We start from the raw sequence: 70468 nt of genomic DNA, 5'->3' as shown, positions 1-70468 counted from the left end.
GGAAAAGCATTAAGTAACTGGCAAAGCCTCCCCCAAGCTTGTGGGAGACTCTCTTCTTTAGTTCGCACGAAGTTAAGTATTTCCTGTAAGGCAGCTTGTTTCTTATTAGCAGGAAATATTTTTCAGAGAAGTAACAAATCATATCCTAGAGACTACGCACACAACCAGGAGTAAGAGTATTGTATAAAGCTTTAGCATCACCCTTTAATGAGAACGGAAATAATTTGAGAATATAGTAATAGCGAGTTTTCTCATCATGAGTAAAAAGGGTGGCTATGTCATTCAACTTAGTAAGATGTGCCACAACAGTTTCAGTTTCATAACCATGGAAAGGATCAGATTCAACCAAAGTAATTAACTCTGGGTTGACAGAGAATTCATAATCCTTATCATCAATAAAGATAGGTGAGGTAGAAAACTTAGGATCATATTGCACTCTAGCATTCAGAAATTTTTCCTTATACTTGCATAATAATTTCTCTAGATCATCTATATCCTTACAAGCAAGAATATCTCTAGTTGTCTCCTCATTCATAACATAACCTTCTGGTACATTAGGCAATTCATATCTAGGAAGGCTAGTTCTAGCAGGTGTTTCAAGATTTTCAGTTTCAGGCTCATCATCGGATTCAACAACATCATGTTGTATTAATCTAGCAATTTGTTCATCAAGAGATTCACCTAGTGGCACATCATCATCATGCAAGGTACTGGCATCATCATAAGCATCATTCATAGTAAAGTAGCATCATCAATAACTTGTGACATATTAGGATTAATAGCATGTGGTGGTGTTGCAAGTTTACTTATAACAGAAGGTGAATCTAAAGCTGGACTGGATGGCAGTTCCTTACCTCCCCTCGTCTTAGAGGGATAAATCTTAGTCTTAGCATCCTTCAGATTCTTCATAATGATAAATTGATAATAATCCCAAGTGAATCAACAAATATAGCTATGCTCCCCGGCAATGGCGCCAGAAAAAGGTCTTGATAACCCACAAGTGTAGGGGATCGCAACAGTTTTCGAGGGTATTCAACCCAAATTTATAGATTTGACACAAGGGGAGCCAAAGAATATTTGCAAGTATTAGCAGCTGAGTTGTCAATTCAACCACACCTGGAGATTAATTATCCGCAGCAACATGATCAGTAGCAAAGTAATATGATAGTTTTGATAATAGTGACAGCAGCAATGGTAACAGTAACAGTGATAGCAATAGTTTTGTAGCAAGTGCAACAGTAACGATAGTAGTAGTAACTTAGCAGAAACAATATAAGATAAATTCGTAGGCATTGGATCGGTAATTTGTTGGATGATATTCATCATGTGACAGTCATAACCTAGGGCGATACGGCACTAGCTCCAGTTTATAAATATAATGTAGGCATGTATTCCGTAAATAGTCATACGTGCTTATGGAAAGAACTTGCATGACATATTTTGTCCTACCCTCCCGTGGCAGCGGGGTCCATATTGGAAACTAAGGGATATTAAGGCCTCCTTTTAATAGAGAACCGAAACAAAGCATTAACACATGGTGAATACATGAACTCCTCAAACTACGGTCATCATCGAGAGTGGTCCCGGCTATTGTCACTGCGTTGTTGCCGGATCATAACACGTAGTAGGTGACTATAACTTGCAAGATCGGATCTAGAACATAGATATAATGATGATAACATAAACGGTTCAGATCTGAAATCATGGCACCCGGGCCAAAAGTGACAAGCATTAAGCACGGCAAAGTCATAGCAACATCAATCTCAGAACATAGTGGATACTAGGGATCAAGCCCTAACAAAACTAACTCGATTACATGATGAATCTCATCCAATCCTCACCGACCAGCGAGCCTACGAAGGAATTCCTCACTCTCGGTGGGGAGCATCATGGAATTGGCGATGGAGAAGAGTTGGTGATGATGAAGAACGAAGATTCCCCTCTTCGAAGTCCCAAGCAGACTCCAGATCTGGCCTCCCGATGAAGAACAGGAGGTGACGGCGGCTCCGTCTCGTGGATCGCAATAATTCTTTCTCTCTGATTTTTTCTGGAAAATAGGATTTTATAGCGTCGGTTTCAGGGTCTGTGGGGCCACCAGGTGGGGACAACCCACCTGGGCGCCTGGGAGGGCAGGCGCGCCCTGGTGGGTTGTGCCCACCAATGTGCCCCCCTCCGGTGGCTCTTGGCTCTAGAAATTCTCTTTTATTGTATAAAAAATCCTCGCAAAGTTTTGTTCCATTTCGAGGACTTTTATTTCTATACAAAAACAACACCATGGTAGTTCTGTTGAAAATAGCATCAGTCCGGGGTTAGTTTCATTCAAATCATGCAAATTAGAGTCCAAAACAAGAGGAAAAGCGTTAGGAAAAGTAGATACATTGGAGACGTATCACAGTCTCTCTTAAGACTAACTAGTTGGAGAAGATTAAGCAAATAGTTGGAGAAGATTAGGCTCGGAGTTGGTTGAGGAGGATAGAGCAAAACCAATCTCCCTTTGTGTAGTCGCACTGAAACCTAGAGACGTTGCCCGTGTGACATTTTAGTACAACTGCACAGGACACTCTTAAGAAAAAAGTGATTTGTGCAGTTCACCAAAAGGTCGCAATAGCAACGAGGTGAAATGGATAGCCCTGTTTGCAAAAAAGAGGTAGAAAGGAAACAATTACTGGACAATAACAGTTGATGACACATACGACAACAAAAAAGAAGCATATTCCTTGTCCTAAGGGAAGATAACAACACGGTTGTGTTTGTCTAACATGGTGTGAGGACGAGATTGCAATATGGAAAGTACGCCGGATGAGCTATGTTTTGGGCAAAGAACTATGGAAGATCGACATGCAAGACTTTCCACATGCAGTGACGTGGGAAGACGGGCAGTGGAGCAAGGCCAGAGGGGATACCTGGGGGTCGTCGAGATGTAACTAGGAGAGCGGCGGCGGGCGGGATCTGCCCATACTGTGGCAGCGAGCAAGTGGCGTAAGCCCTACCGCACCGAAGCTTGGTCAGAGAGAACAGCGGGTACCGCAGATCGGGATGTGCTGCCTCGGCACCGTCAAACAGAGAAACGATGCACATCCTCCCTTTCCGCCAGCGTACGGGATGCGGCCGGATCAGTGACCAACGGTGAGAGAGAAAGAGGCCACCGCCGCCTTGTGTGAGATACTCTGAAGAGAGAAAAACCCCGACAAGCAGGCTCCATTGTATATAGTGGAGCGGACTACCTTTGTCTCCATAAAAATCATTTTATATTCTGTGTACGTGCCATTGAGCGATATAACTTTATTTAAAAATAACGCGCCAACGCATCAAGTCGAACTCTGTTTCGTGCACGCGTGGTACACGACCTCCGTAGGTAAACAACCACTACATGCGCTCAAATTAGCACGTCGGCTGCCATTTCATACAGAAATGAGCTCCACCGTGTACCGCGCGGGTGTTGCTGGGCACGAAGCGTGAGTACGTGCACCTATTCTCTTCGTGTACGTACACCACCTACGTGGGGTTGTGTGAGAGAGATACAAACATAGAGAGATATAGTGTGTGGGTTCGTGAGTGTTTTTTTAGGGGGCGTGAGAGATAGACAGGGAATATGTGTCGATGATATTTCGATCAAAAAATGTAACATATGCAATGTGTGTGAAATAGAGGCCTGGATATATCATATATATATAGAGGGGGCGATCCACGAGAAGAGAGTGGAGGTATCATCGGTGTGAGGTATCCATAGAATCGAAGAGAGGGATGATGTGTGTGTGTGCGCGTGCGCGATCGATAAAGAGTGCCATCGAATTTGTGTGTGCCCACGTCAAAGATATAGGGTGGCCGGCCTACTGGAACGTGAGAGGGGACATGTGCAGTTTGTCTCTGTGGCATGGATACCTACCTACCTACAGCGCTCGACTATCGGTGTGGGGGTGGGGGAGAGACCTAACTATAGAGGTACAATGGCTGGTATATGTGTGGAGGAGGAGAGAGACCTACCTTATGTATTGAGGGAGATCGATCGGCATCCATGCATATGTGTAGGAGAGGAATAAGGTTGGGAGAGAGACAGAGCTAGAGTGTCGGAGGGGTTGGTAGTGGAGTTGCTTCTTACAAATGATGGGAGAGGCTTGCTAGACAAACGGAGGGCACGCCTGCAATATCAATAAGAGAGGGGATGCATGCCTGTCTGTGCACGTGCGTTAGAGAGACGGGTCAGGAGGCATGCACGAACAATGAGGGGGGACGATATGGCTGTGGTAAGCAGACGTAACTGCATAGGAAGATCAATCGTCCTTTGTCGGAGAAAGGAGAGACATAACTTGTGAGGTACGTCGATAGATGGGTGGGGGGAAATAGTTAAATTCGACCTAGGTATATGTAGGGAGATCGATCGGTATACATCCATGTATGTGTTAGAAGCAAATAAGGCCCGGAGAGAAGGATAGAGAGAGAGGGATGCAGCTAGGAGGTGGTGCGATAGGCATACTATATCGAGGGGGAAGGAGTGTGCGAGTATGAGATCCATGAAAAGAGGGGCGGGAGTGAGGCATGGACGGTGAGAAGAGAAGAGGGAAAGCTTGTGTTTGTGGTAGGCACACCTGGCTAGAGAGGCATATCGATCGATGTGTGCCGTAAAGAAGGAATTGGGGGGCCTACACATGTCGTGGGTGAATGACCTAAAGTGAAAAGACGAATTTGCGCGATGGAGCTAGAGAATGCTGAGGGAGGGTGAGAGGGATGCGGGCGTGTGCATGCACGAGAGAAAGTTAGCGCTAGCTACAAAGATAAGAGGATTGTGTGGGTGTAAAAGACGAACAGAGATCATAATTTCATTATAAAAAGTGAATTCAGATATTTGAAGAATTTATCATAGTGTTTTAAACCGACGCATGCGTGAATATATATAACGGTAATACACATGGTGTGGTTATGAACATGTTATACTACATATAATATATTTTATATATAAAAAACAGAGTTGGTGATGATGGTGTGCCTGCCATCCTGCAATATAGGTTGTCTGATTTATATCTGACGGATAGGAAGGAAACTATGGCAATTTGGAAAAAAGATACCCACACCCCTCTCCACATTTGCAAATAAGGCCTCCCCTCGATCATCTTGATGTTCCGTGCAACGCATGGGCATCTTCCTAGTACTACATATAATATATAGAACATTGATTATAATTTGGGATAATGTGTGGCTTTTGCAGCTCAGGGCTAAATACTTGTCACAATGTAGGGGGCGGGGCACTATACTTTGTGTGATAAACACGGTGTACGTATGGAACATGGTTTAGATTATGAATATCTAGTTAGTACGTCAAATGTACTATTATTTGGAATCAACATCAAGTGTATTCAAAAAATTGAATTCAAGTTCATATAGTACACATAGTTCATATCTATCTCTATTGTAATCATGTGGTGTGTTGTTAAGGTAATACGCGAATGATGGTTGAAGTTAGCAACAATCTTGATTGTAGATTCTTATTCAAATAGAGAAACAAATTCAAATTTAGTTCGAATTGCAGCCGTAGTATAGACATTTGGAATGCACTAAAATGTTGGTATGAGTAGGTTACATGCATTATACAGCCAGCGAAAAAATTTAATTGGACATAACATGGATTCATAGCTTTGAATAGCATTTGTATAGTAAAACGGGACAAGACTCTCTCTTTGTGTAGTGTGAATAGTTTTATTTTTTTCGTTTTTTTGTTGAGGGAAGTGCGAATTGATTTGGTACGTACAAGTACAATATTACATGTTAGGCTTGTCTCTAAAATTCAACCTGCACCTTGTTATATCCCGAAAATTCAGATATCGTGCTCCCAAAACTCGCGCATTCACAACCAGCGCCTTGCTATCCCGAAATTACAACGCGCGCAAAAACTCCCTCCAGCTGCCAAATCCCGACACGCGAAGTCCCCCTTCTAACCCTGAGCCAAAAGGGTCGCTAGTTCAAATCGGTGGGGATACTTTTGTAACACACCCTACATTTTGGACAAGCGCGTCCCTAAGTCATGGTTCCCCCTCCCATCACCTCCTTTTCGCCATTCGAAATCCCAGGCCACCATAACCTCTCTGCTCCAACCGCGAAACCCCACCCTCCTTCGTCTGCCACGTCATCGCTACCCAGCCAGAGCCTCTTCCCCGACGACATCGTCCACCGTGACGGCTCGGCGTCCCTCATCCACCTCCCCGGATGAGGATCCGTTGTCCATCTCGTTGTCCCGCCGGTTCGGCCGCCCCATCCTCCACCTCCAAGGAGCTGCTCCGACGATCGCCTCGTCTATCGCGGCTACTCCATCCCCACAGCACCGCCTTAACCTGCTCCACCGGAACCGCAGCATCCTCACCGACTCCTCGGACGAAGCCGAGTCCTACTCGGCGCCACCAAAGAGGTTGTACACTCATCGCATCGCACCTTCTCCTTAACTCGACCTCCCGGCACCGACGGTACTCCATCCCGCACCCCCATGGCGCGGCTACCTCGAAGCCGGCACCGCGGGCGACATCTCCACAGCAGCTCTCCCCTAGTGCGAGGCCCCTTCGGCCGCGGCGTCCATACCAGCCGAATCTGCTGCTGCTGCTACTCCGGCTCTCGCTCGCGCAGCTGCTGCTACTCTCCCCCTCGCTTGTGTTGTTGCTCTACTCCGATTTAGCTACACTTCAGTCGACTGAATCGACTTTTGGGTCAGTCGATTTTCAGGGGGTGGGGGGCTCGCCAGAGTTAAGGAAGAACCACCCACAGCAGGGAGGGGGGCTCGCCGGAGAGGTACCCCACTATCTATCTTAGGGTTCAAGGTGGGGCGGTGGTCGTCGACGATGGGGGCGTGGTGGTGGGGCGGTGGCGTGGAGATCACTGGAGAAAAATCTCGGTGCGGGGGGGCTAGAGGGCTGGCCGGGGCGGCGGCGGGCCGGCGGTGGGGAGTGGTTTAGGGGCGGCGAGGCGGCGCTGGAGCGCAGCCAGCCGCAGGCGGCCAGGGCCGACAGTTCGGCCGGTGGTGGCTGGCGGCTCAGGGGGTGCAGGTTGAAGATGAACTGCAGGCCCTCCCTAAACTACATGTGAAATGCCTCTCTGCTACCATTGCGTTCAGTTTCGACAGTAACATTCAGATTCCACAGTAAATATCAGTTTCGACAGTTAAGTTCAGAGTCAACAGTTTTTACCTCATCTGTTGTAGTCAGGTGGTTTTTGGTGATGTAAATTTTACATCTATCACTTTTTGGTAATGTATTTTACATCATCTATTGGAGATGCTATTAGAATCCCACTTGAGATTAACGATGTTTGTCTTGTACTGCTTCAGCCCCGACGTCTTACGGCTTGTCGGAGCTACTCCAATGACGGAACCATCCATCACAACAGAGCAGTGCCCTGGACGTCGTTGAAAGATTCCTCAGATCTTCCTCCACACCTCCGACAGCCACCTCTGCCTCAACTTCTTCAGCGACCAACCCAATGATGCTGAGGTCGACATGGCTACGGCAAAGAGGTTGTACACTTGTCGCATCACTTATTACTCTACACTCATGTCGATCCATTAGGGCTATTTTGGTTCAAAGGAAAACATAGCAATAGGAAATTTTCCTATGGCACTCTAATATTCAATTATTCATGCATTTTGTTGAAAGGAATGGAGCAAAACATCCAGCTGGACCTACTTTTCAAAATCCTATGCATGAGAACAAGAACAAGTGCATTAGTGGCAGAATAGCATTCTAACTGTACAAGCTTTCATATGGTTTCACTTTAATTTGGCCATGCTTCTTTGCATTCCTCTGCTCTTCCAGTTCCTGTGAACCAAACACCCAAGTTGACAGAAATCCTGTGTTTACAAATGCTCTGTTTCCCATGTGCATTCCTATCCTATTCCGGTGTTTTTCCTATCCCTGCGTTTTTAGAATCATGCAAGCCAAAGGAGCCCTTACAAAATTACTTCCGTTACAGGTAGGTGTCGAAGAAAACTTTGTGTGGTTTGTCCTGCTCCTGCCGCGATGTCGTCCACCGCACCTGAGCTGCTCCATTGACAGAAGCATCCACCAAACCAGACATCACGACTCCTGACCGTCTTTTGCCACCTCAGATCTCCTTCCCTGCCGCCGGCACCCACCGTGACGGCATCACCATCATCAACTCAGCAGATGAACCTGAGGAGTACACGGGTCCACAAGAGAGGTCGCACCCTTTTGTTTCTGATTATGTTATTTATTGCTTAATATTACCTGCTACTTTATCGTCCTGTCCACCTCTTAGACTCTAGATCAGGTCTAAATTAATGTTCAAACTTGAGTTCTAAATTAGTTGTGGGGCACATATCGAGGCAGGAATGAATAGTATCTATGTCTAATATCTGGTTCACCTAGGGTATGCCTATGTTGTTCATCTTGGGTGGGAAACAAATAGTAAATCAATCATCATCTATCTTTTTATTAAATTAAAGCAATCATCAGCCTGCTATCATTATTTTTGGATCCATCTACTGGTTGTTACCATCACTCTAGATTTCTGCATGCTCTCCTTACATAATCTCAATGTACTTTTTGTATGCATGTCAGATATTGTACACAGTCATGCTGAACATGTAGAGGAAAAGAGAAGAGTTTTGTACGGCAATACAATGTCATGCAGACATCGCTCCATGGTGGGTTCAATGGCAAACCCTCCCCCCTCCCCCCCCCTCTCTCTCCAGATTGTAATCCAGAGGAAGATATCTGTTATGAGGCGGATTCAGACGCAGCTGACCACTCCTATTTACCCACCAAGGTGTTTGCTCTAACTTGGCATGATGATGTTAGTCATATCATGCATATGTTGGCTTGCAGTGCCTACTTTCGATATCATATATGTCATCTGCTTAGTTTAGACATGTTCTGTAATGCCACATTTTTAGTTTCTATATCATATATGGAATTATGCAGTCTCATGTGTTTTAGCCAGCCATAATATATGTGAAATGTGCAATGCCATCCTGTTTAACTAGGCATCATATATTTGAATGATATCTTGCCCATCCTTTTCTTCATTACATTTCCATTTGTCGACAATGTTTGTACATTAAACTACTCTTCCTGTGAATCAACCATTTGAGTGGGTGATGGAAAATCTGGAGTGAAAACAAGGCCTTCAGAGCATACAGTGCTACCTGTCGAAGCAGATCTCTTGCTGGGTCCCGATAGCTCCTCAGAGATGGATTCAGAGACAGATGGCCAGTCCTATTCCCCCACTGAGGTGTATGCTCTAACTTGGCATGGTTATACTACTCATATCATGCATATGGTGTCTTTCATTGCATAGTTTAGACATCATATACACAATATTCAACACCATATTCTTAGTTCAGACATCATATATGCGAATGCCCTCTGCTTAGCATATAAATCACATATGTGAATTAAATCATGCGATCCTAATTACTTAGATAACATGTATGTGAATTATGTTATGCAATCATGTTTAGTTAGTCATCATATCTTTGAATTATGTTATGCTATGCTATCCAGTTTAGACAGACATCATATATGTGAACTTATGTCATGCTATCTGTTTTAGTTAAACAATATACATGTCAACTATTTCATGCCCTTTTTTTCCACACTATCTATTGCATCTGTCTCTCATACAATGTCTGTACATTCAACTATGTTTCCTGTTTATCAGCCATTTGAATTGGAGTGGGTGATGGCAGTATCTAGCGGAGTAAAAACACGGTCTTCAAATAAAACAGTGCTACCTCTTGATGGAGATAGCACCCCGGTTGTACATGCACGAGAACTAGCCCTACCACACATAACCCAGACTCCCGCAGATTGTACCCCTACTGCAGTGGACAGAGAACCAACTTCACCCAATCTAACCCCAACCCCAGCAGATAGTAACCCAGTTCCTATTGACACAGCACCATCTCCACCACAGAGCTCCCAAACAAGAGCAGTTAGTAAGGCAGCTCCAGTGCCCAAAGCGCCAGTACTACCATGGCGAACCCCAACTCCACTAGTTAGTACACCTATTCCTGTGGAGGAAGCACAACCACTCATTCGCAGTTTAGCATCTATCGCATTTGATGTTGTTAAATCCTATGTGTGTATCTTCCCATCATGGAAATATTATATTGAAGATGAAGTAAAATGCCAGTTGCAGGTGTTTGTCCAGGAGTTATGTGTAAGTAATGTTATTCATGGCAATTACTTTGCTTTGTCCCATACATTCTACCTCCGTGATGGTTATATACAGCAAATTTTCCCATTTTTCCCTATAGAGAAGGACCGATTTGGAAACTCGGGATGAGGTAACCTGTGCTAATACCTCCGCTATCTTCAAGAATGCTTGGTGGCAGTATCGGAATTACCTGGAGAAAACGTACTTCACTGGCAAAGAAACTCATCAAATTCCCTTATGTTCTCCTGAGACACATTTACTGGACGATGGCTGGGAACGCCTTGTTCTATACTGGTCTCGAACCAAGAATGTGGTAAGGTCTGTGAGCTCATTTTTTTAAGTACTATATGCTTGCGTCTTACTGTACTCTGTTCATGTAGAACAAGTGCTTAAACCTGAAGAGCACATGTTCTCATTTAAGATTCCATTGCTATCGTGCATACCACTTTGCTCTTGTATCACTGTATTTACTCATACAAACTTATTTTTAAATTGAAGGATCCAATCGAAACTCCAATGGCACAACAGGTATGTTTACGCATGTTTCTTTAATAGGTTTTCTCTTATAAATAGCTCCGTTGATTTCAATTTCAATTGTGTATACAGTTGACTTCTCATATCATGCACATTACTAGCGTCACAACAGAGCCAATAGTGTTGTTGTACATGTAGACCCGTGGTACCCATCTAAAATCTTGTTGTGCCATGTAGTTTCCCACGCTTTATATTCTTTCAGTGCTGCTTTCTCTTGAACTAATATGATTTGAACCGTGTCTCTATTTTGATTTGGCAAGACAATGCAGTGACCATAGGACATAGATATATGTTTGTTTGATGCTTTTATAATGTACTACTTGGCAATAGAAGACTTGGTAGTTTAATCTTGTCCACCTTACTAATGAACTGGTTCACCAAAATGAGTTTCATATACTAGTACATGTTAAACCTGTTATGAGTCTGCTTGTTTCTCCTTTTAGAATGCTGACAGAATATTGGGGAAGAGTGCCTTATTAAGCAATGATAAAGGAAGTAATGCGGATAAGGTTCAGGATAGTGAGACATCCTTGTTGGTCTCCAACAAAGCTGATAAAACATCTAAGGAAAACTATCTTGAAGATAGTGAGACAACCCCAAAGTCATGTCTTGGTTTAGTGTTCGAGTTACTGGCCACTACCGCTGGCACAAGCTATTCAAGCTCACTGTCTGAATTAGTTCGGTTTCTTGAGTCTCAACTTCAAGCTGAAAGACATCGATCAGTTGGGTTGCGACAATAAGCGGAAGGACTGCAGAAGTCCCTGGAGCATTCAGATGCATACTTTCTAGTGCAATAGCAAGCGTTGGAGGATTTTAGCGCCAGATAGGACAAAGCTAATAAGCTTTCTAAGCTTATTGCCAGCATGGTGGATACCCAGGATAACGTTTCTTGAGCTCTTCTGAAGTTGTTTTAGTTATGGAATTGTTTTGCAGCCGCGTTTATTTGCACTGGTGGCCAATTTAGACGGCCTGTGTATGTAATATGTTGCTTTGTTCCCTATATTTGCACTGGTGGCGAACTATGATGCCCAGTGGATGTAATATGTGTAATAGTCGTAATAGCCTAGCGTTAGTTGCTTGCTTATTTATTTCCTTATTGTCTTGTTTAGTTGTTTGCTTGTAGTCACTGCAGTTCTTTTTCCTTGTTTTTCTAGTGGCCACAATAACCTACTTTTGGTAACTAGGCCACAATAACCATGCCAACACACGGACTGTTGTAACCATGGGCCTCCTGCGGGCCGTAGGATCCATGGGCCTTCTACGGGCCGTAGGATCCATGGGCCTTCTTCGGGCTGTAGGATCCATGGGCCTTCTTACGGGCCGTAGGATCCATGGGCCTTCTACGGGCCGTATAATACATGGGCCTTCTACGGGCCGTAGTATCCATTGGCCTTCTACGGGCCGTACGATCCATGGGCCTTCTACGGGGCGTATAATCATTTCGCCAAACATGGGTCGTACTATTCGTGGACCATAATGGGTCATTAATAGGCCATATTTGATAACGCTATGAAAACAGCCCAACGGGTTAACGGGCCACAAACGGGCCGAATGTAACCACGGGCTGAATTTGGCCCACAAACGGAACAGGCCAGTAATGGACCATAACTAACCGAATTCTAGAAATGAGCCAAAGAATAAATGGGACCTTAGAAGGCCGAAAGTTAACACGGGCTGGAAACGGTCGACGGAATGATGGGTCGTTAATGGGTATAAAGCGATACACTGTTCATTATGGGCCAGTTTCATCTTGGGCCTTTAATGGGCCCAGAGTTACAAAGTGTTGGAAATATGCCCTAGAGGCAATGATAAATAGTTATTATTATATTTCCTTGTTCATAATAATCGTTTATTATCCATGCTATAATTGTATTAATAGGAAACTCAGATACATGTGTGGATACATAGACAACACCATGTCCCTAGTAAGCCTCTAGTTGACTAGCTCGTTGATCAATAGATGGTTACGGTTTCCTGACCATGGACATTGGATGTCGTTGATAATGGGATCACATCATTAGGAGAATGATGTGATGGACAAGACCCAATCCTAAGCCTAGCACAAGATCATGTAGTTCGTATGCTAAAGCTTTTCTAATGTCAAGTATCATTTCCTTAGACCATGAGATTGTGCAACTCCCGGATACCGTAGGAGTGCTTTGGGTGTGCCAAATGTCACAACGTAACTGGGTGGCTATAAAGGTACACTACGGGTATCTCCAAAAGTGTCTGTTGGGTTGGCACGAATCGAGACTGGGATTTGTCACTCCGTGTAAACGGAGAGGTATCTCTGGGCCCACTCGGTAGGACATCATCATAATGTGCACAATGTGATCAAGGAGTTGATCACGGGATGATGTGTTACGGAACGAGTAAAGAGACTTGCCGGTAACGAGATTGAACAAGGTATCGGGATACCGACAATCGAATCTCGGGCAAGTATCGTACCGATAGACAAAGGGAATTGTATACGGGATTGATTAAGTCCTTGACATCGTGGTTCATCTGATGAGATCATCGTGGAACATGTGGGAGCCAACATGGGTATCCAGATCCCGCTGTTGGTTATTGACCGGAGAGTCATCTCGGTCATGTCTGCATGTCTCCCGAACCCGTAGGGTCTACACACTTAAGGTTCGGTGACGCTAGGGTTATAGAGATATTAGTATGCGGTAACCCGAAAGTTGTTCGGAGTCCCGGATGAGATCCCGGACATCACGAGGAGTTCCGGAATGGTCCAGAGGTAAAGAATTATATATAGGAAGTGCTATTTCGGCCATCGGGACAAGTTTCGGGGTCACCGGTATTGTACCGGGACCACCGGAAGGGTCCCGGGGGTCCACCGGGTGGGGCCACCTGCCCCGGGGGGCCACATGGGCTGTAGGGGGTGCGCCTTGGCCTATATGGGCCAAGGGCACCAGCCCCAAGAGGCCCATGCGCCAAGAGAAGAGGAAAAGGAAGAGTCCTAAAGGGGGAAGGCACCTCCGAGGTGCCTTGGGGAGGAGGGACTCCTCCCTGGCCGCACCCTTCCTTGGAGGAAGGGCCAAGGCTGCGCCCCCCCCTCTCCCTTGGCCCTATATATAGTGGGGGGAAGGGAGGGCAGCACCAACCTGAGCCCTGGCGCCTCCCTCTCCCTCCCATGACACATCTCCCTCCTCCCGCAGCGCTTGGCGAAGCCCTGTTGGAATCCCGCTACTTCCACCACCACGCCGTCGTGCTGCTGGATCTCCATCAACCTCTCCTCCCCCCTTGCTGGATCAATAAGGAGGAGACGTCGCTGCTCCGTACGTGTGTTGAACGCGGAGGTGCCGTCCGTTCGGCGCTAGGATCATCGGTGATTTGGATCACGATGAGTACGACTCCATCAACCCCGTTCTCTTGAACGCTTCCGCGCGCGATCTACAAGGGTATGTAGATCCACTCCTCCCTCGTTGCTAGATGACTCCATAGATTGATCTTGGTGATGCGTAGAAAATTTTGAATTTCTGCTACGTTCCCCTACAGTGGCATCATGAGCTAGGTCTATGCGTAGTTTCTATGCACGAATAGAACACAAAGTAGTTGTGGGCGTTGATTTTGTTCAATATGCTTGCCGTTACTAGTCTTATCTTGATTCGGCGGCATCGTGGGATGAAGCGGCCCGGACCAACCTTACACGTACGCTTACGTGAGACCGGTTCCACCGACTGACATGCACTAGTTGCATTAGGTGGCTGGCGGGTGTCTGTCTCTCCCACTTTAGTCGGATCGGATTCGATGAAAAGGGTCCTTATGAAGGGTAAATAGCAATTGGCATATCACGTTGTGGTTTTTGCGTAGGTAAGAAACGTTCTTGCTAGAAACCCATAGCAGCCACGTAAAACATGCAAACAACAATTAGAGGACGTCTAACTTGTTTTTGCAGGGTATGCTATGTGATGTGATATGGCCAAAAGGATGTGATGAATGATATATGTGATGTATGAGATTGATCATGTTCTTGTAATAGGAATCACGACTTGCATGTCGATGAGTATGATAACCGGCAGGAGCCATAGGAGTTGTCTTAATTTATTTATGACCTGCGTGTCAACATAAACGTCATGTAATTACTTTACTTTATTGCTAACTGTTAGCTATAGTAGTAGAAGTAATAGTTGACGAGACAACTTCATGAAGACACGATGATGGAGATCATGGTGTCATGCCGGTGAGAAGATGATCATGGAGCCCCAAGATGGAGATCAAAGGAGCTATATGATATTGGCCATATCATGTCACTATTTGATTGCATGTGATGTTTATCATGTTTTTGCATCTTGTTTACTTAGAATGACGGTAGTAAATAAGATGATCCCTCATTAAAATTTCAAGAAAGTGTTCCCCCTAACTGTGCACCGTTGCGACAGTTCGTTGTTTCGAAGCACCACGTGATGATCGGGTGTGATAGATTCTAACGTTCACATACAACGGGTGTAAGACAGATTTACACACGCGAAACACTTAGGTTGACTTGACGAGCCTAGCATGTGTACAGACATGGCCTCGGAACACAGAAGACCGAAAGGTCGAGCATGAGTCGTATGGTAGATACGATCAGCATGAAGATGTTCACCGATGTTGACTAGTCCGTCTCACGTGATGATCGGACACGGCCTAGTTGACTCGGATCATGTAATCACTTAGATGACTAGAGGGATGTCTATCTGAGTGGGAGTTCATAAGATGAACTTAATTATCCTGAACATAGTCAAAAGGTCTTCGCAAATTATGTCGAAGCTCGCGCTTTAGTTCTACTGTTTAGATATGTTCCTAGAGAAAATTTAGTTGAAAGTTGATAGTAGCAATTATGCGGACTAGGTCCGTAAACTAAGGATTTTCCTCATTGCTTCATAGAAGGCTTATGTCCTTAATGCACCGCTCAGTGTGCTGAACCTCGAACGTCGTCTGTGGATGTTGCGAACATCTGACATACACATTTTGATAACTACGTGATAGTTCAGTTAAACGGTTTAGAATTGAGGCACCGAAGACGGTTTTGAAACGTCACGAAACATATGAGATGTTTCGAGGGCTGAAATTGGGATTTCAGGCTCGTGCCCGCGTCAAGAGGTATAAGACCTCCGACGATTTTCTTAGCCTGCAAACTAAGGGAGAAAAGCTCAATTGTTGAACTTGTGCTCAGATTGTCTGAGTACAACAATCGCTTGAATCGAGTGGGAGTTGATCTTCCAGATGAGAAAGTGATGTTTCTCCGAAGTCATTACCACCAAGCTGCTTGAGCTTCGTGATGAACTATAATATATCAGGGACATATATGATGATCCTTGAGATATTCGCGATGTTTGACACCACAAAAGTAGAGATCAAGAAGGAGCATCAGTTGTTGATGGTTGGTGAAACCACTAGTTTCAAGAAGGGCAAGGGCAAAAAGGGATGCTTCATGAAACGAACCCAAGGTTGAACCCAAACCCAAGACTAAGTGCTTCTGTAATAAGGGGAACAGCCACTGGAGCAGAATTACCCTAGATACTTGGTAGATGAGAAGGCTGGCAAGGTCGATAGAAGTATATTGGATATACATTGTGTTAATGTGTACTTTACTAGTACTCCTAGTAGCACCAGGGTATTAGATACCGGTTTGGTTGCTAAGTGTTAGTAACTCGAAATAAAAGCTACGGAATAAACGGAGACTAGCTAAAAGGTGAGATGACGATATGTGTTGGAAGTATTTCCAAGGTTGATCAAATATCGTACGCTCCCTCTACCATCGAGATTGGTGTTTGCGTTGAGCATAGACATGATTGGATTATGTCTATCGCAATACGGTTATTCATTTAAGGAGAATAACGGTTACTCTGTTTTTTTAATAATACCTTCAATGGTCTTGCACCTAAAATGAATGGTTCATTGAATCTCGATCGTAGTGCATGTTCATGCCAAAAGATAGTAATGATAGTACCACCTACTTGTGGCACTGCCACGTAAGTCATATCGGTATAAAACGCATGAAGAAGCTCCATGTTGATGGATCTTTGGGCTCACTCATTTTTGAAAAGTTTGAGACATGCGAACCATGTCTATTGGTGTATATGCATGAAGAAACTCCATGCAAATGGACCGTTTGGACTCACTTGATTTTGAATCACTTGAGACATGCAAATCATACCACGTGGGCAAGATGACTGAAAGCCTCGTTTTCAGTAAAATGGAACTAGAAAGCAACTTGTTGGAAGTAATACATTTTGATGTGTGCAATCCAATGAGTGCTGAGGCATGTAGTGGATATCGTTATGTTCTTACTTTACAGATGATTTGAGTAGATGTTGAGTATATTTACTTGATGAATCACAAGTCTGAATTATTGAAAGGTTCAAGTAATTTCAGGGTGAAGTTGAAAGATCGTCGTGACAAGAGGATAAAAGATCTATGATATGATCATAGAGATGAATATCTGAATTACGAGTTTGGCACAGAATTAAGACATTGTGGAAATTGTTTCACAACTAATACAGCCTGGAACACCATAGTATGATGGTGTGTCCGAACATCATAACTGCACCCTATTGGATATGATGCATACCATGATGTCTCTTATCGAATTACCACGATAGTTTATGGGTTAGGTATTAAAGACAACCGCATTCACTTTAAATAGGGCACCACGTAATTCCGATGAGATGACACCGTATGAACTATGGTTTAGGGAAACCTAAGCTGTCATTTCTTAAAAGTTTGGGGCTGCGACGCTTATGTGAAAAGGTTTCAGGATGATAAGCTCGAACCCAAAGCGGATAAATGCATCTTCATAGGACACCCAAAACAGTTGGGTATACCTCCTGTCTCAGATCCGAAAGCACTAAGGGATTGTTTCTAGAATCGGGTCCTTTCTCGAGGAAAAGTTTCTCTCGAAAGAATTGAGTGGGAGGATGGTGGAGACTTGATGAGGTTATTGAACCGTCTCTTCAACTAGTGTGTGGCAGGGCACAGGAAGTTGTTCCTGTGGCACCTACACCAATTGAAGTGGAAGCTTATGATAGTGATCATGAAACTTCAGATCAAGTCACTACCAAACCTCGTAGGATGACAAGGATGCGTACTACTTCAGAGTGGTACGTAATCCTGTCTTGGAAGTCATGTTGCTAGACAACAATGAACCTACGAGCTATGGAGAAGCGATGGTGGGCCCGGATTCCGATAAATGGCTCGAGGCCATAAAATCCGAGAGAGGATCCATGTATGGAAACAAAGTGTAGACTTTGACAGAACAGCTCGATGGTCATGAGGCTGTTGAGTGCAGATGGATTTTAAAAGGAAGACGGACAATGATGGTAAATGTCACCATTAAGAAAGCTCGACTTGTCGTTAAGATGTTTTCCGACAAGTTCAAGGAGTTGACTACGATGAGACTTTCTCACTCGTAGCGATGCTAAGAGTCTGTTGGAATTATATTAGCGACTACTGCATTATTTATGAAATCTTGCAGATAGGATGTCAAAACATTGTTTCCTCGATGTTTTTTGAGGAAAGGTTGTGTGTGATACAAACCGGAAGGTTTTGTCAATCCTGAAAGATGCTAATAAGTATGCAAAGCTCCAGCAATCCTTCTAGGGACTGGAGTAAGCATCTCGGAGTTGGAATGTATGCTTTGATGATGATCAAAGATTTTGGGTTTATACAAAGTTTATGAGAAACTTGTATTTCCAAAGAAGTGAGTGGGAGCACTCTAGAATTTCTGATGAATATATGTTGTTGACATATTGTTGATCGGAAATGACGTAGAATTTCTGGAAAGCATATAGGGTTATTTGGAAAGTGTTTTTCAATGGAAAGCCTGGATTAAGCTACTTGAACATTGAGCATCAAGATCTATAAGGATAGATCAAAACGCTTAATGGTACTTTCAAATGAGCACATACCTTGACATGATCTTGAAGGTGTTCAAGATGGATCAGTCAAAGAAGGAGTTCTTGCCTGAGTTGTAAGGTATGAAGTTAAGACTTAAAGCTTGACCACGGCAGAAGAAAGAGGAAGGACGAAGGTCGTCCCCTATGCTTTTATCATAGGCTCTCTACAGTGTGCTATGCTGTGTACCGCACCTGAAATGTGCCTTGCCATGAGTCAGTCAAGGGGTACAAGAGTGATCTAAGAATGGATCACAGGACAGCGGTCAAAGTTATCCTTAGTAACTAGTGGACTAAGGAATTTTCTCAATTATGGAGGTGGTAAAAGAGTTCGTCGCAAAGGGTTACGCTGATGCAAACTTTGACACTAATCCAGATTATTCTGAGTAGTAAACTGGATTCGTATAGTAGAACAGTTATTTGGAATAGCTCCAAATGTAGTGTAGCAGTTGCATCTACAAGATGACATAAGAAATTTGCAAAGTACATACGGATCTGAATGTTGCAGACCCGTTGACTAAAACCTCTCTCACAAGCAAAACATGATCAAACCCAGAACTCATTGAGTCTTAATCACATGATGATGTGAACTAGTTTAGTGACACTAGTAAACTCTTTGGATGTTGGTCACATGGCGATGTGACCTGTGAGTGTTAATCACATGGCGATGTGAACTAGATTATTGAATCTAGTGCAAGTGGGAGACTGTTGGAAATATGCCCTAGAGGCAATAATAAATAGTTATTATTATATTTCCTTGTTCATAATAATCGTTTATTATCCATGCTATAATTGTATTAATAGGAAACTCAGATACATGTGTGGATACATAGACAACACCATGTCCCTAGTAAGCCTCTAGTTGACTAGCTCGTTGATCAATAGATGGTTACGGTTTCCTGACCATGGACATTGGATGTCGTTGATAACGGGATCACATCATTAGGAGAATGATGTGATGGACAAGACCCAATCCTAAGCCTAGCACAAGATCATGTAGTTCGTATGCTAAAGCTTTTCTAATGTCAAGTATCATTTCCTTAGACCATGAGATTGTGCAACTCCCGGATACCGTAGGAGTGCTTTGGGTGTGCCAAACATCACAACGTAACTGGGTGGCTATAAAGGTACACTACGGGTATCTCCGAAAGTGTCTGTTGGGTTGGCACGAATCGAGACTGGGATTTGTCACTCCGTGTAAACGGAGAGGTATCTCTGGGCCCACTCGGTAGGACATCATCATAATGTGCACAATGTGATCAAGGAGTTGATCACGGGATGATGTGTTACGGAACGAGTAAAGAGACTTGCCGGTAACGAGATTGAACAAGGTATCGGGATACCGACGATCGAATCTCGGGCAAGTATTGTACCGATAGACAAAGGGAATTGTATACGGGATTGATTAAGTCCTTGACATCGTGGTTCATCCGATGAGATCATCGTGGAACATGTGGGAGCCAACATGGGTATCCAGATCCCGCTGTTGGTTATTTACCGGAGAGTCATCTCGGTCATGTCTGCATGTCTCCCGAACCCGTAGGGTCTACACACTTAAGGTTCGGTGACGCTAGGGTTATAGAGATATTAGTATGCGGTAACCCGAAAGTTGTTCGGAGTCCCGGATGAGATCCCGGACGTCACGAGGAGTTCCGGAATGGTCCGGAGGTAAAGAATTATATATAGGAAGTGCTATTTCGGCCATCGGGACAAGTTTCGGGGTCACCGGTATTGTACCGGGACCACCGGAAGGGTCCCGGGGGTCCACCGGGTGGGGCCACCTGCCCCGGGGGGGCACATGGGCTGTAGGGGGTGCGCCTTGGCCTATATGGGCCAAGGGCACCAGCCCCAAGAGGCCCATGCGCCAAGAGAAGAGGAAAAGGAAGAGTCCTAAAGGGGGAAGGCACCTCCGAGGTGCCTTGGGGAGGAGGGACTCCTCCTTGGCCGCACCCTTCCTTGGAGGAAGGGCCAAGGCTGCGCCCCCCCCCCTCTCCCTTGGCCCTATATATAGTGGGGGGAAGGGAGGGCAGCACCAACCTGAGCCCTGGCGCCTCCCTCTCCCTCCCATGACACATCTCCCTCCTCCCGCAGCGCTTGGCGAAGCCCTGTTGGAATCCCGCTACTTCCACCACCACGCCGTCGTGCTGCTGGATCTCCATCAACCTCTCCTCCCCCCTTGCTGGATCAAGAAGGAGGAGACATCGCTGCTCCGTACGTGTGTTGAACGCGGAGGTGCCGTCCGTTCGGCGCTAGGATCATCGGTGATTTGGATCACGACGAGTACGACTCCATCAACCCCGTTCTCTTGAACGCTTCCGCGCGCGATCTACAAGGGTATGTAGATCCACTCCTCCCTCGTTGCTAGATGACTCCATAGATTGATCTTGGTGATGCATAGAAAATTTTGAATTTCTGCTACGTTCCCCTACACAAAGGGCCTCCTATGGGCCGAAAGACGTCATGGGCCATACATGGGCCGGAAGTTACAATGGGCTGGTATCATATTGGACGGCCCAGATGACGCTACTGGGCCAAATTCCGCTACGCCGTGAGTTAGCAGGCTGTAAATGGGCTATATGCGAACAGGCCGTTAACAGGCTTTCCGTGGGCTGGCCCGCTACCTTTTGACCAAGTTAAACGGGCCGGCCTTTTCACTGGAATGGGCCTCTGTTGGGCCATGCCATGTGTCGATGAATCATAGGTGCCTTCGGTCCAATGAGTGGATGACATCTGTCCCAACGACGAGCCGACACATGGTTACTCTGGCCATTGAGAATTTTACACGTGGAAAATCCCCATTGGTCCGGGTTGTTAACGGGTTATCGGATCCAAATCGGAACCCGATAGCTTAACGGCGACCCGTTACGGTGGATGCCACATGTCGGTAACCCTTGACTAAAGCAATTCTGTGACGCGCGATTTATCGTCATGGAAGTGGACACTTTCGTGATGATAATCTTGGTAGTGTCATGGAACACTTCTACGACAGCACAGGTATGACTATCTTGATTCTGTCATAAAATCGTCATGGATGTACATGCATGACAAAAAACGTGACCTACTAGGACAAACACATATCATCACGGAAGTATATTTTTTTGTAGTGTCATGAGCCTGCAGCGTTGGAAGGAAAACCAGATTCTCCCTCCACTGTTTGGCTATGGCAGCGTTCCTCGCTTCCGCGTCTAGATTGACCTTCTTCGGAGCCATGGTGACCGAAGGGGTGGAAGGTTGGCGAAGAGCATGGGCAGAGCGGTGCGATGGCGTGGTGTTCTGTTCTTGCGCGAGGAGGAAGAAGGATGCAGATGGCTAGTGTGGGATCTTGAGAAGATGTGTCTAGAGGGGGGTGATTAGACACTTAGTACTAAAGTTGCAGTTTTTAAATTTTTTTGGTTTAAGTGGAGTTTGGGCACAATTTCAACATACACAATACATATCAAGCAAGCATGCAAAGAGTATATGGGCAGCGGAAAGTAAAGCATGCAACTTGCAAGAATGTAAAGGGAAGGGTTTGGAGAATTCAAACGCAATTGGAGACAAGAATGTTTTTGGCGTGGTTCGGATAGGTGGTGCTATCCTACATCCACGTTGATGGAGACTTCAACCCACGAAGGGTAACAGTTGCGCGAGTCCACGGAGGGCTCCACCCACGAAGGGTCCACGAAGAAGCAACCTTGTCTATCCCACCATGGCCATCGCCCACGAAGGACTTGCCTCACTAGCGGTAGATCTTCACGAAGTAGGCGATCTCCTTGCCCTTACAAACTCCTTGGTTCAACTCCACAATCTTGTCGGAGGCTCCCAAGTGACGCCTAGCCAATCTAGGAGACACCACTCTCCAAGAAGTAACAAATGGTGTGTTGATGATGAACTCCTTGCTCTTGTGCTTCAAATGATAGTCTCCCCAACACTCAACTCTCTCTCACAGGATTTGGATTTGGTGGAAAGAAGATTTGAGTGGAAAGCAACTTGGGGAAGGCTAGAGATCAAGATTCATATGGTAGGAATGGAATATCTTGGCCTCAACACAAGGGTAGGTAGTTCTCTCTCAGAACATATTGAGTTGGAAGTGTAGATATGTTCTGATGGCTCTCTCCACGAATGAAGAGGAGGTGGAGGGGTATATATAGCCTCCACACAAAATCCAACCGTTACACACAATTTACCAATCTCGGTGGGACCGAATCAACAAACTCGGTCGGACCGATTTAGTAAATCTAGTGACCATTAGAGATTTCGGTGGGACCAACATGCAACTCGGTAGGACCGATATGGTTAGGGTTAGGGCATAACGTAATCTCGGTGAGACCGATTACACAAACTCGGTGAGACCGATTTTGGTAATTAGCTAACCAGAGAGTTGGTCAGGCAAACTCGGTGGGACCGATTACTAATCTCGGTTGGACCGATCTTGGTAATAAGTTAACCAGAGAGTTTGCATTGTAATCTCGGTAGTACCGATTTCCTAAACTCGGTGAGACCGATTTTGGTAATGGACATACACAGAGAGATTACAATCACATCTCGGTGAGACCGAGATCCCTATCGGTGAAACCGATTTGCCAGGGTTTGGCAGTGGCTATGACAAATGAAACTCGGTGGCGCCGGATAGAAAGAATCGGTAGGGCCGAGTTTGACTTTAGGTTTAGGTCAAAAGTGGAAGTGGGAAAGTAGCTGAGGGTTTTGGAGCATATCACAAAGCACATGAAGCAAGAGGCTCATTAAGCAACACCTCATCCCTTCTTAATAGTATTGGCTTTTCCTATAGACTCAATGTGATCTTGGATCACTAAAATGTAAAATGAAGAGTCTTGAGCTTGAAGCTTTAGCCAATCCTTTGTCCTTAGCATCTTGAAGGAGTTCCCACAACCTTTAGTCCATGCCACTCCATTGTTGAACTTATCTGAAACATACTAGATAAAAGTGTTAGTCCAACAAGAGATATGTTGACATTAATTACCAAAACCACCTAGGGAGCACTTGTGCTTTCAATCTCCCCCTTTTTGGTAATTGATGGCAACATACATCAAAGCTTTAGATTAAGATATAAAGAATAGCAAGTAAAGCTTTGGAAGGACATGTAACAAACATAGGATCCCCCTACATGTATGCAATCATGTGAATATGAAACATAGAAGCATTGTGAGAGCATAACCATGACAGAGTAGGCAATGTGTTACATGTATCTTGGCCATATGCATCAGAGCAAAAGATTATTAAGAAAAATACCTTCATGCTCATGAGTCCTTCTTGCAAACAGTATGTACATAAGCAAGAATTCCTCATTCTCATGATTTTGATGCATATACTTACCTTGTAGTCTTGAGTTTGCTTAGGATGGAATGAACCTGCACAAACAAGGTTAGATAACACAGGTACATCCACTAGCCAGAGCAAACCAAAGAAAACCACAAGAATACCAAGACTGGGATGACATGTAGAGAGTGAGTACAAGGTACCACATTGGTTTAGACATGTCCCCAAGAGTAAAGATATGCAATGAATTTGAATGATTTCTTTCCCTTAGATGTCTTGCTCCCCCTGAATCTGACATGGGATATTGGGAGAAGATAGGGAACAGAAAAATAGAGCTGAAAGATATGAATGAATAGATCTTAATGCAAATAAGCACATATGAGCATGTCTTTCCCCCAAAAAGACATGTGGCATCTCTCCTCTTGAACATCAAGCATCTGGGATCCTTGAGTATTCTCTCCCCCTGGAGATCTCTTTCTCCCCTTTAATATTCTCTCTTGTAGGTGATAAGCTTTGATGTGATCTCTCTCTCCCCCTTTGACATCAATTTCCAAGAAGGGCTTTCTGGAATCTGTCGAATGGGTTTGGTCCTTGAGACTCAGCACAAAGTAATGGATAAAACTGTGATGCTTGTAGAGGACAAGATTCATTGAGTGGAGCTGGATCAGAAGAAATATAGAACAAGTGGCAAACTGTTTTTCCTGTTGTGAATTCGGTGGCACCGAGTGGCATGTTTCGGTGGTACCGAAAGGATTCGGTTGGACCGAAAACTACAAGTCGGTGAAACCGAGTTCATCACAGAGAAAAACACTTGTCACCTCAGCTCACTAGACAAGTAAGATTTCACAAAGATTTGCAATGAATTATCTGAAAGATTTGCAATGAATTTGACGCAGAAAATGCAGAACAAAAACAAAAAGAAAAGAATGAAATTTCTAGATGAAGTTTTTTTTTGAAAAAGGAAAACAAATATGCAAGGGACAAATGCAATAACACAGAAAAGAACACAAGAGAACTTCATCTAGAGTTGGGCGGTGACATAGTCACCTATGTTAGAGTATATTGACTTAGGAGTCAAGTGAGATCACTTGATCATAGGTCATACTCATCGTTTAAGCTCAAAATGGGGTTACCATTTTTCGTTTAAGCATCTTGATGTATTCACATCTTGTTAAGTTGCTTTGACTCATGACTTGGAGTAAAGCTTCTCTAAGATGGAATAACATACCTTGGGTGGTGGTGTGGATCTTGCTCATGTAGTTGAACTTGTGTGGGTGCTCAAGGTTGATGTAGTTCATCAAGAGTTGGGAGCAGCACTTGGAGTTCGAGTTCATCTACCTACATGGGTTAGTTCTTGCAAGGAAGAGCACTTATGTATCCAAAAATGATAATCATGAAGCTCAACATAGAATTTGTCAAAGGATATGTTTGAATGGTTTTGTGCTTCCTTGTCTTCAACCACCATTGTGTAGAGACTTGGTGATGTAGAGATTGCTTAAGATGTGAGTGAGTTGCAATCTCATAGAATTTGATTCAACCAAGTACCTACATGGGTTAGATAACATGCAAGATGCAAATTTGTCCAAGACATAAGATAATCATCATAAGAGATATATCATGGATTAGTCATAAGCTCATGTCTTGCATGTCTCCAATGGAGTTCCTACTCCAAGTTCGAAGCATCAATAACGTTCAATTCACCTCTCAACCTGCAAAACACTTTCTCATCAAGTGGTTTAGTGAATATATCTGCTAATTGCTTATCGTGCGAACATGCTTAAGATCAATGTCACCCTTAGCAACATGATCTCGAATGAAATGATGATGAACTTCAATATGCTTAGTTCGAGAATGTTGTACAGGATTATGACCAATTTTGATAGCACTTTCATTGTCACAAAGCAATGGAACATGTTTCACATAGATCCCATAATCTTTAAGAGTTTGGGTCATCCAAAGTAATTGAGCACAACATGAACCAGCGGCAATATATTCCGCTTCGGCGGTGGATAAGGATACTGAGTTTTGTTTCTTGGAGGACCAAGACACAAGGGATCTACCAAGAAATTGACAAGTACCCGAAGTGGACTTTCTATCAACCTTGTCTCCGGCATAATCCGAGTCGGAATAACCAACAAGATCAAAAGAAGACCTCTTAGGATACCAAATGCCAAAATTTGGTGTATGAATTAAGTATCTCACTATCCTTTTCACGGCCTTAAGATGACATTCTTTAGGAGTAGCTTGATATCGTGCACACATGCACACACTTAGCATAATATCGGGACGTGAAGCACATAGGTATAACAATGAACCAATCATAGAGCGATAAACCTTTTGATCAACCGGTTCACCATCTTTGGTCAAATCATTATGTCCACTAGTAGGCATGGGTGTAGGCATACCTTTGCATTCTTGCATATTGAACTTCTTGAATAAGTCTTTGGTGTACTTCGTTTGAGAGACAAATGTACCTTCCTTAGTTTGCTTGATTTGCAAACCGAGAAAGAATTTGAGTTCACTCATCATAGACATCTCAAACTTCTTCGACATTAGCTTTCCAAACTTTTCACTAAAAAGAGGGTTAGTTGAACCAAATATGATATCATCAACATAAATTTGGCATAGAAATAGTTCTCCATTAACTCTTTTAGTAAAAAGTGTGGAATCAATTTTTCCAATTTCAAAACCACTTGCAATAAGGAACTTGGTCAAGCATTTATACCATGCTCTAGGAGCTTGTTTAAGACCATAAAGGGCTTTATGAAGTTTGTAAACATGATTTGGTTTCTTAGGATGGACAAAGCCGGGAGGTTGTTTGACATAAACTTCCTCCTCTATTTCACCATTTAGAAAAGCACTTTTAATGTCCATTTGGTACAAGGTGATATTATGGTGATTAGCATAGGCAAGTAAGATGCGAATGGACTCAAGTCTAGCAACGGGAGCATATGTCTCACCATAGTCCATACCTTCGATTTGTGTGTACCCTTGGGCGACGAGACGTGCTTTGTTGCGAACCACTTGTCCATCTTCATATTGCTTGTTGCGAAACACCCATTTGGTACCAATGATGTTGTGGTTGTTGTCGGGCTTCTCAACCAATGTCCAAACTTGGTTTCTCTCAAAGTTGTGTAGCTCTTCATGCATAGCGTTTATCCAGTTCGGATCTTCCAATGCTTCTTCAACCTTCATCGGTTCAATGCTAGAGATGAATGAATAGTTTTCACAAAAGTTAGCTAAACGAGTTTTTGAGCGAGTGATTCTCCCGGTTTGAATATCATTGTAGATTTGCTCGACGGGATGGTCCTTAGCAATTCTTGCTCGAACTCGTGAAAGCTTTTGCTTGGGTCTTCGTTGAACATCTTCTTCATCTTGTTCTTCTTCTTGGCCTTCTTCATCGTTGTCGTTCTCTTGTCGTGGTGGAGAAGGAGGTTGTTGGCGTTCGTCTTGATGCATTTCCTCGTCTTCTTCATCTGGGTGTGTCCCACTTGTGGATGCTTCCGTGTCAATTCTTGGTTCACCTTGACGTGATGTAGAAGCTTCCACTTGGACGAACGAGGTACTCTCCTTTATTTCCGTTGGACGAATTTTGCCAATAGACAAGTCTTGGATTGCTTCTGAAGGGGCTTTGTCTCCTACATAAATTGGCAATTGCTCTACTTGCGAGCCATTAGATTCATCAAACTTCACATCTACCGTCTCTTCAACCTTTTGGGTGAAATTGTTGTAGACACGGTAAGTGTGAGAGTTTGAGCCATAACCAAGTAGGAAACCTTCATGAGATTTAGGAGCAAACTTTGAACGACGATGCTTATCAAGAATGTAGCATTTTGAGCCGAATACTCGAAAGTATCCAACTTGGGGTTTGTTACCGGTGAGAAGCTCGTATGCCGTCTTGCCGAGTAGCTTGTGAAGATACAAGCGATTTGTTGCATGACAAGCTGTCTCAACCGCTTCTGCCCAAAAGTGCTTCGGCGTCTTGTACTCATCAAGCATCGTTCTTGCCATTTCGATGAGCGTCCGGTTCTTCCTCTCAACAACTCCATTTTGTTGAGGTGTGTACGTAGCCGAGAACTCGTGTGAAATCCCTTCTTCGTCAAGAAAGGTGTCCACATTTGCGTTCTTGAACTCCGTTCCGTTGTCACTCCGAACCTTCTTGATCTTCACTTCAACATGATTTTGGGCCTTCCTAGCAAAGTTTTTGAAGATCTTTTGGACCTGCAATTTGTCATCAAGAAAGAACACCCATGTAAATCTTGAAAAATCATCAACTATAACTAGACCAAAAGAATTTCCACCGAGACTCTTGTAAGCGTTGGGACCAAAAAGATCCATATGAAGTAGCTCGAGTGGCCTCCTTGTGGTCATGATGTTCTTCACGGGATGCCTTCCTCCAACCTGTTTACCTGCTTGACAAGCACTGCAAAGTCTATCCTTATCAAATATAACATCGTTAACTCCAAGGATATGATTTCCTTTAATAAGCTTGTCAAGGTTTCTCATGCCAACGTGACCTAGTCGTCTATGCCACAACCAACCTTTTGAGGATTTAGCGATAAAGCAAGTTTTAGGTTGTGCCTTTTTAGAGAAATCGACAATGTAAAGATCACCTCTACGTATACCGGTAAAGACCATTTTATGATTGTCTCGACGAAACACTTGGCAATCTACCTTAGTAAATAGGACATTCAAACCGAAATCAGCAAGTCTAGATACTGAAAGTAAGTTGTATCCAAGAGATTCAATGAGCATGACATTTTGTATGGAGCTATCGTGTGAGATGGCCACCTTACCAAGGCCAACCACCTTACCCTTTAAATTATCACCGAAGGTGACATATTTTCGAGGGCCGTCATTTTCAGCAAGCTCACGGAACATCTCTTCATCTCCGGTCATATGATCAGTACATCCATTGTCAAGAAGCCATTCCTTTCCTCCTGACACATATCCTCGAAGATTTGCCATAAGACCAAAATGTCTCATTTCATCATCAAGATCGAAGTCACTATCATCATCTTCATCATAGTATCCATGTTCAACATCATCTTGTGATTGATCATATCCTAGAGAGGGTAATTCATTAGTTACATGATCATCAAAGTGGTTACCTTTATGAATTCTAATAGCTTCGGATATGATATCACTAATGATTCCAACATTTCCTTTAGCACGCATGAGATTGGTAAGCTCAAATAGACAATTACCAAAACTAGGATCACTAGAGTTCATCTTACTCAAGGCAATAGATTTATGGAGAATTTCATCTAAATTTTTCAAGGAATAATCAGGAAATCGTTCCTTAAGAAATTTCCATATAGTATAAGCACACTCAAGAGTAGGCAAACATCTAATCAAGTTTCTAGGCAATCCTCTAATGATGAGCTCAACAGTTCTAAGATTGCGAATCATGTCAATATCTTCATCTAGGGTGGGATGCATAGGATCAACATGAGGCGCACAAGGACTAGCAATGTACTTGTTCAAATGATATTGATTGAAAATTACAAGCATCTCATTTTTCCACTCATGAAAATACTCTCCATCAAGAATAGGCACTCTATGTCTAAGACTCCCCAAAGTAGACTCATCCATCTTCCTCCAATGGTGATTAAACCAAGGCAATGGAGACCAAAGCTCTGATACCACTTGTGGGATCCTGAGAAGATGTGTCTAGAGGGGGGTGATTAGACATTTAGTACTAAAGTTGCAGCTTTTAAATTTTTTCGGTTTAAGTGGAGTTTGGGCACAATTTCAACATACACAATACATATCAAGCAAGCATGCAAAGAGTATATGGGCAGCGGAAAGTAAAGCATGCAACTTGCAAGAATGTAAAGGGAAGGGTTTGGAGAATTCAAACGCAATTGGAGACAAGAATGTTTTTGGCGTGGTTCGGATAGGTGGTGCTATCCTACATCCACGTTGATGGAGACTTCAACCCACGAAGGGTAACAGTTGCGCGAGTCCACGGAGGGCTCCACCCACGAAGGGTCCACGAAGAAGCAACCTTGTCTATCCCACCATGGCCATCGCCCACGAAGGACTTGCCTCACTAGCGGTAGATCTTCACGAAGTAGGCGATCTCCTTGCCCTTACAAACTCCTTGGTTCAACTCCACAATCTTGTCGGAGGCTCCCAAGTGACGCCTAGCCAATCTAGGAGACACCACTCTCCAAGAAGTAACAAATGGTGTGTTGATGATGAACTCCTTGCTCTTGTGCTTCAAATGATAGTCTCCCCAACACTCAACTCTCTCTCACAGGATTTGGATTTGGTGGAAAGAAGATTTGAGTGGAAAGCAACTTGGGGAAGGCTAGAGATCAAGATTCATATGGTAGGAATGGAATATCTTGGCCTCAACACAAGGGTAGGTAGTTCTCTCTCAGAACATATGAGTTGGAAGTGTAGATGTGTTCTGATGGCTCTCTCCACGAATGAAGAGGAGGTGGAGGGGTATATATAGCCTCCACACAAAATCCAACCGTTACACACAATTTACCAATCTCGGTGGGACCGAATCAACAAACTCGGTCGGACCGATTTAGTAAATCTAGTGAGCGTTAGAGATTTCGGTGGGACCGACATGCAACCCGGTAGGACCGATATGGTTAGGGTTAGGGCATAACGTAATCTCGGTGAGACCGATTACACAAACTCGGTGAGACCGATTTTGGTAATTAGCTAACTAGAGAGTTGGTCAGGCAAACTCGGTGGGACCGATTACTAATCTCGGTTGGACCGATCTTGGTAATAAGTTAACCAGAGAGTTTGCATTGTAATCTCGGTAGTACCGATTTCCTAAACTCGGTGAGACCGATTTTGGTAATGGACATACACAGAGAGATTACAATCCCATCTCGGTGAGACCGAGATCCCTATCGGTGAAACTGATTTGCCAGGGTTTGGCAGTGGCTATGACAAATGAAACTCGGTGGCGCCGGATAGAAAGAATCGGTAGGGCCGAGTTTGACTTTAGGTTTAGGTCAAAATTGGAAGTGGGAAAGTAGCTGAGGGTTTTGGAGCATATCACAAAGCACATGAAGCAAGAGGCTCATTAAGCAACACCTCATCCCTTCTTAATAGTATTGGCTTTTCCTATAGACTCAATGTGATCTTGGATCACTAAAATGTAAAATGAAGAGTCTTGAGCTTGAAGCTTTAGTCAATCCTTTGTCCTTAGCATCTTGAAGGAGTTCCCACAACCTTTAGTCCATGCCACTCCATTGTTGAACTTATCTGAAACATACTAGATAAAAGTGTTAGTCCAACAAGAGATATGTTGACATTAATTACCAAAACCACCTAGGGAGCACTTGTGCTTTCAGCTAGGTTGGGGGTGAGGGAGGTAAATGAGCAGCGCCCCTCGAGAGTACGGGGAAGGCGTGGGAGCTGGCTCTTTACTAACCGACTTGGCCGCGCTTTTGCAGGCGCATGACCCCGGGCTGCCGTTTCAATCCACCACTCTCACGTTCTACGGTTAATGCGCATCGCCAGTGAAGTAAAAAACCATCATGACGGCAGTGATTCTCCGCCACGTGTGTATGTGCATTGAATTGGGCCTAGCCCAACAACCCCTCACATGCATGTGTGGCCCAGGACCAGGGGCTCCTATTGGTGTATTGAACATGGGTTCATACCCTGACGGTGCACAGACAGTTGCAACCTTTATAGAAGCTCAAGACTTGGTCAACAAGACCGTGAAGAAGACCTCGAGGCAGGTGATCGAGAAGTACTAAGGAAGTACTGGAGATCAAGACTACAATTGTTGGCAAGCTACACACCGGCAAGCGACGACCCGACAAGCTCTGTGCCGGCAAGCTCCGTTCTTCGCCCCTCCACCGCTCAACCTTAGTGACCAGCTTGTCACTTGTCAAATAGGTGTCGAGCGAGCAGGTGGTTAGGTGAAACCTGTCGGGGCACGTGTCAGCTAGTCTCCTGAAGAACAACTTCAATGACACCCGTCCGAGAGGCATGGCAGAAGAATAGAAGGTAGCTGGGCTGATGATGCAGGTGGAGGAGCACTACCTTGCCGGCATTCACCCCAGCGTGACACCTAACTGCGCATCAAATGCTTTTGTCCTAATCCGGTAAGGTTAGGTATGAGAGCACTGTAGCCACTATTTACCCTATGTAATTACCATTTTGCCACTGTGTTGACCCCTTTGTCTATAAAAGAAGGTCCATGGCTACCTTTATAAGGGTCGAAACCTTGTCCATTTGCACATAGCTGCACTTCCCGAGCACCTTCCGGCAAGCTTGCGCTCTTTTGTACTTTGGACTTACACATCTCGATCCACCAAAGCAGGAGTAGGGTTTTACACCTCGCGGCGGCCCGAACCTTGGTAAACTTTGTGTATGTGCTTGCCTGATCTTGCTGGATCAGCTCATTGTGATCTGTGATTCCCTCAGTCGAACCGCAAAGGGGCTTTTGTTGGTTCCATAAATTGTCGTACCTCGACATAGTATCATCCTTGTCAACATGGAAACAACGTGAAGATCATCAACCTACAATCAACACCTAGCATGCTACCAATCCATCACCACTAGCTATCACAACATCGCAATGTCACAGATGGTCCGTCTACATTGCTGCCACATGCTCACAGATCTAGGTAGAACGAATAGAGGGAGTGATCGAACTTATAGCCTAGGTCGTTCAAGAGGAGGGCACGAATCATCGCAGCCGTCTACCGCCGGCGAGAGAAGAAGCACTGCTTACCTGCTCGTCGGTGACGATCCGCGCAAGACGAAGAGCTCAACAGGGGGATGGTGGCAGGAGTTTGAGCGATAAGATGAGGGTGGTTATATAGGGCGGCTGATTTCAGCATGAGGTGACCTAATTCCTCGCACTGCCTTTCTGGAAACGCGCGCGAGCTCGCGCCATCTCTGTGGGGAAACGGCCGACTTCTAGCAGGCCTCACAAGTACTAGCAGGCCTCACAAGTAGGCCAACAGTGAATACACGCTACCAAACGAGTCAGTTTTGCGCCGTGCAGCCTAACAAGTCATTTTTGCACAGCGCAGACTGATTGGGCTGTATGGAAACAACCAAACACGCCATGGTTGTTCCTCCAAAACAGAACTGAATCGACGGCAATCACGTTTGGTGGAAGCAGATAGTCAGGGTAGAGGGAGCATGGCAGGATCAGCGTTTGGAGACACTGGGCAATGAATAGAATTCCAGACATGGTCTACCACATATATAAAACTAAAAGAACATGTTATATTCCAAGTGCGCTGTTGCTTCTGTTACCTGACAATATACGACATGTTGGCTAAGCTATTTGAGTCAAATCGTAATGCGGTGAAAGGACGCAGTACGTGAGAATGAGCCACTTCGAATGCCTATATACAAGTATTGAGCCACTTTCCATATCTTGACCCAACTTAGCTAGCACGTGAGGTGAAAAGAAGCGGTATAGACTATTTATACACACAAGAAGCCTCCAAAATCTGACGCCTGCTATCCATGCCTCAGTCAGGCAATGTCTTAGTCGGTTGTTTTTTGGGCCACATATGGTATGCTCTTGGACCTGATTCCTTCAGGAATATCTGGTTTGCACGCATCCCAGAATGGTTTTAGTACTTTCCGTGTCTGCAAATAAATAAAATGAATAGTGTTTATTTTATGATTAAATATAAATAATAACTAGTACAACTCAACAAATAGGCAAAACAGAGATGTGCGGCTGAAAGAAAGTGATTTTAACTTCTTTAAAAAATGGGGAACATGTAATTTAATTCCTTGCACCGAGAACAGAGCATTGGTCATCCATTTGTGCTTCTGTTTTAATTTGGTGCGTGTAACCATACACTGGCATGAAACTTGTACTTCTGTCTAAAATAATTATGCATCATGCATTTACACATTTGATGTTATTTCCAATTTCCAGAATAAAAAAACATTCTAGTTTGCTGGCATACTAAGCAAAGAAGTAAGAAACATCTGAACTGTAAAAGGCTGCATGAAAGCAGAAACACTCCTACTATAATTGATCTATAAGAAATAAGTTCATTTAGCATGTTCTTTCTTAATTGACCTTACTAATACTGACCACACACCACAGCATCCTTTCCTGAAATTTCCCAATTCTTTATGCAGATACTATTTCATATAGTCATGTGAATCACAAGTGCTATTAGGATAAATACCTCTATGATCGCCTCCCAGGTCGTGCTGTATGGCAGAATTGTCCTGTCAAGAGGAATACAACTTTTTTCACCCAGAAGAACCTCGATGCAAGCTGAAACAGATTCTGACAGCGCGTCCAAGTTATATCCACCCTCAAGAACCATTACAAGGCGGTCAAACTTCATGAGCTGAATAGGAGTGAAATGTTAGAAACATAGAGTAAGAACAGAAGAAGCAATAAAAGTATACATCGACATGCTAACCATCTGAAGCAGTGTCGCAAATCCATTCGGGGTCACCTTGCATTGACCTAGGTCGTCACCCTCAGCTGCCAAAGCAATACAGAGCATCTAGTGAACTAACCCAAGGCATCATTCCACCCTCAAATAAAATCCCTGACGCTAACAGTAGGGAAGTATATTGGATTAGTGGCGTGGTTTTAGTGTTCTACAACTGACCTGCGTCAAAACCAGCCGAAATAAGAACAATTTCAGGGTCAAACTCGCTGATAACTGGCATGACCAAATGCTCCCATACAGTAATATAGTCAACATCACGGATGCCATTGTGAGTAAAGCAGATGTTCGCATTGAAGCCCCTACCAACTCCTTCACCAATATGCTCAGTGTTTCCCTCACTTGAGTCAGGGTAGAAACCACCCCCATATCTGTGTACTGAAATGACGAGGACTCGATTGTCTTTGTAAAAGATCTTCTGAGTACCATTTCCATGGTGGATATCCCAATCAAGTATTACAATTTTTTTCATTTGCTGCAAAACCAAAAACAAAAAGATTATGGGTTAGGGACATGTATACAGTTCAGTGACAATCGCGTACATGATGAGTGAACAGCTAGACGAAAAATGGGAGCTAAGATAATGCATACAAATAACAATACAACTGAAAATCAACTAGAAGCTAAGGAATGAACTGAACTGAAATTGTTAATAAGAAAATCTAAATCAGTTCCATCCTATGCTAACATGTGTCACAAACTGGCAAAATAGACAAAAAATCATCCAGAGCAATGATGGCAAAGGGAAAATGAGTGTCCAATCATCCACCACGAAAACCTTCATACCCATCCAGTATGTGCTAGCCTCTACGACCTGACAGTAGCTCTTTTTTTACTTCCTAAACAGTAGCATAATTTGGGGAGGTACTAAGAAACCCCAAATTCTAAAGACTTAGACCTCAAACCCTGTTTTGCATGATATGGTATGCAGACGAGTCTACAATTAAATTCAGCTAACAACAGTGTGCCTAATCTCTGAGAAAAATACATGATCAAACTAACAAAATTCAAGGAAGAAAAATAATTCAGATGGAGCATGTAAAAAGATTGAGGCAGGACAACGACTTAAAAGAATTTGGCGTACAGCTCATAGTCTCTAACTAGTAAGATTAATTCAATACACACCAATACTTACATATTTATTCAGCAGATGCATGGCCCCAACAGCTACGTTGTTCAATAGGCAAAAACCACTCGGTCCACGCAGTCCCGCATGGTGACCAGGTGGTCTTACCAATGCGAAAGCATATTTGTACATGCCCTCCACAGCTAAAGTACAAGCCTGCATAATGAATATACGGATGAGAAAATTACTTAAATTTGTGCATCTCCTCAACATTAGCTCACTCACTGTTAGCATATAGCTCTTTCCATACTATGTTATGTCTGTTGGACTGAACATTAGTACTGAAAGAATAGATCACCCAGAAATGCTGCACCCAGTTTAGACCTTATGGTAGGGAAACATACTGGCCTTACGGATTTGTAAAGAGATGCTTGCATGGTAAAAAAAATTACCTTCACAGACCCACCAGCGGCCAATAGTGCTGCTCTTGTGGAGCCTTGGCTGTAATACATGTCGCCCTTGCTGCAATGTTTAAGCGCCAAATTATCCCTCTGGTTCTGGTTCTTTGTGGCAATTGACACTATGTCTTTCACATGCGTACTTGAGTGAACATCCAGCATGTACTTTACTCCAATCTCATCAGGTTTGAATAGATCACATCTGATACATTAAGGCACAACAAATTTTATCACTGAGAAAAATCGCACACAAACTTTAGATGATGACTGAAATCATACCTATTGATGAGCTTCCCTTTTCTGAGATTCGACATTATACTTATCAATCTTGCTGGGTTCTCATTATGAGTATCTGCTGATTCATGAAGTAGCATATCTTCATCAGTGATTAACGCAACAGTTGAAATTTTCTTCTCCCCCTCAAAAGATTTGCCACGTGCCCCCTTCCAGCTTACGTCACCGAATATCTGCTTGACCTAGCAAAGTTGCAACCAAAATTAAGTTGAATACAAGTGTCTTTTTTCCTTAATTAACACTATTGAATTTGGTCGTGACAATGATATATGATGCAAAAATATATGGCCCATTACTTACTCTGTATTTTCTAAAGGTTACACTCATTTGTAAATATACGAGTTCACACATAAATCACATCTTTCCTAATAACTATTTTCAAAACGAACCTTGGGTAGAGTATGAGAAGACAGTGGACGACTCAGGCTCAGATAGGATGATTGTGCTTTATTCTGAATTTCAGCACCAGCATTCAGGGGCATCTTCCCTTTACAGTTTGTACCAGCAATAATATCTTCGACCTAACAAAATTACCACATAAATTTAGAGAATATTAATTTTTCACACACATAAATTTAGAGAATATTAAATTTTCACACCATAAACTGGATTGTGATTAAATTATTCACTGAAGCAACTATAATACGGGTTAATGAATGCACTTCATCGTGCATTTCAACAGCAGCATTTGGGATTATCTTCTCTCCATCTACAAATATTAATTTTTCACACACATAAATTTAGAGAATATTAAATTTTCACACCATAAACTGGATTGTGATTAAATTATTCACTGAAGCAACTATAAGACGGGTTAATGAATGCACTTCATCATGCATTTCAACAGCAGCATTTGGGATTACCTTCTCTCCATCTACAAGGTTGCTTGTGTAATGTTACCCTTCCCATCTTTGATTAGCAGAGACATCCTTACCTTATTACCCCCGTTGTGTTCGGTATAGTACGATAGAACGGAAATCAGAACGGAAAACATACCCAGTGCCCGACTCTCAAGTTAGAGTTCAGTTGATGCATCTATTGGTTCACATCTAATAAGGTGGCCATATAACTAAAGTTTCAACCCTATTGATTTCAAGTATAGTAGTATACATAGAACAGAAAACAGAAAACAAACCTCTGTTGCTGCTTCATCCTCGTGGCAGTGCTGGCTAGCTGCATCAAGATGAGCTGCACGCGCCGCACGCGCAGGAGTTCGTCGGAGAGATCTCGAGTTGATGGTGGGAATGGCTGTCGAAGCCGCTGGAGACATCAGGGCGCGGGAGGGCGGTGGATCCAGGGTTTTGGCGATCCCGCGCTCAGACTTCCGCCGGGACGACGTCGAGGAGGAAGGCCGCGTCGGGCCGGTGACCGCGGGCGTCGGGGCCGCCCGAGCCGGGGCGGAGGGATGAGGAAGGAGCCGAGCCGGGTCGGGGCCGTCGGGACCGGTTGTCCGCCGGATCCGGCTGCCGTGGGGCGGAGGAGGCCGGCGCCACGGCGGGCGGAGGTGGAACGGCGGAGGAAGGCGGAGCTAGGGTTTCGGGCCCGTGCGCGTCCGCATCCGCGCTCGTCGAACCCCGCGGCGGGATGATCCGTACCTTGAAGTGGCACACCTTTGGAGGAGGTTCATCAGCCATGCCGGAGGAGGCCGGCTCCACGGCGGGCGGCGGTGGAGCGGCGGAGGATGGCGGAGCTGGGGCTCCGGGGCCGTGCGCGTCCGCATCCGCGCTCGTCGAGCCACCCGGCGGGATGAACCGTACCTTTAAGTGGCGCGTCTTTGGAGGAGTATCGTCAGCCATGGCGGGTGCTGTTGCCGCCGCCGCCGCCGCGGCAGGCCCTCTCCGTCGTCGATGGCGGACAGCCGGTGTGCGGTCTCCGGTCCAGATCGACACACGTGGTGGACCGGAAAGGAGGCGGGACCTAGTGAACAGAGACTCGGGACGAAGGGAGACGCAAGTGATCCGCTACAACCTCGCTCGTGTACAGTCTGCGCCGGCAACCCTGAGCCTCACGCCAACTGTTGGGCCGTGTATGATGTGATTCTGGGCCAAAATCACAAAATTACCCTTTTGTGTGACGTTTAGTACTCCCTCGTGCTTCCTCTATCCCCGTGTTTCAACTTTGACCGTAAATTTAACTATCAAGACCGATTGCGGCGGGGGCAAAAATTATATCAGTGAATTCATATTCAAAAGAAGTTTTCAATTATATAATTTTTTCTCCCACCGCAGTTGGTCTCGTTGATTAAATTTATGGTCAAAGTTAGACCTTAGAAAGCGTGGGCGCACAATATTTTGAAATGGAGGGAGTATGAAATGGCCGGCGACTATGGCGTTGCTCAGTGCAGCAGCAACGCCAAGATCCCCTAAAAAACAACGCCAGGAACCATACCGTTGAAAAAAAAATAAGGTTCAGACATGGTCATTTCATGCTAAACTTCTCAAAGGGTCGGATAGGTTCTTTTGGCCGTGATTCCGGTTGTGGAGCGTCCATAGTGATCACAATGCAAGCTCTCTCCAGCATAGATGGGCACCATCCAAGAGTCGATGAACAACAGGAGTCATAGAATAGTGATACGATGAGATGGAATGCAGTAGAACTAGAAACAAGGATGGCAAACCCGCATCCAGGGGACTACGTTCGATGGAATAATTTCTTATAAGTTTTGTGGTGCCTATGCTCTAGTGGTGAATAGGAACCAAGGCGGCATGACAGTTGGAAGCCATGTACGCTTTGTTTGCTCCACAATGGTTATCAATTTTCTTGTGTGTTTCATATCTTGCAATATTTGACATGTGGGCTTTTATAGTTGAGGTTGGCAGACACATTGTACAATCTAATTGGAGGTAACATCACCGGGAGTCATAGAACTTGTGCTCGATATTCAGTTTGGTGCTAAAACTTTAAAAATACAGATTTGTGGTCATCCAACTTGCGTTCTCGTGCAAATACAGTCACGTTGCTCATATTCAGTCAGACGTATCTCATGCTTATGTGGCACGCAAGCATGGTTGTGGCCCACTGTTAGTGACTGAAACAGCTTGGCGCGTTTTTTCCTATGCAGAAGCACCCCTGCTCTGTACTTAATTTATTTAATTGAGCATAAGCCCCTCTATGGGTCCCACTTTGTCAGCATGAGTGAAGGGAGAAAGGAGAATAAAAAGTGCACACGCACAAATTTGAACTCCAGACCTCAGGTACATGCATGCACAAGCAAACCACTACACTGACTACATATTCCTGCCTATAAAGAGGCACGCCTGATTTTATATTAGATGCATTTTTTAGCTAAATTCCCCTTTTTCCTGGGTTCGACCAGTAAAAGCTAGATCCAGGAAAACCTCACCTTTTTTCGCCAAAAATGTTCAACTTAAAAAAAAGTGTCAAAATGTATAATGCATAACCCAAAACATACAAAACGTTGTCGTGAGCGAGAATTTTTTCGACTCCATTCTTTTTGAGAATGGCTAGAAAATTCGGGTTTCAAAATATCTTGGCAGTTCCAGTTTTTTATCGACCAAAATTTCTAAATGAGTTTTGAATTCAAATATTTTAACGTCTAAATATATTTAGTTTATCAAAAACAAAGTGATTCCTGTTACATTGGCCAGCTCGACTCCTCTCTTATATAGAAGTTCGCATGTTTAATTCATTGTTACAGTTCGAGACCATTTTTATAAATGAGCATGAATAAAGAAAAAAATATTTCACAATACAGGGAATATAAACACAGACCTGCCACTAAGCTAACTATGTGATTACTAGTAAATTGCACGTGCTATGCACGTTATACTTCTTAAGTAAATAAGAAAGTGACGTGAATGAGAACTTCTACGGAGTGAACATTTTCTTTTGTTCGGTATGAGACGAACAATCAAGTCTTTTTATATTGTATTACAAATAATATTTAATCATTCGCTCATATTTGTAATCACGTGGGGGTAAGTGTGAGCCTATATTCCTTTTGTGATGTAGGGGGAATGGACACATCTTTTTTGAAAAATCATTACAAGTCCAATGATTCGATTGATGGATAATGTGGTCCGTAGGCAAACTGTCAAATGCATGGTAGTTTGATATCATTTTATCGATCTCACATTTTTGTAATCTATGTATGCTAATATCAACAAGAAAACAAATTGATATGATTAAATAGTCACGTTTTCAGTTTGACAACAACAAAATGGCATGTCTCTACAACAACCGTATTGAGTTATTTTTCTTTGTGCGAGCTATCGTAGGAGTAGTTTATTTACAAAGCTATTGTTGTAGATAATGTCACCGTGTACATTGGTTGAACGGTAGGCCATAATGTCTCCATTTACACATGATCTTGGGAGGTGTATGACCATGTCGGCCTCCCAGCTCACAAGCCCAATTCACGTGTACTAATCGCAGATAGCGGACTTTCTTGTTGACGTGATGTACTTGTCCAGAAGTGTCCAGCGGCTTCAACACAGAAGTTTGCACGCGGGAAGGCATGATGGCGAATCCAATCATTTTCAACCATCCAATCTGTTGAGTAGCGTTCTGATGAGTGGTGGATAGCAATCCTAACTTGCAAATAAGCGGCTTGGATCTATCCAGTGGGAATTTGGTGGGATGCTGCAGTGGACTTCCAAGTTCAAAAAATTATGTGTACTATGTAGTGGTATAGATATGATATTGTATTCATGCAAAAGTTATTATATTTGACATATTTTCTGTCATTTAAATTCAAAATTTTCAGGCGATATCAATTTTTCCGGGGACCACCGAATTTTCTGGGGACCAATCGGTTATCGAAAATTTAGTCCGAGAGAAAAAAAACGTGAATACGAGTAGTTGTCATGGACAATATATAAAATTTGGTGTTTCTCTTTATAGACACCGATAGATACTTAGTGTAGCAGTTAGCTTATGTGCTTCCATGCTCGAGGTTGAGAGATCGCCATCATTTTTTATTATATTTGATGGTTTTATGCGCAATTAAATAAATTGTGAGGGGGTTCTCTATAAAGAAATCGGTCTGCTATGTCACCTAACGCCTTGTGCATTCCCAACCACTGACAGATGGGCCTCCACCAGTCTGGCACGCCATGTGGATAGGCCATGCGGCTGGATACGAGAGGAAGCACCGTATTTGCATGTGGGGACAAGTTATGTGACCACAAATCCGTATTTTAGAAGTTTTAGCACCAAACTGAACATTGAGCGCAAGTTTATGACTCCCGATGATATTACCTCATCTAATTGAGAAGAAGCCGTTCACTATGCCGCATTGTTGGTTGGAATTGGAAGGGAGACCCAAGTGGGCAACCCTCTTTTAAGATCTCAAGAACCCTGAAAAGAAGAAGGAAACAATGATGGCTCAAGCCCCCACCAATATATTGGGTTGGATGAAGAGGATGAAACAAGTCGAGCGGTAACCAGACTTGGGACCGAATCGGAGAGAAATGGGATCATGATGAGGAAGAAGTGAGAGAAAAATAGGGTCGCGAGTGACGGAGTGGCGAGCAAAATGCCGACCACATGGAAAGAACTCCTTCCCGACAAAGGCGTCAAATTGAAAAAAAAAAGGATACAAGCTCTACTTGCATGTTCAAAGGGATAAGATGGAGTCGATAGGAAGAGGTTCGAGAGAAGATGAAGGCATGGGAGCATATAGAGCTTCAGAAGGCAAGGGCGAGGGGGGCATTGAGATTGATAGAGAGAAGGTGAGGCTTGCGAGGATCACCGACGAGTCAAGGATCATGTTAGCCTACACTAGTCTTATGGATGACAAGGCCAAGATGTTCTTCACCAACATGCACAAAGACATCAACGAGCGCAACAAAAGCGCTTGATTCATTTGTTTTATCGGTTATCTTTGCATTGTTGAATTTTATTTGTCGTGGATCATGTTGGCTTGTTTGAATTGTTTAATTGTTGTGCTATATTTTTTGTGGAATGATTTACACACATTCTTCGCATGGATTTGGTGGTGCAGAGCACCCTACAGACATCACCATCAACCCCACAAGCTCCAAATGGATCAATGACTAGAGCTCGTGCACGTGCCATAGACTGAGGTAATTCTCTCCTACTTGAGCTCCCTATAGATTTGGATGAGACTTGGCTACTACCTCAAAGTGGAACTCTATGTGTGATTAGGTACGATGAAGACCACCACGGAGAAGCGAGGAAGTAACGCCAGGTCCACGAGAAGGAGCAAGAAGGAGGCATCGAAGAAGATGCCCAGAGACTGAAGACGAGTAGAAGCTCTCTTTGCATACCCCGTGCCCACAGAGCCCTGCACCCCCGTGCGCACGGACTAACCCAGAAATTCTCTAGACATCCCGTGCGCATGGGGTCCCTCGCTAACTCTCTGGACACCCCGTTCCCACACCCCCTTTACCCCGTGCGCATGTGCTTGCATGCGAGCAGTGACCGGGAAACTTCCTCCCTTGCCTCTAGCACCTATATATTTCGCAACTCTCCCATTTTCTAGGGTTAGCAAAGCAAAACTAGATCTTGAGAGAGTTTTGCTCATCTTATCTTGTCCTAGAGGATCAACACCTCCTAAGGAGAAGAATCCCCTTTTGGATTACCAAGACCTCCATATCCTTTGGATTTGAGAAGACTATATCCCAAGACCATCTCTCTTAGAGATTTGGGAAGAACCCTACCTATTGCCTGTGGAGTGATTTTGAGGGGAACATGAAGCATCACCTAGCCAATTGGGGGATGATTTGCATGAAAAGGGAGTATGGGAGTTTAGGGATCCCAAACCTTAAAGAAGTGAATATGAGTCTCCTAGGCTCTTGGATTAAGAGATATATCCAGGGGGGTGGGAAACTCCGGAAACAAGTAATTGATGGCAAATACTCAAATACCTCCCCAAACATCTTCATGAGCTCCTCCACCAATGCTTCCACCTTCTGAAAAGGGGTCACATCTAATCAAAGCCATCAAATTTGGTTATAGATGGATGGTGGGGGATGGGATTAAATTAGGTTTTGGGAATATACTTGCATTGGTACAACTCCCCTTGATGTGCAATACTGGTATCTTTACCTCATTTGCATGGAGAAGAATGTTAGTAGCAAAACTGTGTGGGATGGGGACAACCTTAAAAGTACCTTTTGGAAGTCCTTTACTCCCCAGGTGATGGAGAAGTGGTATGAATTGGTAGAAATAGGTAAGAGCATTACTTTCTCTGGTGATTCAAATGCCTTGATCTGGCGTTTGGAGAAGAATGGTGTTTATTCTACTAGCGCTTTCTATTCGGTTATTAATTTCCAGAGTGTGCAACCAGTTTACATTCCTGCGGTTTGGAAGCTGTCTAGTTTACATTCCTGCAGTTTGGAAGCTGTCTGTCCCTCTCATATTTTTCTCTGGCTGCTAGGACATAATAAATTAATGACTAAAAACAATTGCTCAAAAGACATATAGACAAAGGTAGAGAATGTCTCTTTTGTGCCTGTGATGAAAACATCACCCATTTATTCTTTAATTGTGTGGTTTCCTCTGCTATCTGGGAGGTTGTGCAAAGTTAATTCAAAAAGGCAGTGGGCGCCAATTATGAGTCAGTAGCTAGACTGTGGGTTTCTAACAAGAACTTCTCAAAAAGGGTAAGATTGGATATTTTGGCCGTGATTCTGATTCTGGAGCTGTACCATATCGGCAACATCTCCATTCTACTAGTTGAAATGACGTACAGGTCAAAATGTCCTAAGGATAGCACGGCGAACCCAACATAGGCTCTGTAAGACTGTAACAGACCACACACTAATCCCATTTCAGGCGCATGGGCATGGCACTATATAAAACCCAACTTAGGGCCTCTTTGATTCTTAGGATTTTGACAACGTAGGAATTGAAAAAGTATAGGATTGGAGTGGCATGCCCACTTAAATCCTATAGGATTAGCAATGAGGGTCTCTTTAATTCTTAGGATTTTAACAACGTAGGAATTGGAAAAGTATAGGATTGAAGTGGCATGCCCACTTGAATCCTATAGGATTAGCAATGAGTGTTTGACTGCACAGGAAAAACAAAGGAATTGTAAAAAGAGGTTAGAGTGGATGTTAGATTTCCTATGAAATGTAGTACAAAAGATTTCATAGAAAAAATTCTTATGGATTCAATCCTATGAATCAAAGGAGCAACATAGAAAAAAATCCTAAGGATTTCAATCCTTCAAAAATCCTATAAAATTCCTTTGAATCAAAGGAGCCCCGAGTGTTTGACTGCACAGGAAAAACAAAGGAATTGTAAAAAGAGGTTGGAGTGGATGTTAGATTTCCTATGAAATGTAGTACAAAAGATTCCATAGGAAAAATTCTTATGGGATTCAATCCTATGAATCAAAGGAGCAACATAGAAAAAAATCCTAAGGATTTCAATCCTTCAGAAATCCTATAAAATTCCTTTGAATCAAAGGAGCCTTTAGGTTACGTCCAGGTATGCTGTGTACCAAAACCTTTTGGAGTCAGTTACCAAAGGTTGCATCATGGATTGACAGCAACTGAATCATGATCCAGGTGTGCTGTGCTGTGTGCCAAACCTTTTGGAGTCAGTTAGCAAAAGTTGCATCATGGGATTGACAGCAACCTCTGCAGCTTCCTCACATAGGATATTGCTACAGGTGAGCTGCGAAAATGAGCAACAGCAAATCTGCCAATAATATGACCTTAGCTTATCAACAGGTTCATATCCATCCGATGAGGACTGATACAACAACACCAAGGATCTTCGCAAGATTCTTTACAATTAGAATAGCGTGCCGCCAACCAAAAGAGGCCGGCCCAGTGCCAGCGCCCAGCCAATTGCGCTCGAAACCTAGATAATAAGGTTGACGCGGAGTTTGTTCCGTCTCGAACTCTCTTCTGGCTCCAGTGGTAAAACTCGGGTGATTTCGCCGTCGAGCTCAAGTACGCCGTCAACACGCGGTTCGCCCGTAGCAGATTGAGGCGATGTACAGGTTCTTCGCCCACTTTTCCTGAAAATTTTCAGTTCCGAGGGTTGGGTTAGGTAAAGGCACTAATCAACACATGGTGGACAAAAATGCACGAGGTACCTTCACGTGGTTACTGGGGAAGGCAGAAGTTCGAAGGGTTTCCTGGGTCTCGTCCAGTGGCTTCCTCTTTGGTATGCTCAAGATAAAAGCAGCTTGGTCAGGTGTGCCTGCGGATGAAGTTATTCTGTAACCACTCTCCCATCGCCGATGGAGTCCTTCACTTGGATACAGAAAATCCAACTCTACAACCTGCAGGTTGCAACACAGATTCAGTTTCATCACTGGTCGGTCATGTGGCAACACCACACTGGCCACACCTTATGACCTATATGTAAGAAAATTCAGACTTGGCACAACTCTACATAATTACTCATCAAAACGGTACAGAACCCAGTTCTCCAAGGTTAACTGAAGCCAACCTTGAAGAGCAGCATATGCTTTTACAGTTACATATTTTACATGCAATGCTCAAATTGCTGGTTGTCAGATGTGAACCATCTAAATTTTCAAAAGAGTTTAGCTTGCAGAGATCTACAGAACTGAAAAGTAGACATATGTTAAGTATTGTTTTTCCTCTTTTTTATAACATATGCAGTCGTCAAATGTATGTTTAAACACATGAGAAATTATATACGTGAGGGACCACCAAATTCATGAAAATTATATTTTCAAATAATTTATCACAAAGAAGTACAGCATGTGTTTTGACCTGGTCAGAGTAGCCCGCATTCCTCGACATGACAACTCCCCAACGGTTCCCAGCAGTACCCATGGATGTTACATGAAAACCTTCTTTCCACTTTTTATTAATCCACTTATAAGGAAAAGATTCACTGACTTTGTATGACTGCTGTGTGTATGGAGTTCCTGTAATGATATCGAAGATCAGATTACATGTATAAATCACGGAAAAGGGAACAGCGGGCTATACAAAACATCAAGGATCTAGACAGTAGACAGATGCTGATAATTTGTTTAACTTCGTATGTAAATATTAAAAACAGAAAACTAGTAAAAATGTTTGCTCAGCGCTAGTTTATCAGAACAGTGACCAAGGACAGACTGATGTATCCTGTACCAACAATGCTGTGGCAACCTTGGTGGCTTGGAGGTTCTGCTAAATGTTAGTTTCCAGATAACTGCTCATTTTTAAAAGGGAACGACTGCACATACGATAAAATCAGGTATAAATTTGGTACAGATGATCTAATATAGTAATTTTCCTCACTCTGATCACAAGTTATGTGCTCAAACATTTATGTGATACATCAGTAAAAGCATACTAGTTCGTGTTATACGTATAGCAGTTCTCTCTCAAACGTGCGATCTTCACCAAAGGGAGTAGTTTCAACAAATGAGCAGCTGTCAAGAAAGAACAGGTAATTTACAAACCTTTGGACATCACAACCAATGAGCTTCCATTGGTTGCTCCAGCTATTGCTGTTATATAGAAGTTCTTTTCCCATTGCTCCATAATCCAATCCTATATAAAAAGTCATAAACAATATAGCATCAAGATTCTGGATTATCAAAATTCCAACTAGCGAGGACAGAGACCGTGGCGCACCTTGTGCAGGAAAATTTGTGAAAGCTCATACACTTGAGAACCAAACCCGGTCCCAGCGTCCATTATGAGAGCCCAAAAATTTGCTGAAGAAGCTACGCAACTAATGTACAAGCCATCTTCATTGCCTTTTTCAATATGCTGGTGCAACCTTGAATCGGCTACATTGTAGTGGTATCTGTAAAAAGGACAAATAACCAATACATCAATTTACGAAGGATGATAAATAATTGACCAATAAATATCTCAGGCTCAAGAAAGCAAGAGTAACCAAACAGGAGCTTCACAAGCTTAAATCATAATAAACACAAACCAAGCCCCTTCCATCACTAGAGCTACCATGAATGGTTCAGTTACAAAAATCAATAATAGTGTAATTCGAATCGCAGCTTTTACAAGGTAAATGACACTTCAAAGTGTGAGTTCACACTAAGAACGATCGCATGTTCAACATGAATCACCACAGCACAGTTGACTGCTGACTATGTGTCAGGAAGAGAGAGGGGAGGGTGTACTAGGCTAAGTTTGGCCAATAATGTGTGCAAGAGACAACTTATGTCAGTTTAAATGGTACCTGAATCACTAGAACAGGCCAATTTTTCAAGGGCAAGGAAATGAGAATTCATAGAAGAAATAATGTCTGGGCAAGCAGACATAAGAATGAAGAACTCTGCACTAAATTCATATTTTAAGACAATTACCGCTGCTTCATAGGCCGCCTAGCATTATAAACCGAAATCCATTGAGTTGCTGGGCTCCCCAACCGAACTTTCTTCTTAGGCTGTTCCTCTTCTTCAAGATTTACAACCATTCTTCCACGTTTCTGCCCAACCTACAATACATAAAACAGATGCATGATCAATTTTAATACAAAAAAAACGACGGAGCATAGGTACAGCAGAACAAACCTTTAGAGCACCATCAATTCTGATGGGTCTTGAAGCAGGCACTTCAATCAGACTATCAAAGAGAGAAATAAGTTTTGCATAATTTGGCTCTTCATCAAATTTCATATTAGTGACCATCTCAAGAAAATGTTTGAATGGAGGTGGACAGAAGCAACTCAGAACATCCGCAGAGGTAGCCATCTTCTTCTTACAAACAAGAAAGCTCTTGTTGTCTCCCTGCATTAATAAGCAATTAACATTAAAATGGGTTCAAGAGCAAACAGTAAATTATTAGTCAAACTCTTATGAGCGCATCTAAGGCTACCTGAAAGCCTTGCCAAGGTAATCTTCCTCTTATTAAAAAAATAAGGGTGTACGCTAGTGACTCCAAATCATCCCTTCTACTGCCTGTACGGCCTAAATGAGCATGGACACTAGCATATCTAATTGTTCCCCTGGAAATCATAAAAGGAAATAGGTTAGTTAATAGGTGAATAATTTTTAGTTTTGTACATAAAGAATATAGTATAGAACCAACCTAAAGATGTCTGGCCTCTGGTCATATTCAACATGCTGACTGGATGATGCTTTTTTCCACTTGGATGCTGCATAATTTAGATATTAACAGAACCACATGAAAAAGGTTATAGTGGCGCATAAAATGTGTCAAACCATCAACATCCTATTATGTAGCGATTCTTATGACTGAAGGCCACAGCTCACTGAAAATATGAAACTGGACATCTACATATAAAGATGAAACTGTCTTAAACAAGAACATACCTAAACCAAGATCAATTAGGAAAAGCTTCTTCTCATCAGGTGATCCAGGTTGACCAAGCAAAAAGTTTTCTGGCTTTACATCTCCATGGACAAAGCTGACAATAATAGGAAGCAGAAGAAGTGTTAATACCAACAAAGGATAGGAAAATGATGTCCATGGACTCCAGGATCATTGACAGAGACACATGGCTGTAGAAAATTACCCTTTGGAATGAAGCTTCTCAAGGATTGATATGGACTCAACGGCAATGCAAGCAACCATATGAGAAGACATCCTGTTTGGGATATTGGTGCTTTCAGCAAGGAGTAAGAAAAACATGCTGACAGGGTGAAAAGATTAGTAAGATACTCACGCCTGTCCCATTGAATTCCAAACATCCCAGAGGCTAGGACCCAGCATATCCATTACCTGAAATTTTGAAATGCAGGTTGAATTGACTATGAAGGATCATATTAAGAGGCAGTCTGGAGTTGCATAACTATAGTTGAACTCACAAGAATGTAGTAGTCTCCCTGGCGACCCTTGTAGTGGACTGATGGTATGCCATAACAACCATTGAGAGACCTGTCACAGAAAGTTTAGCATGCCATGCTCCACAGAAAATAACATAAATGTAAAAAGGGTGGATTATGTATAGTTCTTACTGATAAACCTGCCACTCAAACGGGGGGCCATAACTACATCCTTTGCTTCTTCGATGTTCAAGTTTGAGTGCAACCTAAAGCATATTAATCCATATAAGATTCAACTAGATCAAGGAGGACTCTAGTGTCCAACTGAGGCAGGTGAGAAAAGAAACCTCGTATGCATCTGGGCCCGTACGAGAAGCCCCACCAGTTATTCTTCTGCCAACATAGACCTGGCCAAATCCACCTTTACCCAACTTCCTATCAGTTATATATTCTGGAGAACCACCAACTTGAACCTGCAATAGTTAGATGTAACATTCAGATTTTTAGGAGCTTATATCATGTAAACAGAACTCTACTATACAAAACTGTATTGGTGGATCAGTAATAATATGACCACGAGAGCAAACTAAGCAGCACTAGAGAAAATGAGAAGCCTATTTTGGTCATTACATTATGGGAAAAGGAAACCCCATATATATGTACTATTCACAGCAAATTCATCAAATTAGGGAACTAAGGAAATGTGTGTCACTCTGCTATAATTAGCAATGACCGGTGGAAGACAAACATGCGGTGCTTTTCCCAGAGAGAGGGAGAAAGGAAGAGTATGAAAATTGATTTGGGTTTGCAGCCAAAACAACAATATTTCTGTATTTATGTTGATGTGAAATTAGTTTCTTCTTTTTAACTCCAACTGGCTTCTATTTCAATATCTTATTAGATGTTTGCTTTCTGCTACAAAACAAAACTACCATAATACAGCCACTCAGTCTTGACTACTCTCATGGAAGTATAAACACGATCTCTGATGCACATGCTTAGCTTTTCGCCGCATTCATTCTTTAGATGAACAACAATCAATTATTACTTATTACATCATGAGAAATTTTCTAGAAGGACACACTACTTGCCAAAGGAGAGATAGATAGGTATGCATGATACAACAAAAGAACAATGCATTTCCACATGATGGTACAAATATTACCAAACAAAGTTAACATCATTAGCAAGTAACATAACAAACATAGAGGAATGGGAAGAAATACTTGCACAATCAGTGTAGAAATAGGATAGCCGACGTAAACAAGTGCACGGGAAAAACAGGAAGTCATACCCTCTCAGGCACTGGCGTCGTCGTGGCTTCATCTTCCGCCGCTGCAAGTCTATCACCACTTGCACCTTCCATTTTGAAGTTGGCGGCCCTGTCAGCTACCTTGTTCAAACCAAGGTCCTGCTGGGCGGTGGCTGCAACTGCCTCTCCAACGATAGCTTCAGGGATGTCCTCGAAAGGCTGGTCAGTCAGATCAATAGCCTCGACCCTCTTTCCTCTAGCCTTTGGGGCTGGCCTTCCTCTTCCCGCGGCAGCTGCTTTCTTGTTGCCTCTGCCAGCCGCACCACCACCACCACGCCTCCCACCCCTCCCCCGGGGAGCTGGCAACACGGGAGCGGCTACCTGATCTGCAGCCTGGACGTCTTCAAGCCTGCTGGACCTCAGACAAGCTCTCCGAACACCACTTCGCAGCTCTGGCATTATCCGTCCATGCAACCCGGCCTGCCGTTACACCCCTCGGCGCTCCTGGCAATCTCCCCATGCACAAGAAACCAAACACAAAACAATGAATACAGGTAAAAGGAAACGGTGACAGGCAACCATACATATACACACGTAAAAATCTCAGCTCACAACTCGCTCCTTCACCATGCCTATGCAAACCAAACATGAGCAGCCGAGACAGACAGACAGATAGACAAACATCTGGGGAGGAATCAACGCAGGGGCTTGAGGCACTCCTAAAGACATGACTTGCGTTCCTAGCACCGCAGCCCTCTAGCCGGAATCGAATGCCACCACAGCCGCAAAAGGGAGCCGGGCGGGCATCTCCATCGCCCGATGCCTCCTCCCCCACAAGGGGATCTCCACCCACGGCGGAGAAAAATCCCGCCTTTGCAGCGGGGCTCCGGCCAATCGGGCGCCAAATCGGGCCCAGACGAGCCGCGGGCCGCCAATCCCACGCGGACCACGCATCGCTCCTAAATCCAACAAACAGCACGCGCCGTACGCGCCGTCCTAACCACGAGCCTAACACACAAAAGCCGCGCGCGAATCGGCCGCCGGAGGACGCATCGGGCCGGAGGGACCGCATCGGATCGCGGCCGGGAGCCCGCCGCGCGGCCCGATCGCGAGGAACGGCGCCGGCCGCCGCCGCCGGATTGGGAAAACCGGATAACCGTGCGAAATGGGGGAGGGGACGGCGGGAGGCTTACATCGGGGACGCCGGCGACGGACGGACGGAGGGGCGGTCGGCGGATGCGTCGGATGCGGATGCGCCGGCGGCGGCGCCTCGGGGGCCGTGCGGAGGGGAGGGAGGATGGGGCGCGCGACCGGGGGCCAGGAATTGTGGGGGGAGCGCTCCCGTCTCGGGCCTTTGTCCTGGAGGGTGTAGGTTGGGGGTGGTGGTGCTGGTGCTCGGTGTGCCGCAGCAGCTGACGCAGCTGGGGGTGGGGCCCGCAGCGGTCGCCGACGGGTGGGCCCGGGTGGCAGGGAGGGGGTGGGGGAGTGGGGGGCACCTGGCTGGACCTGGGAATGGCGTCGTTGCATGCGGGGGTGGATACAGCCTGCGCGCACCGCGGAGGTCTACACAGCATTTCGCCCGAGGTTTAAATTTACGGGGAGGGGGGGACGGCGGACGGATTTGCGTGGGCGGATTTTTAACGACTTTCTGGAAATGTTACGGGCACGTAGGAAGCGGTGAATTTCCGTGTGAATTTGAATGGATCCTTGGTTACTCCCTTCGTCTCAAAATAAATGACTCAACTTTACACTAACTTTGGAACGGAGGTGAGTACGTACCATGCAAGGAAGTGTGCAAACGTTTTTTCCTATGAATTTGAACCGGTGTCCTTGTGTTTTGGCTTTCTGCCGTTCTCTGTATCATGTTTCAGCGGGCAAAACTAAAGGAAGTGTAGAAGAAGGGGAAAAAAACTCGTCAAAACATGTTCAAAATGGGTAATATTTGAAAGCCCTCGCACAAGACAGGGGAATACGGAAACAAAACTTAATTTGAACTTTTACGAAATATTGAAACTCGAAAGCCAAAAAAAAAATGGGGTCGATGGCCCCGCACCTGTGTGCCATAAATCCTCTTTCGGTAAATATATAGACGGTGTTGAAACCTTATCCGTGTACAGTACTTACCATGTTTGTATCTTTTTTGGTTTTGAAATTTTGGCCATCTATATATGACCTTAAACCAGTGCTTGAGTCTCTAGGGTTCAGTTGTGATATCAGGTCCATCCAAGTTGTTGTTCTGGTCCAACAAGTAGCAGTAGTCAACAATATCAGGGATGCTGCAGATCTTTTTTGGTTCTATCAGAAAGGAGGAAAGAAAAAGAAAAATATCTTTTAGGCGCGCCCCAAGTGGTAATTTTGCCTAGTCAAGCCACACCATGAGCACCACGGAATCAATCATCTCAACAGCAGCTACATCCGTCCTTTGGATAATCGAGCAAAAGTAAAGCACAAGATACCCCATACAAACACATGTTGTTCAATATCTTTAGAGCCAGCATAACATAATCATTAGGCCCTGGCATACAGCTGCAAGCCCTACAGAACGGAAGGCTACCGGCACAGCGGACTTTTACCAAAAGTCATTCCAAAACTATTTTGAGATGCGGCGAACTGATCCCGTCTGTCAGTTCGTCGAGCACCTTCAATCTCTCGCACTCGTGCCACTCCCGGCGGCGGCGGACGATCTCCAGGCCGACGAGCTCCCGATCCTCATCATCGACAACGTGCCCGTCCAGCAGGTGGACGCGCTCCAGGATCGGCGATGCCTGGATGATCTGCTTCACAAAGCCTGTCTGCCAGGCCGCCCCGCCGAAGCCGATGACCACGAGTTCTTTCAGGTGATGGTGCTGCTGATGGTGTTCCACTTGCACATCTAGTGATCCTGCAGCACCCACCTTCCCTGAGTTGTTGACAAACTGCATTCAGATTGCAGAGTTTCAGAAATCTTTCAAACCCCAAAAAGTATTGTGCTTGAAAAAAAAAGTAGGGTAAACATACATGAACATGGAGTGACTCCAGGGCAGGTGCGGCAGCAAGTAGGGTGAGAATCCAGAATGTATCCCAGTTCATTGCCACGTTTGCAAATAATAGTTTCTTGAGATGATTAAGCTGGCTGCGAATGGCAGCAGGTTTAATCCACATCTGCATAAATGAAGTGATAATTAAGTACTATCTTATGTAGCGATGCGATGCTATGATCAATAAAAAAACAATATCATTTCAGGAATGGCTACTCACCTGACCCCCTCTTAATTGCAGAGCAAGGTACTCTAGCGGTGGCGGAATCCCTAAAAACAACTTGCTCAGTCCACATAAGGAACCATCCTTGGCATTATCTCCAGTTTGCAAGAAGTTCAAACTCACATGCCTAAGTCGAGGGACCTCGCCGTAGTGTAATTCGATTGGCTGACCGCGACAAGCAAATGCTTCAAGACAAGGCAGTGAAGTCAGATAGACTTGCCCAACATTGCAGTTGTCCAATTGCAGATTCTTTAACTTTGACTTAGGAACACGAATATGAAGAGAATCTCGGTTATGACCGGAATATTTCAGGCTCAAATCCGCCAGCTGCACACAGTTTCTCAGAATATAACAAACGTGTGAAATATGCGAACATTCTTTGCGCAGAGTAAGTGCTGTGAGCCTCTGAAACGTCAAGGACTTGGGTGCATAATGATGATAACAATTGGATAGCACAAGTCGTTTCAATCGCACATTCTTGCATTCATCCAATAGCCGGAAGTCATAGCACCAGGAAGAGTTGTCAATGACAAGCTCCAAATCTTCAACGCCCCATCTGCCAATCGCTGATGTAACCCATTGATCATTGCAATTGCTCGTCCCAAAGGTTTGAAGCCTCAGCTTCTTGATAGACCGTTGCTGAACATTGGTGCGGGGCAGAAGGAACGCATTCACCCGTTTAACATAGCGTCGCATGGCCCAACGCTCATAACGTTGCAGGTGGGTAGTCAGCCGTTGGACTATCCACATCCAGTCATTGACGGCAAAGAATCGGTCTCTAAAAGCATGACTGCCAGCCAAGTTCAGTACGTTCTTCTCTGCCACATACCCTGCTTTAGCCTCCACCACCATTTGCTTCAGTCTGTGATAGCGTGGAGGGAGGATGTCATCAACGCCAAGGTCATAACATGTGTGCGAGTGTGCAGGAAGATCCCGCCATCTCTTCGAAAGGATAGTGGTGGTTATCGCCGTCCGTGCATCTAGCTTATTGACGATCATGATTAACATCTCATCGGGTAAGCTGCTGATCTTGTCCTCACAGAAACTGGTGTGTTCCTCACTCGGACGCATCTAGTTTTATTTTGGTGAGACATAAATGAAGAACAGTCAGGGAATTCCAAATAGCTTAAACAGATAACTGAGCAATTTGCCTTAAAAGTAACCATTAACAACATTACTAGTCAAAAATAGTGCACGAACTAGCAAAACAAATGGAAGAGTGTGTCCACCTATTCAACCTAAATATTAATGACACGAGCAGGCACAACAATTTTAAGAGCATATATGTATCATACTATATAGGTACTCCATTCTGCTGCAAAAGATGAACAGGAACAGGTGTTCTAGTTGCCACATTTTTTAACAATAAACTTATAGACTAAAAAGAGAGAAAATCAGTAGCAACATACACACAAAACTGCATTGTCTCTACCTACCACTGGGTTAGGAACGGCTTGTGGGATGGCTTATGGTTCAAATAAGCCTTAAGCTATCCCTAAGGCAAAGCTTCTATGTGGCTGCCAGGGGGGAGCCCCTCCCATTTCACGTGTGTAGCAGGAAGCCTCAAAAGAGAGGCTTCTCGAGCTTCTCCGTGCCACCCGCGCCCCCCGTCCCTCTCTGCTAGGAAATATGCCTCTGTTCTCATGTTCCTCTCCTTTTCACATTTCGCTTCTCAATTCCCCCCTTTCTAATTATCTTGTCAATTTCGTTGTATGGATGTATGCAAGAACAGTGCCATATCTCCGAGATTTACTTTGCATTACCATGGATCTCAGACTATTGCACTGCCGAAATGATTTGGTAGCTCTTGTTTTTCATGTGTCACTGTGATACAGTGTTTGTGTTGGCTCTTGGTTGATGTATATGGGTGTTTGAGACTTGACACGGTTACCAAATACTCCCAAATAAGCTCAATTGCTAGAAGCCACTCCAAACAGGTGGTTAAAAATAGAGATGCTTCTCCACGCCGCTGCTTACACGAGGCTCATTTGGACAGCTAGCTTATGCACAAGACCTAAGCTTACGGCACCAGTAGTACTGCTCAACAAACATGGAGCAATCCTCCAGAAATAAACAGCTCCTTCTTCCTCTTGGTTGTAACGGATGCAGAACATTCAGCGGAAATCGCGAGGATGGGTGCCGTACGTACCCGTTTCTGGGGTGGGTGGGCGGCGGCGGTCCGGAGGTCGGAGGCCTTCCTGAGCCGGCGGTAGCGCGGAGGATCTGCGCACGTGTCCATCGGATCCGGGGGCCGGTGTCGACTGGCCGGCCGGCCGGTCGGCGCGGAGTGGGCGGCGGCGGCGGATTCGCGGGGAGGCAATGGGGTGCGGGGCTGATTCAGGAGGGCTGACGGGACGAATCCGACTCCGACGCTGCCGAGCCGCCGTCGACTCACTCAGCCCAACCAGATCTTACAGAGGGAGTACTAGATAGTGTGTAATTTTTTTTTTAAAAAAACATGTAGATAGTGTGGAATCGGTTATTCGCATAAATCTGAACCGGTGTCTTTGTGTTTGGACTTTTTGTCATTCTTTGTATCAAGTTTCAACAGATGAAACCTAACAAAGTTTTAAAAGAAAATCATCGAAACATATTCAAAATGAGTCGTATTTGAAAGCCCTCGTCGCAAGAAAGACGAATATAAAAGCAAAACTTAATTTGAAATTTCAGTTCAACAGATACAAAAATATTGAAAATGGAAAGGCAAAAGAAAAATGGGTCCATGCACTGCACCTGCGTGCCACAAATCCCCTCTCGATAAACATATAGATGGTGTTGAACATTACCGTGTACTCCCTCCATAAAGAAGAGTAAGAGCGTTTAGATCAATACTTTAGTGATCTAAATGCTCTTATATTTCTTTACAAAAGAATGCTGCAGATCTTTTTTGGTTCTATCAAAAAGGAGGAGAAGAAAGAAAAATATCTTTTAGGCGCGTCCAAGTGGTAATTTTGCCTAGTCAAGCCACACAATGAACACCATGGAATCAATCATCTCAACAGCAGCTACACCCGTCCGTCCTTTGGATAATCGAGCAAAAGTAAAGCACAAGATACTCCATACAAACACATGTTGTTCTATCTTTAGAGCCAGCATAACATAATCATTAGGCCCTGGCATACAGCTGCAAGTCCTACAGAACGGAAGGCTACAGGCACAGCGGACTTTTACCAAAAGTCATTCCAAAACTATTTCGAGATGCGGCGAATGTTTGATCCCGTCTGTGAGATCCTCCAGCACCTCCAATCTCTCGCACTCGTGCCACTCCCGGCGGCGGCGCACGATGTCCAGGCCGACGAGCTCCCGATCTTCGTCCTCCACGACGTGCCCGTCCAGCAGGTGGACGCGCTCCAGGATTGGTGACGCCCGCATGATCCGCTTCACAAAGCCGGTCTGCCACGCCACACCGTCGAAGCCGATGACCATGAGTTCTTTCAGGTGATGGTGCTGCTGATGGTGCTCCACTTGCACATTCAGTGATCCAGCAGTTGCCTTCTCTGACTTGCTGTCAAACTGCATTCAGAATTCTTGGTTTCAGGAATCTCTCAAAACCACCCCCCCCCCCCCCCCCCACCCAAAAAAAGTACTGTGCTTGACAAAATCGTAGGATGAATGTACATGAACATGGAGCGACTCCAAGGCAGGTGCGGCAGCAAGTAGGTGGAGAATCCAGAATGTATCCCAGTTCATTGGCACATTTGCAATGAATAGTTTCTTGAGATGATTAAGCTGGCTGCGAATGGCGGTTAGTTCAATCCACATCTGCATAAATGAAGTGATAATTTAGTGCTGTCTTATGTACCGATGCAATGTTATGACCAATAAGAAAGAGATCATTTCAGGAAAAGCTACTTACCTGACGCCCTCTTAACTGCAGAACAAGGTACTCTAGCGGTGGCGGCTCCCCTAAAAAGAATTTGCTTATTTGATATGTCCTGTCGCTACCGGAGGAATCATCCTTGCCGTCATCTCTAGTTTGCAAGAAGTTCAGACTCACATGCCTAAGTCGAGGCACCACGCCATAGTGTAGTATAATTGGCTGACCACCACAAGCAAATGTTTCAAGATAAGGCACCAAACCCAGGTAGACACCCACAGTGTTGTAGTTGTCCAATTGCAGACTCTTTAACTTTGAGTTAGGAACAAAGATATGAAAAGCAGGTTGGCGACAACTAAAATCTTTCAGCCTCAAATCCACCAGCTGCACACAGTTTCTCAGAATATCATCAACGCGTGACATACGTGAACTTTCTTTGCAGAGAGTGAGTGATGTGAGCCTCTGAAACGTCAAGGAGTAGGGTGCAACAAAATGATAACAATTGGATAGCACAAGCCGTTTCAGCCGCACATTTTTGCATCCATCCAACAGCCGGAAGTCATAGAGCCAGCAAGAGTTGTCAATGACAAGCTCCAAATCTTCAACGCCCCATCTGCCAATCGCTTGCGTAATCCATTGATCAGTGAAATAGCTCGTCCCACAGGCTTGAAGCCTCAGCTTCTGGATAGACCGTGGCTGAACATTGTTGGGAGCCAGAAGGAATGCATTCACCCGTTTAACATAGCGTCGCATGGCCGAACGCTCATAACGTTGCAGGATGGGTGTTAGCAGACGGACTTTCCACTTCCAGTCTTTGAAGGAATATAACTGGTCTCTAGAAGCATCACTGTCATCCGACTTCAGTGCATTCTTCTTTGCCTCGTACCCTGCCTCAGCCTCCACCACAATTTGCTTCAGTCTGTGGTACCGTGGAGGGAGAATGTCATCAACCGTAAGGTCATAACATGTGTGTGAGTGTGTATAGAGATCCCGCCATCGCTTCGAAAGGATAGTGGTGTTTGTCGCTGTCCGTGCATCTAGCTTGTCGATGATCAAGATTAACATCTCGTCAGGTAAGCTGCTGATCTTGTCCTCACAGCAACTGTTGTGCTCCTCGCCCGGGCGTATCTAGTTTTGTTTTGGTGAGAAATAAATGAAATAGAAGTCAGGGAATTCCAAATAACTAAGTATTGACAACATTCCTAGTAAATTTCAGTGCATGAACAAGCAAAACACATGAAAGAGTGACTCCACCTAAACAACGTAAATCCGCCAAGAGAAGTCCTGCGCGAGAGAACGTGCTCCTAGCCATCCCGTCTTTTTTGACCGTCCGATTGAGCGACTCTGACTGCAAATCAAGGGTGCATGCTGCCTCTCGTGCGGGCCACCAAAGCCTCATTATAAGTTATAACCCTGAAAACCTCGGTTGGAGGGCATGGCCCATTCCCCACTACGCCTATCCTAATATACGCCGCCTCACCCCCTCCATCGCCCCCCCCCCCCCAACACCTCCCTCCCGAGTGAGATGCTGCCGCTGCCTCCATTCCCGGCCGACTCCGGCCTTCTACCGCGCCGCCCTCCACCGACGCAGCTCCGTCTTACCTCCCTCCTTCACCTCCCAGCACCGCCTCGCCGTTCCGCCATCGCGTGCGGCCCTGCAGCTAACCCTGAACGCGATGGTTCCCGGGGTGACGGCTCCATGGACACCGGCGCAGCATCCCGCACCTCCAGCTGGCTCCTCCATCGCCTTGGGTGACACTGCAGTCGCTGGCCAGCGCGGACCTCAAATATCCCGGCATCAAGCCTCCTCCGTTTCCAAGCTCGGGCGACCCAAGCTACTCCTCCCCGTCTCAAGCAGGCAAGCGACTTGCCCAGGGTATGCTTCAGTGTTTCACTCCAGCTTGGTCATGTATATTGAGGATTAGAACATGATCGCGAGTGTGTACGAATTTGGTATGGAGAACTCGATTTTCTTTTGGGAATCTAGGAGCAGAGTCTGTTTGTACAATTAGGACCTGCCGCTTGCTTTCTAGGATTAGGTAGGTTCGTTCAGATCTTTGATCCTGTTTGGGGGGACAGGAAATTCACAATTTGCAACGAATGCTCTGGAAGAAGCATTTTTCTACTTTGAGTACCCGCCATCATATTGTCTTACACATGAGAATTAGTGAGAGGAAGGTTCTTTGAATGTAATTTGTCTCAACGCAATTAGTAGGCAAGCAGCTCCTGCTACATGAGTTTCATACTCCAGTCTAAATATGCTCTCAGTAAAAGGTACGCACCCAGATCAACTTATGATTTGTATTTCTGTATCCCTGGTTCCACACTCTGTAACTTTTATTACTTTTCAAAAATTAGGCATGCCAGTCAAGGTTCTCTTATTATCTGTAGGCATTTTTCATGTTATTTTTCCAAAAACACACTTAACTGTCACCTCAGTGTTAGTAATTAGGAAGAATTTTTGTGATCCTCTAATCTAATTGTTACCTACTGCCATTTGTGCAGCATTCATATGCTAGCCTACATGAATAGAAATGGATGAGCATCCACATGTTTTACATATGCATGTTTTTGCAGGGAGACAGTAGGTATTTTCCTTTGTTCTGCTATGCTTGAACATAAGATTCTGAAAACTAATCATTTCATCATATTTACATTGGTGACATGCAGTTGGTGTTTTACTCATCCCGAAAATGTAATTGTATGACACACAATTTTAGTCATCTGTAATATGTTGTGGAAATATTACAGTCATAGTACTACTGGAATATTTCTAGACATACATGGACTGCATATGTGAAGATGAATTTCCATTCCCCTGTTCCCTGCCTCTATGGATGCTTAGAATGCTTAGGCAGCAAGCATGTTGGGCAGGATTGTAATGCCCAGTTTCCAAAACAAAACAAAGAAACCTCATAACCATTGCATTGTGATTGTTAAGAATGTAAGCAAAAGAAAGAATGCATGTGTTCATCCTATGCACTTGGTAATTTGCTGCTAGTTTCAAATTGTTTCTGTGTCTATCTTTTGCAAATGTAATCCTGAGCATTGGAAAATTTAAGGTCTTATCCGGTGATTATGCTGAGGATAACTATGACCTGTACGACAATGAACTGGAATTAATTCACTTGTGTCCAGAACGAGGATGGCGACAGCAACGACAATTATGACCTGTACGACGGCTCCGACGATACTTGGTAAGAAGCAGACCCGCCTTGGCCTGGTGCTCTCAGGTGAGAACGGCCCTTAGTCTATTGTATTTGTACACTGCTGGGAACTCTAAATGTTTTTTCTTAAAAACAAGTGTATTCTTAGTAAGATCCTAAAAAGGAAAAGGAACAAAAAAATATTACAGTAGCTTACTTCTCTGTTGGTATCCAGTAGGTTATATGCATCTCAAAAGAAATCGTGGATACACTTGACTTCATTAGATAGCCTCTAAAATGAAGTCATGGTTTTTTCATATGTAGTAATTCTGAATGTATAGATCTTTATTTTTACAGACAGAGATGGAAGTATGTGACTATAATATTCATCTTCTGCACTCTCTTCTACCCAATCAAACCATGTCTTTTGCATGTTTGATTGTAGCATCAATAGTTTACTGCTTTAAAGGATGGTCACATAATCACCGAACAGGTTTTAGACGTTGCTTATGTCACAATTGTTGTTGTGTGATTCACCCAGGAATTTTGTGTTGATATATGTAACTGTGCGCGCCTGATTAGACTTTATCCATGACTGCAGGAATTGGGGCTTTGTTGGTGCTGGACTGCGAGGTCACTTGCTCAGCTGGCTCACAGATGCTAATTTCACATGGCCGAACCAGCCAAGTCTGCAGGTACAAGGCATGGCCAAACCAAGCAACGAAACCATCAATCCAGCCGCTGCCCAGCAGGGACTGGTAATGACAGGAGCAGGCGCAACAATTTCAAGAGCATGTATGCACTATGCTAATACATAGGCACTCCATTATGCTGCAAAAGATGGACAGGAACATGTGTTCTAGCTGTGCCCAATTTTAAACACAAACTGAGAGATTAAATAGTAAAAAAAAAATCTGTAGCAGAATACACACCAAACTGTTTTTCCCCTACCTACAGCTCAACAAACACGGAGCAATCACAGGGAAACTATTCAACGAAAATGACAGGGATGAGCACCGTACTTACCCGTTTCGGGTGTGGGTAGGCGGGGGCGGTGCGGAGATCGGAGGCCTTCCTGAGCCGGCGGTGGCGTGGAGGATCTGCGCCCGTGTCCATCGGATCCGAGGCGCGGTGGCGGCCGACCGGAGGCCTTCCTGAGGCAGCGGTGGCGGTGGATCCGATGCTGCCGAGCGCCGACTACTGCGCGCCATCGCCGCCGCGATGGGCGTGGATTCGCTTTCGCCGGCTCGCATCAGTTTCATGTTCCATGCCTGCGCCTAGGGCTTCACGACGGCACGAGAGCTTTTTTTTTTTAGACACGACGGCACGAGAGGTTGAGGAACTCCGGCGACGACGCACTCGATTTTGCAGCTGGGGCAGCCCATCCGAACAGCCACCCAAGCCCCAACCACCTCGCTTTGACTGAAGCGAGAGTTGGTTAAGTGGACAGTGGTATCCCCAATCCATTAGGGTTCAAATCCTGGTGCTCGCATTATTCCTGAATTTATTTCAGGATTTCCGGCGATGCGTTTTCAGTGGGAGGAGACGTTTCCGTCGATGACGAGGCGCCTACGGTGACTTCGTAAATCTCAAAATGATATGCCGGCTCAGTCTCTCGGAGGTGCTCATACGGGTAGGGTGTGCGTGTGTGCGTTTATAGGGGTGAGTATATGCGCGTGTATATGAGCGCTTGTGTCTGTACTGATGCTCAAAAAAAACCTCGCTTTGATTGACCGCCTGGGCGGCATACCTGGCCAAACGGGCCGGCCCGGCACGGCACGGCCCGGCCTGTGCTAATCGTGCCTGGCCCGGCACGGGCTGCCATGGCACGTTTAATAGCCGGGTCGTGCCGTGCCGGCCCACGGGCGCCGCTCCTTGGCCCAGGCACCGCCTGATTAGTAAACGGGCCGGCCCGATGACCCGTTTAGCACGCTGGGCTGCATATATTTAGCTTGGGCTGTTTTTTAGGCCTATTGGACTATATTTTAGGTATACATATATAAAAAATCTGACAATTATATATAAAAAAGTAAACAGGCCGTGCCGTGCCGGCCCGCGTGCCCAGACTCCAGGCCCAGGCACGGCCCAAGGCATGCCGCGTGCCGAGCACGGCCCGTTTAGCCCGTGCTATGCCTGGCCCATAGCGGGCCGTGCCGGCGTGCTCGCGGGCTGGCCTGTTTGGCCCGGCCCGTTTGGCCAGCTATACTGGGCGGTAGCAGGCCTGGTCCCCCGCTGCTCTCTGATGGGTCGCAAGTCGAGGCATAGCGTGACACAGGAATACGGAGCATATTCAGAAATTATTTACCCTCAAAAAAAAATTCCAGGAATTATTTGGGATATTTATGAATATCTCATATTGAGCGAACTTAAGATATGGAAATAAGGAAGGTGTTTGATTGAGAATGCTCAAATATTTTGAACATTACTACTCCCTCCGTTCGTTTTTATAAGGCGTTTCAGATAACTGAGTTTGAACTGTTTAGTATACTGTCTGAATTTACTAAAACATCTTATATAAGTGAACAGAGGGAGTATCAAAGTTTCTCCACTCCAAGTGGTTTGGAATCTCAAAAAACACTTGGGTGATTTTTGAGGATTTTTTTAGAGAAAATAAATATTTTAACCATATAAATACAATTTATTCCCTTTTAGAGAATGATTTATAATAAATACGTATATATCTTTTAAAAATATTTTTTGAATGGATAGTGTATGTAATACACCTCATAAATGACTTTTAATGAATTGATATTTTCTTGGAAAATAAATACTTTTAGTTCAAACCTCTATTTTCAGGGTTCTAGAATAATAAAAAGGGTTCATTTGCTTTTGGCAAAGGATATAATACGAAAAAAAATGGGGCTCTAACCACATGGTGATTGAAAGGGTTTACAGGCTCTGATCACCAATATCAAGGATTCTTGTGAGCTTTTTGGTTCTTTCAAAAAGGAAAGGAAAAAATATCTTTTAGGCGTACAAGTGGTGATTTCAAGCCACACCATGAGCAGCCACGGAATCAATCATCTCAACAGCTAGCTACATCAATCCTTGGATAATCAAGCAAAAGGAAAGCACAAGATACCCAATACAAACACATGTTCTTTCTTCCAAGCCAGCATAACATAATCATTAGGCCCTGGCATACACCTACAAGTCCTACAGAACGGAAGGCCACCGCACAGCAACACTCTTACCAAAAGTCATTCCAAAACTATTTTGGGATGCAGCGAACTGCTCCCGTCTGTCAGTTCGTCGAGCACCTCCAATCTCTCGCACTCGTGCCACTCCCGGCGGCGGCGGACAATCTCCAGGCCGACGAGTTCCTGTTCTTCATCCTCTACGACGTGCCCGTCCAGCAGGTGGACGTGCTCCAGGATCGGCGATGCCTGCATGATCCGCTTCACAAAGCCTGTCTGCCACGCCACCCCGTTGAAGCCAACGACCATGAGTTCTTTCAGGTGATAGTGGTGGTGATGGTGTTCCGCTTGCACATCTAGTAATCCTGAAGCACTCGCCTTCTCTGAGTCAAACTGCATTCAGATTGCAGAGTTTCAGAAATCTTTCAAACCCCAAAAAGTACTGTGTTTGAAAAAACACGCTGGATAAACATACATGAACATGGAGCGACTCCAATGCAGGTGCGGCAGCAAGTAGGGTGAGAATCCAGAATGTACCCCAGTTCATTGCCACGTTTGCAATGAATAGTTTCTTGAGATGATTAAGCTGGCTGCGAATGGCAACAGGTTTAATCCACATCTGCATTAAACAAAGTGATAATTAAGTACTATCTTATGTAGCGGTGTGATGCTATGATCAATAAAAGAACAATTCATATCAGAAATGGCTACTCACCTGACCCCCTCTTAATTGCAGAGCAAGGTACTCTAGTGGTGGCGGAATCCCTAAAAACAACTTGCCTAGTCGACATAAGGAACCATCCTTGCCATTATCTCCCGTTTGCAAGAAGTTCAAACTCACATGCCTAAGTCGAGGGACCTCGCCGTAGTGTAATTCGATTGGCTGACCGCGACAAGCAAATGCTTCAAGACAAGGCAGTGAAGTCAGATAGACTTGCCCAACGTTGCAGTTGTCCAATTGGAGATTCTTTAACTTTGACTTAGGAACACGAATATGAAGAGGATCTTGGTTATAATCGGAATGTTTCAGGCTCAAATCCACCAGCTGCACGCAGTTTCTAAGAATATAACAAACGTGTGAAATATGTTCTTTGCACAGAGTAAGTGCTGTGAGCCTCTGAAATGTCGAGGACTTGGGTGCATCATGATGATAACAATTGGATAGCACAAGTCGTTTCAATCGCACATTCTTGCATTCATCCAATAGCCGGAAGTCATAGCGCCAGGAAGAGTTGTCAATGACAAGCTCCAAATCTTCAACGCCCCATTTGCCAATCGCTGACGTAATCCACTGATCAATGCAATTGCTCGTCCCAAAGGTTTGAAGCCTCAGCTTCTGGATAGACCGTTGCTGAACATTGGTGGGGGGAAGAAGGAACGCGTTCACCTGTTTAACATAGCGTCGCATGGCCCAACGCTCATAACGTTGCAGGTGAGTTGTCAGCCGTCGGACTCTCCACATCCAGTCATTGACGGCAAAGAATCGGTCTCTAAAAGCATGACTACCGGCCAACTTCAGTGCATTCTTCTCTGCCACATACCCTGCCTTAGCCTCCACCACCATTTGCTTCAGTTTGTGGTAGCGTGGAGGGAGGATGTCATCAACACCAAGGTCATAACATGTGTGCGAGTGTGCAGGAAGATCCCGCCATCGCTTCGAAAGGATAGTGGTGGTTATCGCCGTCCGTGCATCTAGCTTATCGATGATCATGATTAACATCTCGTCCGGTAAGCTGCTGATCTTGTCCTCACAGCAACTGTCCTGTTCCTCACTCGGACGGATCTAGTTTTTGTTTTGGTGAGACATAAATGAAAAACAGTCAGGGAATTCCAAATAGTTTGAGCAGATAACTGAGCAAGATGCCTTATAAGTAGGCATTAACAACATTACTAGTAAAAAAAAGTGCATGAACAAGCAAAACATATGAAAGAGTGTGGCCACCTAAACAATCTAAATAATGACATTAGCAAGCGCAACAATTTTAAGAGCATATATGTACTATACTACTCCGTCCTTACCATAATATATCACGTTTTAGAAGTTCAAGTCATATAGGAGTATTACAGTACAGAGGGAGTATATAGGCACTCCATTCTGCTGCAAAAGATGGACAGGAACAGGTGTTCTAGTTGCCCAATTTTTTAATAATAAACTGGGAGATTGAAAAGAGAGAAAATCAGTAGCAAAATACACACTAAACTGCATTGTCTGTACCTACCTCTGGGTTAGGAACGGCTTGGGGTATGGCTTATGGTCCAAATAAGCCTTAAGCTATCCCTAAGGCAAAGCTTGTAGGTGGGTGCCAGGGGGAGCCCCTCCCATTTCATGTGTGTAGCACGAAGCCTCAAAAGAGAGGCTATCTTATGCACAAGCTGAAGCTATCCCTAACCTAGCCTGCAGCACCAGTAGTACTGCTCGACAAACATGGAGCAACCCTCCAGAAATAAACAGCTCCTTCTGTAACGGATGCAAAACATTCAGCAGAAATCGCGAGGATGGACGCCGTACGTACCCGTTTCTGGGGTGGGTGGGCGGCGGCGGTGCGGAGGTCGGAGGCCTTCCTGAGCCGGCGGTAGCGCGGAGGATCTGCGCCCGTGTCCATCGGATCCGGGGGGCGGTGTCGACTGGCGGCGGCGGCGGCGGCGGATTCACGGGGAGGCAATGGGGTGCGGGGCTGATTCAGGAGGGCCGACGCTGCCGAGCGCCCTTCGGCCAGCTCACATCAGTGACAGTCTTCAGTCGATTTTGGGCCGTTTGTTGCGTGCAAATATTGTCGGGCCTGAGGAGAAACGCTATGCAACTCGAGCCCACTCGGTGCCGCTAGCCCTACAAATTGTGGTTTCACTTTCCTGAAAAAAAAAACATTCCTCAAAAAAAAAGTATAATGTTTCACTCACCTCCCTTAATCTTCTTCACACAACCAATTCTGATATACACAATGGTGCTTCGATTCGAAATAAGTTCTACACGAAAAAAGTGCAGACCCGCGTTATGGTTTCACTTGGACGGTCGGTAACTAATTTCATGGACTGTAACTGTTCAATTTCATGTCAATGTTGGAGGGGTTTTAGACGACCTTCGGCAAATTCTATGCACCTGATCAACCCTTCGAAATTTCCTTTTGACCACTAGCTTCATCACGATGTTGCACATGATTTTCATATTGCGAGTTTTCTGTTTTGATGATCATAGACGAGTAGGTTTACATCCCCTACTGGACTGCACAAATGTGTGCATGTTATGAATCGATGAATTTAAAAAAAAATCCTCATGCTTGGTCAACCATTTGAAATTTTATTTGACCATCAGCTTAATCTCGCCGGTTTCACACAACTTTCATGTTGTATGTTTTCTGTTTCAATGACCATAAACGAATAGATCTATTTCTCCTAGTTGACCACACAAACGTGTTCATGCCTGCATGTTATGAACCGGTGAATTTTGGCAAAAACAATTCACACCTCGATTGACCGTTTGAATTTTTCTTTGACCACTAGCTTTATCTCATAGTTTCACACAACTTACGTATTATACTTTTTTGTTTTGACCGACGTAGACGAGTAGATCTACGTCTTTCTAGTGACTTTACAAACATGTCATATCTGGGTGAAAAATGATTCGCGTCTAGTTGATTTTGACATTTTGTGACAGTTGAATGGGTATCCTAGGACTGCCACACTTTCTTCTACCTTGAGCTGACCCTTCTCTTCTTCCTTCAGCACCCCGCTTCCACGTGAGATAAGTTCATCACGTGAATAATAGATGAGATAGCAAATGCTTGTTACCAAATAACTGCGTGTGTGTGTGTGTGTTTTTCTCAATTAGGCTTCATAGGACGCAGGTGACCAAATAAATTGCACAACATGATTTTTACCCTATATCTACTTAGGGCATCTCCAAGGCGAGCCCGCAAAGCGCCCGCGGAAGCCATCTAACGCGGGCATGTATCGGTCCGCGGGGAAGTCTGGACGCGATTTCTCCCGCAAATCGAAGACAAAAATGGGGGAGCTTTGTGGGAGTCCGGATACGCGAAACGTAGGAATTCGACACCCCGGCCAACCCAAAACCCTCCCCGGACCCCGCGACTCCATCCTCCTCATTTTCTCTCCTTCTTTCTTTCTCTCTTACCTTCGCCGCTCCACCATCTCGGCCACCAGGCCACACCCCTGCCGGAACTCTACGTCTCTATCACCTCCAGCGCTCCAGCAGGGCTCCACCCCGCTTCTCCTCCGTCTCTGTTCAATCCCTGTCCTCCGACCGCCCCGCCAGGTACCATCCACTACTACTATTCTCACCATGCCTGGCAACTGTTCGATGAATCCCTGGAGCTAAAAACAGTTGCCCCTTCGTCTTTCTAGCAAAGGATTCCGATTTGGACTACATATATGAGCAGTATGTTGAGTCGGACGAGGAGGAGTACTCCGATGAGACGATGATGATGCAGTCGGTCCTTGAAGACGTGAAGCGTGCGAAGGAGCATGTTCTCAATTTCAAGGACTCGATCAAGGGTCATCGGGTGCTCAACCACAACAGGGTGTGTGGCCATTTGACACTGATGGCTGGCTACTTTGCCCCCCGATGCACTTTCCGCTGACCATTTTCGCCGGCGTTTTCGGATGCGCAAGACTGTCTTCAATTGTTCGTACCATGGTGTCCGGTCCTAGGATGACTATTTCATCCTGAAGAAGGACGTTGTGGGAACGATTGGCTTCTCTGGTTACCAAAAGTGCACGGCCGCACTCCGGATGCTTGCATATGGCACGGTCGCTGATCCGTGGGACGAGTACCTATGGATGACTGAGAGCACTTGCGGAGATGCCATGGTCAGGTTTGCAACTGTCGTGGTGGAGGTGTTCGGACCTCAGTACCTGAGAGAACCAACCGTGGTAGACACCGAGAGGCTCTTGGCAATCTCAAAAGCAAGAGGATGGCCAGGTTTGCTTGGATCTCTTGACTGCATGCGCTGGAAATGGAAGAACTACCTAAAGGCTTTACAAGGGCAATATCAGGGTCATGTTAAGAAGCCCTCCGTCATTTTGAAGCAATTACATCACATGATCTTTGAATTTGGCACGCTTTCTTTGGCATGCCCGGGTCTCACAATGACATCGATGTGCTACAATGATTGCCGTTGTTTGCGAGGCTGAAGGAAAAGCTCCTCCTTGCCACTATACTGTCAATGGACATGAGTACAACATGGGATACTATCTGGTTGATGGTATCTATCCCCCATGGACTAACTATGTCAGCACCATCTCAAACCCAGTTGGCCAGAAAAAGGCTCATTTTGCCCAAAGACAAGAAGCAGCTAGGAAGGATGTCGAGAGGGCATTTGGAGTTTTGCAGGCCCGTTTTGCAGTTGTTTGTGGACCTGCTAAACAATGGGTCCGTTGTGTGATCATGCACAACATGATTGTCGAGGGTGAGGGTGACAATAATGCCGCAGCTCTGAAATTTGAGACCATGGGTGATTCTACCCAACTTTCGAACCAGAATCCGACCACATTTGAAGAGTTTATTGAAATGCATCAACAAATTCGACATCAACCAACTCATGAGTAGCTGAAGGAAGATCTGATTGAGCATCAGTGGGCAGTTAAAGGGGACAACAATGTTGGGGTGTAATATTTGAACTTTTTAAAATTTAAACCAGTGATGCATGCGGCTATTTGAACGTGTGTACCCTTTGCATACGGCTATTTGATCGTGAGGATTTGAAAAAAAAAAGTAAGAAAGGTCGGATGTATACGTCTAGAGTTGGATGTCGTCTTCTCGTATCCGTGTCCGCGGACGGATGCGTGTCGAAATTTACGGGTCGTCTTTGGAGATGCCCTTACCCAGTCCCAACTCAGCCATGCTTCAAGCACGTAAAGAACATGTAGGTCACCGAACGTCTCCTTTGTTCCATGCATGCGCATGGGGTAGGCTTCAGGGTACAACAGTTCTTTTTGAGCGGATTCAGGGTTTGATAGCTTGGCGAACTCCGGCGACAAGAAATCGATTATGCAGCTTTTTTAGGAGGCTGCTTGATTTTGCAGCTGGCCAGCCCATCCGACCAGCCCCCTCATCACCTCTAGAAAGTGTGGCAGACCCATGTTCATGTTTTAGGTATGATATGTGCTAGTGTCCAAAAAAAATTCTACTTCTCCAGCAGACCTAAAACTGGTTCCCTAATATTTGAAACATGAGCATAAACACATAATTTCATTGCATATTTTGAACTGTAGTATTGAATGTTGAAACATTAAACATGAAACAACATAATTTAGGGCTAGTTCTTTTGGGGCTTATGAATGGCTGTGAAAATAAGCTTTTAAAGTAAAATTTTAGGTCAGACTTCTAGAATAAACTGAGGAGGGGGCAACTTATTTCCACAGCCAGTAAAAAGACTCAAAAGAACTGGTCCTTAAACACTATTACGATTTACGATTATAGTTAATTGCATATTTTGAACTCTAGTATGAGATGTTGCATATTAAACACTCTATTTATATATTCCTAGCACTACATTATGATCATGATTATATTACCAAGTCGTAGTCATCAACAACTTAAGGATTCTTACAATATTTTTTGGTTCTTTCAAAAAGGGGAAAGAGAAATCGAAATATCTTTAGGCGTACATTACAAGTGATGCTTTTTTGTTGAGTCAAGTCACACCATGAACAGCCACGGAATCATCTCAACAGCTACTACATGCCTACATTCATCCGTTGCATAGTCAAGCAAATGCAAAAGCACAAGAACCCAATTACCCATATGGACACACGTTTTTCCTCTCTATTCTAAGTGACCATAATCATTCTGTGGCCTACAAAGGAGGCCACCAGCACAACAAACTTACAATTATCAAATCTTATTCCAAAATTATTTTGTGAATTGGGAAGTCGGTCCCGTCTGTAAGTTCTTCGAGCACCTCCAACCTCTCGCACTCATGCCACTTCCGCCGGTGCGGGACAATCTCCAGGCCGACAAGCTCCCGCTCCTTGTCTTCAACGACATGCCCATCAAGCAGATGGACGCGTCCCAGCCACCGCGACGCCCTCATGATCCGCTTCACAAAGCGGGCCTGCCACGCCACTCTGTCAAAGCCAATGACCATGAGTTCTCTCAGGTGCTGGTGTTGTGGTTGCTC

At 44.6% G+C, this 70468-nt stretch overlaps 5 protein-coding genes and 1 pseudogene across 8 annotated transcripts; all 6 read right to left on the bottom strand.

Annotated features, from left to right (window-relative positions):
- Positions 1-33033: 33033 nt before the first annotated feature.
- On the bottom strand, positions 33034-38011 carry LOC125510877 (histone deacetylase 5). Its single transcript, XM_048676156.2, has 9 exons — positions 37212-38011; positions 36466-36597; positions 36062-36258; positions 35777-35984; positions 35394-35540; positions 34421-34733; positions 34226-34290; positions 33983-34150; positions 33034-33425 (listed from the first exon to the last, which is right to left on the bottom strand). Exons 1-9 carry the CDS (start codon positions 37344-37346, stop codon positions 33321-33323), a joined length of 1470 nt encoding a protein of 489 aa, XP_048532113.1. The 5' UTR covers positions 37347-38011; the 3' UTR covers positions 33034-33320.
- Positions 38012-44711: 6700 nt separating this feature from the next.
- Positions 44712-51381, bottom strand: LOC125510876 (casein kinase 1-like protein HD16). 2 transcript variants are annotated; one of them, XM_087521951.1, is made up of 17 exons: positions 51186-51381; positions 50035-50496; positions 49088-49213; positions 48933-49006; positions 48783-48852; positions 48641-48696; positions 48491-48562; positions 48288-48382; positions 48043-48109; positions 47830-47959; positions 47526-47741; positions 47319-47449; positions 46621-46795; positions 46446-46536; positions 45763-45920; positions 45114-45302; positions 44712-45035 (listed from the first exon to the last, which is right to left on the bottom strand). In XM_087521951.1, exons 2-17 carry the CDS (start codon positions 50449-50451, stop codon positions 44976-44978), a joined length of 2127 nt encoding a protein of 708 aa, XP_087378077.1. In that variant the 5' UTR covers positions 50452-50496; positions 51186-51381; the 3' UTR covers positions 44712-44975. The 2 variants fall into 2 exon arrangements, with proteins under 2 accessions (XP_087378077.1, XP_048532112.1); XM_048676155.2 differs by having other exon boundaries at positions 50035-50504; positions 51186-51361.
- A 987-nt stretch (positions 51382-52368) lies between these two features.
- LOC147973178 (uncharacterized) lies at positions 52369-55734 on the bottom strand. 2 transcript variants are annotated; one of them, XM_087521949.1, is made up of 4 exons: positions 55382-55726; positions 53230-54303; positions 52990-53133; positions 52369-52907 (listed from the first exon to the last, which is right to left on the bottom strand). In XM_087521949.1, the coding sequence occupies exons 1-4, from the start codon at positions 55469-55471 to the stop codon at positions 52572-52574; spliced, it is 1644 nt and encodes a 547-aa protein (XP_087378075.1). In that variant the 5' UTR covers positions 55472-55726; the 3' UTR covers positions 52369-52571. The 2 variants fall into 2 exon arrangements, with proteins under 2 accessions (XP_087378075.1, XP_087378076.1); XM_087521950.1 differs by having other exon boundaries at positions 52728-52891; positions 55382-55734.
- A 470-nt stretch (positions 55735-56204) lies between these two features.
- LOC147973177 (uncharacterized) lies at positions 56205-61596 on the bottom strand. The gene is made up of 4 exons (XM_048676149.2): positions 61222-61596; positions 57089-58177; positions 56851-56994; positions 56205-56745 (listed from the first exon to the last, which is right to left on the bottom strand). Exons 1-4 carry the CDS (start codon positions 61309-61311, stop codon positions 56410-56412), a joined length of 1659 nt encoding a protein of 552 aa, XP_048532106.2. The 5' UTR covers positions 61312-61596; the 3' UTR covers positions 56205-56409.
- Positions 61597-63178: 1582 nt separating this feature from the next.
- Positions 63179-66068, bottom strand: LOC125510875 (uncharacterized). 2 transcript variants are annotated; one of them, XM_048676153.2, is made up of 4 exons: positions 65846-66068; positions 64048-65115; positions 63808-63951; positions 63179-63725 (listed from the first exon to the last, which is right to left on the bottom strand). In XM_048676153.2, the coding sequence occupies exons 1-4, from the start codon at positions 65933-65935 to the stop codon at positions 63396-63398; spliced, it is 1632 nt and encodes a 543-aa protein (XP_048532110.2). In that variant the 5' UTR covers positions 65936-66068; the 3' UTR covers positions 63179-63395. The 2 variants fall into 2 exon arrangements, with proteins under 2 accessions (XP_048532110.2, XP_087378074.1); XM_087521948.1 differs by lacking the exon at positions 64048-65115 and having other exon boundaries at positions 65846-66064.
- A 4121-nt stretch (positions 66069-70189) lies between these two features.
- LOC147973176 (uncharacterized) overlaps positions 70190-70468 on the bottom strand; it is a 4011-nt pseudogene continuing 3732 nt past the window's right edge.

This window comes from Triticum urartu, chromosome 5A, assembly GCF_056163025.1.
Source record: "Triticum urartu cultivar PI428250 chromosome 5A, HENAU_Tu73, whole genome shotgun sequence".
Taxonomy (NCBI): domain Eukaryota; kingdom Viridiplantae; phylum Streptophyta; class Magnoliopsida; order Poales; family Poaceae; genus Triticum; species Triticum urartu.
The sequence above is the reverse complement of the archived record's forward strand: the minus strand, read 5'-3'. Positions and strand labels throughout refer to the sequence as shown.

Excerpts from the sequence above, each read along its gene's own strand:
- LOC147973177 (XM_048676149.2), bottom strand. The coding sequence starts at position 61,311 with ATGGACACGGGCGCAGATCCTCCACGCCACCGCCGGCTCAGGAAGGCC. Across the intron at positions 58,178-61,221 it reads CCTACCCACACCCGAAACGG|ATACGCCCGGGCGAGGAGCA; the intron begins GTAAGTACGGTG and ends AAACAAAACTAG. Across the intron at positions 56,995-57,088 it reads TGCAGTTAAGAGGGCGTCAG|ATGTGGATTGAACTAACCGC; the intron begins GTAAGTAGCTTT and ends TCATTTATGCAG.
- LOC125510876 (XM_087521951.1), bottom strand. The coding sequence starts at position 50,451 with ATGCCAGAGCTGCGAAGTGGTGTTCGGAGAGCTTGTCTGAGGTCCAGC. Across the intron at positions 48,853-48,932 it reads TTTGAGTGGCAGGTTTATCA|GTCTCTCAATGGTTGTTATG; the intron begins GTAAGAACTATA and ends TTTCTGTGACAG. Across the intron at positions 47,742-47,829 it reads TACCTTGGCAAGGCTTTCAG|GGAGACAACAAGAGCTTTCT; the intron begins GTAGCCTTAGAT and ends TTATTAATGCAG.
- LOC147973178 (XM_087521949.1), bottom strand. The coding sequence starts at position 55,471 with ATGGACACGTGCGCAGATCCTCCGCGCTACCGCCGGCTCAGGAAGGCC. Across the intron at positions 54,304-55,381 it reads CCCACCCACCCCAGAAACGG|ATGCGTCCGAGTGAGGAACA; the intron begins GTACGTACGGCA and ends AAATAAAACTAG. Across the intron at positions 52,908-52,989 it reads TGGAGTCACTCCATGTTCAT|TTTGTCAACAACTCAGGGAA; the intron begins GTATGTTTACCC and ends ATCTGAATGCAG.
- LOC125510877 (XM_048676156.2), bottom strand. The coding sequence starts at position 37,346 with ATGTCTCCAGCGGCTTCGACAGCCATTCCCACCATCAACTCGAGATCT. Across the intron at positions 36,598-37,211 it reads AGGATGAAGCAGCAACAGAG|GTCGAAGATATTATTGCTGG; the intron begins GTTTGTTTTCTG and ends TAATTTTGTTAG. Across the intron at positions 34,151-34,225 it reads TTGCGACACTGCTTCAGATG|CTCATGAAGTTTGACCGCCT; the intron begins GTTAGCATGTCG and ends ACTCCTATTCAG.
- LOC125510875 (XM_048676153.2), bottom strand. The coding sequence starts at position 65,935 with ATGGACACGGGCGCAGATCCTCCGCGCTACCGCCGGCTCAGGAAGGCC. Across the intron at positions 63,952-64,047 it reads TGCAATTAAGAGGGGGTCAG|ATGTGGATTAAACCTGTTGC; the intron begins GTGAGTAGCCAT and ends TGTTTAATGCAG. Across the intron at positions 63,726-63,807 it reads TGGAGTCGCTCCATGTTCAT|TTTGACTCAGAGAAGGCGAG; the intron begins GTATGTTTATCC and ends ATCTGAATGCAG.